Here is a 72,089-nt window from a genome sequence, read left to right as displayed (position 1 = left end):
AGCTGATTCCATGTTACTGGAATCAGTTTGCGGATTCATTGGCAAATCTCGCTTACGAAGAAGACCTCTTCTTCAATTGTGGTCCTAGTTTGGATATTGTTATCAATGATGAAACATGACCCGGTCGCTTGTGGGGAATGTTATCAGAGCATGCAATATATGGCAGACGATGGTTGATATGGGTGATGCAAAGAGTAGCTATGACCAATCTACCGTTGTTATCTAGGACCCATAGGTTGATTAGACAACATATTATGTGTACGCCTCTTGCTATATATGCAGGAGGGATAGGTCATAACCTTATGCATTTAGTTTAGGGCTGGGAGCCCTATGGTTTTCCTCCTTGGAAAGGAGCTTATTATTGTATAATTGTGCTATTCCAGGGAAGGATGTGTAGGTGCTACTATGTTTTATCTCGTTAGGCCAAGAGGGCCCGTTTTGTGAGGTTCTGAATGTTTTATTTCATTAAGCCAAGAGGTCCGATCAAGTTTTGTAGTGAAGTGTTGTATTTCATTAAGCCAAGAGGGCCAGTTGTCTATTTAGTGCAGGTACGGTTAATGGTTTCTTGTTTTGATTTTTTGCTAGACAGGTTCGAATAAGAGCTTGGAAGGAGCCTTTTGTTGCGTGGAAGCTTCTCGTGGCCCTATCCAGGTGATATCTCTCCTTTATGAGTACTGTGGTTGTTATGTTATATGTGTTTGTGTACTTGTTAAGGGGTTTTTTGTTTCTTGTTGGGGACCGACGTCCAAGGCATGAAGTCCCTGGTTTAGGTTCAGTATGTTTGAGGGAGGTCTGAGTAGTCGTTGTCTCCTGTAAAGACATTGCCAGGCATCAAAAGACCTGTTTTAGAAGGGAGTTCTAGTGACCCTGTTTTGCTAGCCTGCTAGCCAGCCGTTCTAGGAGTTCTTGTTAGTTGTGAGGCAGTTAGAGAAGCCTGCCGAAGAAGAAAAAAAAGATGATAAAGGAAAAGAAACCCTGAATATCTTACAGACAATAAATATATACAAAGGTGTGTAAAAAGGGGTTCTAATCCCCTATAAAAATAGAAAAGAAAATAAAGGAAATTGTATAAGCAGTTGATCATCGCCTTGCGAAGGCCTGGTAGGTTTCTGGGGACGAGTCAGACTTGGGGCCGATGCCTTGTCTTCCTAGGGAAGGCATCTTGCTAGGACAAAAGAAATTCAAGAAGGTTGGAGCAAAAATAAAAGTGAGCGTCAGAAAAGGATTAAGTGTCGCCTTGCGAGGGCTTGGTAGGTTCTTGGATATCGAGACAGGACCTGAGGCCGATGTCCTGTTCTTCTTGGGTCACTATGCTCAGCTCCCTCCTTTTTACATGCCCGAGTATGGAACATCAAAACCTAAATGAAGAAATGTGCTGAAAGACAATACTTCTTGATCAGGTTATAGGAGTTCTCACCTAGTAGGAGCTCCTGGTTGTGTTGCCCTTAGTTAGGTAGTTAGTTCAGATTACCACTTAGGGCGACTTCTTTGATAGTTCTTTTTAGTTTGGCCGTGTTGGAGCAGTTGGTTAGTGACTAGCTTCGGACCTTTTATCAGATTATACTAGGCTTACTCCCTGTGGATGTCATGCCTTGGTTTTGTCAGGGGGTAGGGTGAGCATTGTGTTATGTTTAGTATGTATCTATTTTGTGTCAGCTTGATGCTTCCTTTGATTGTTTTGTGCAGATCTACTGTGGGATTTGACGGGCTGAGTTGCCCTATGTGGTCGCCAATGAGAGCGGAGTTTTGATGCCAAGAAGTGCTTAAAAATAGCTAAAAATTACGAATATCAAGGGAAAAATATTCAACGTCGAAGGCGGCGGCTCCAGCTAGGACGATTTTAAACGTCAAGTACTTTAAAGGTGCCCGAGCGACACTTAATGATTTTTGATAATTTTTCACACTGCCGTGCGGGTTGTCTGCGGGTTGTCAGGAGTTGCTGGACAATGTGGGATGTCAAGCTAGACGTGTAGAAATTTACAGCACTCGATTTGGAGCCCGGACGGGGAAATGGCCACAAAATGGTCAAGATATGAAAATGTGGACACTTGGGAGGCCAAAATTGGGCATGTCTTTTGAGTTTGGACCCTCCCCCCCAAAATTTTATGCACCTCTTGATCAAAAAATGTGGAGAGAGAAGGAAGACATGGCGTGATCAAGAAATGGCGCATTTTTTCGCTCTCTCTCCTCTCTCATCATGATTGTGGGTTGTGAGTACCCCATGGAACAGACATTGGGGCTGATCTTCTCCTTCTTGGCCGATCTTATCGCCGCCCTTCGCCCGTAGAATGGTGGACTGAATGAAGAGAGCCAATTCTAGTCTTTCTCTCTCCTCCCTCTCTCTCCCTTAAGGGGCTGTTCTTGTGTGGAAGAGGACAATGAAGAATGATGGAGGAAAGCTTGTCCGGATGAGACCGGATTGCTTCCTGATGGATGAAGACATGAAGAGTGCTGTTCTTGAAGATGATGAGCATTAAATGCATGCTAGAAATCAATCTTGTAATCAGGACCAAGAAACTGAGGCCTGAAAATAAGCAGTAATGCTATTTTTATGAAGAAAAATGATCTTTTTATGCTATTTGCTTTATGAAATCTTGTTCATATGGGATGAAAGTTCATTATGATATTTTTTGCCATCAGCTTGATCATTTTATGCTCTGAAAATCAGAAAATATAAGGCTACATGGCCGGAATTGGTATTAAAATACATGAAAACATGCGTTTTAAGGGTAAAATTGGGATTTTTGCTATATAAATGAGAAATATGATATGTCACACCAACTAAATCTAAGTTTTTACTGTTAATGAACCTAAGGGCCACAACCCACAATCAATTTTGATTTTCAGTCTCATTATTTATTAAAGAAAATAGAGAAAAATACCCAAAAAAGAAAAAATGGATTTAAAAATAGAGAAAAATAGAAAATGGACTGAGGAAAATTAGGAAAAATTATATCTATGTTTGTGAAATGTATAACGATGGCAGAGGTTGGCCTCGGTTTGTCCCCGTTTCTATGGTTTGTGTGTATTTATTGTTCTTTTAAAAGGGAAAAATGCATAGAAACCCTATCTAACCGATCAATGATGCAAAATGCTAAGAGTTGGATGAAGAGGGGCTGAAACATTGAAAGATAAAGAAAAGATTTGATTTATTCATTACACTTGGCATATAGGAAACGGTTTAAATAAAGAGGATGGTAGCATGAGTATACGGCTTGGTGCCTCCTTTCAACGCAGCACACGTTAGTGAAATTCATGGAAAGAATGCTTTATGCACCATGCATGATGCTGATCTTTCTTTTGTCTGAGCACGTAGCCATACACGATTTGCATTAAGCATAATAATTAAAAGGTATCAGAAAAACCTCCTAGATGCATGGCACCTGTCTTCCTTAGGTTGTGACCAACGATGAGCATGAGAGGATGTCCTAAGCTGTAGGTTAGTTGTTGGGTCCTAAGGGGAAATTGTAGTGAGGAATGGTACATCCTAGAACGTAAAATATTGGTATCTTGAGAGGAGTTTGTGCTCGTTTGTGTTATATGTTTAGCAGTGCATCAAAGAGCTAATCCCTAAGATGTAGGAGAGCTGCAGTGGGGCTCCGACTATTAGTCGGTGGAGTGCCTCCTATATGTGCGTGTGACGAGGTGCTATGCCTAAGTACTTTGGGATCTCCCTCTGAGGAGTTTAAGGGAAACGTTGGACTATAAACTATAGACGAAGGAATTAAGCTTTAGGGCAGTTTGTCCTTCAGCATAAGATTGATGCTCCTGGTCCGCGAGGCCCTGAGGGTGTTTGTGTGTCATGAGCATGAGGTCCGGCTAGTGCTATAGCCAGTGCCGGCCCATTTCAGGTCCCATAAAAAATAGAGTAAATGAAGTGGTGAAATTAGCCTAAAATTAGCTCCAAGAAATGACATAGCATCCCGAATATTTAAACATCAACCATGCATGACTAGGCATCATCTAACCAACGGCAATGTGTGTAGACATCAGAGATAAGTGTTGCCCAATTTTATGACAGTCTCTGTGGACTATTATAATAGTACAAAATTGAAGCTTAGCACTCAAATCAAATGCCAAAAGTGGAAGGATCAATGCCAAGCATCAAAACCAAATGTATAAGTTCTTGTATAGCTGCCCAATGAACAAGATATGCTGTAGGAGATGAAAAACATGAGCTACTACTAAAAAAAGGGCATGTTCCACACAACATGATGCTGCATTAGCAGGGCGAGGGCTATGGAGGGCTGCTCCAACTTGCTTGAGAATGCTCAAAGAGTGTCCACCAAGAAGAATGCAATCGATATAAGAAGCTTAAACGGAGTGGCTATGGCTACCAACGAAGAGATGACTGTTGTAGGTATTTGAATGGAAGCTAAGAGTGTGCCGGACCAAGCTTGCAACCTTGCAAAGAAGAATGATTTGATACCAGTTGAAGGAAGGTGAGCCTTGAAGAGGAAGCATGAGAGCGGGAGCCAGAGCTATGGTGGAAGGAGCAAGAGCAAGAGAAAGAGACACACACAATGTGGAAACTCCGACAGTCACAATGTGTGACTGGCCTTCCCCTTATTCAAATGTCACTGAAAGAATAAAGAATGAAGTGATAGTGATGGATGCCCATTGCTCTCCTGCATTGTGCAAGTGCGAGAATTGTCACTGTAGTAATACACGGGTGGCTAGGTAGAGGTGCCTTTACCCCCAATAGTAGACCCAATAGAATTGAGTCAATCAAGTGGTAGTTCTAGCCTCCAATTTTTTCATAGACATTGGAAATGTCAATTCAATCACTTTCATCTCTTTGCAATGCCTCATCACCCCTAATGATTCCATTTACTATTGAGTTCTCTAGTTTTCTACCCGCAAATCCTTGGTTGGTACTTTACGATTGTGATGGCCCTTATATTATCAAGACTCAACTTTTTGCTGGGTATGGCTCTATGTAGGCAATTCTCAAGGTCTTTGAACTAGTGCATGGGTTCAAAGGGTTCATGACATAGATATGAAAATCATCAATGTGATGATTCTTTGTTAAGTACTATTGACAGTTTGTAGAGGTTAATCCTTCTTTAGCTTTGATAGAACAAGTTTGCTTCTCTCTTTAAAAGTTTGAGCTTGTCTCCTTGATCTTTGCTTCTTTGCCTCTACCTTTGTGTTGTTGTAATATCTAGGCACTCTCATTTCTCCTTATTTGAGTATGTTTTCTTAAGACCGCCCTTTCATCCTAGTAGTCTTAAATGCAATGAACCTCCCTACAACTTAAATGCAGTTAGTCCAGGTGTTGAAATGTGATTTAGTGCATCATCAAATGTATAAGAGTGGCCTCAGGTTTTGTGGTGGAATGTTTCTTTTGGATTATGAAATGTAACTAAGTGCAAAGTGAGATGGCTTCTAGTGGTTGTCTCCAAAGCATCAGGATTCAAAGTAAGGATCTCCAACAAGGCTAAGGTATTTTCTTGAGGCATGCAATCTCTTCTTTGCAATATCACTAGCCAATAAGTTTTTGTTTCTATGATACACACATGAGTTTATGCCCTTTAGTGCAAGAATGCTACATGTGGTCCTGAAGTGCTAGGATGAAGTTTGTATTGGAAATTATACGTGCGTCCCACTTTGCTTCTTAGAATGCAAGAGAAAACGGATACCCCATTTCTTACCCTTGACTTGAGCACTCCAATTATGGCTCATATGAAATTCCAGGTCTTTATTTGTCTTATCTAAAGTTCTTGAATGGAATGGCAAGTATCTCCAATTGGTTCATAGTCTATCCATTCACATTATCCCTATTGAGGAATTGCATGCACATCTATTTAGGTGCTGTTAGAACCACTGCTTGGAATAACTTTCCCTTAATTTTTTGTTAAGGTTGAACTACTTTAGAATTGATGATTTTAGTACATTCAAGGTATTTAGAGCCTTTTGTTTGTGCAATGTGCTGTGCCCTAAGTGATGATGATTTCATGTACTAGAGTGCATGTTAATTGCTGTTGCCAAATGTAAAGAATCATACAATGAGTGATGACATGGGTTAATATGGTATTAACCTAACACCCACATAGAGACGTGTAGAGATAGATATATTTCCCCTTATAGCTTTTTCCTACATATGCTTGAGCACACAACGTGAGTCTTTCCCTTATGCGATTATCAATAAGATTCCTTCTGATGGCTGGCTCGAGAGCTCCTTCTTGAAGCTTGGACTTCAATGATGGTGCTTGAGTTCACACTATTATTGCTTCTCTTCTACTGCAAGCTTGAAAGAATGTGTGGGGGATGATCTAATGAGATAAAATATTGTGAGGAACATGAAGATCATATCATAGTGAGTTCAAGGTATCAATATTCAAGAAACCTTGCACATCATTAGAACACTACTTATTAGGTCATCATGTGGTTCAAGAACTCTAGCTTTAATCCCTAGGGTATAGGTCAAGAGGATGCGAGCTTTTGTGAATCAACTAGGGTGGGTGTTTTTGAGTGATGGTGCATGCCCTAACTAGTGAGTCTAATCTGTGAGTACTATTGCACATATACAATTAGGGTGTATGAGTATTGTGTGATGCATCAATGAAAACATCATGGGACCTAGTGCATAGTCTAGTTCTTAATGGGTGTAGTGGTATAATGACCTTGTGAGTGTGTCGTGTGACCTAATTTGTGTACATGTACAAGTGTGTGTGATAACTAACTTGTGTGCACATGTGAACATGTCAGGAAATGGTGTGTGATAACTAACTTGTGTGCACATGTGAACATGCGAGCAAGTGTGTGTGATAACTAACTTGTGTGTACATGTACAAGTGTGTGTGATAACTAACTTGTGTGTACATGTACAAGTGTGTGTGATAACTAACTTGTGTGCACATATGAAGGGAAATGGTGTCAAATGCTTAAGTGTGTTATACAATATGGTGGTATTTCCAACATGTCTTAGAGAAAACTCACACCCTCCCCAAGTTAAAGATTACACCTATAATGGAAAATTTAAATTGAAAGGTCCCTATTGTGCTAAAGATCTCAACACAACAACTTCCCTAAGTGAAAGTGCACTAATTTAAGGTTTTTGCAAGTGGAGATGCCCACGGGTTTCATGTGTATATTGTGGGTAGATTGTTAAGTCCCTAGTGTTCTTGACTTGTGCCTTGGCATAGCTAAGTGTATTTGACATTGGGTGTCAATCTAAGGTATCCTATGTGCATGAAGGATGTGTTCATGTGTGTAGGTCAAGTACTAAGTGTCTAAGTGCTTACCGTGCTCTTAGACCATAGCTTACGAGTTCTAAAAGACCTATGCATGACATTAAGGGAAAGGGTGGTGCTCTAAGACTTGCATGATTATTGCGTGGTGCACCTAAGTGATTGGTGCCCTAAATATGTGCTAGTAAGCTTAAAAGTGTCCTAAGAGTGTATTCTAGTGAGTCCATGTGGACAGGCTGGTGCCCTTGCAGAAACTCTTGCTCTTGTGCACATGTGAAGTGTGAAACAATAGTACACAATGCTTGCTAGTCTATATGCATGCGCAAGTGTCTAATGATGGTGTATAGGGGTTATTACCCCTAAGCTGGTGTATGTACAATGTAGATGTCCAGGTTAGGTGTATATGGTTGTGTAGTGCGATAAACAAGGTACACTTGGCAATGATTGTGAGTCGAAGGTGGATGCGAGTATAGTGAGGTTGTGAGACGTGTTGTGGGGTCGTGAATGTTCAAATCACAATGGTCTTGATGGGATTGTGAGTCATCAATCCAAAGGATTGTAGGTGGGCAATTACACAAGGGAGGTATGGTAAGATATGGATGACCAAATAAGCTCATGGGTGGTTGGTTGAATTGTCTTTGTGGAAAAGTCTTTGAGCCTTTGATGTAGGGGTGGTTGAGGGTGCCCAACATAAGGAATTAACCCACACTAAGGCCTCTTCTTAAGCCTTAGCAGTCATTCAAAAGAGAAACAAGGCCTCTTGGTCCTTGTGTCAGTTAAGGGAGTTGCTTGTAGGGCTAGAAAATGGTCCTTATTGTTTGTTAGACTATAGCACAACCTTATGACCTATCCAAGTAGAGCAAGGCTAAGAAGGCCTTTAACTAAAGCTTCTTGACAAGCATTGAGAAGAGAGGAGAGGGACAAAGAATGAACAACCTCCAAGATTCAAATGTGCATACAATTCATGCAAGGAGAGACCACAAGAGGAGTTGCACCTATGAGCTATTTGTGAGAGATGATCTTTGTGGTTCTCTTCCACCTGCATTCTCCTCCTCAATGCTCCCACATGTGGTCTTCCTTTTTCCCATCTTGCCACTACTCTTTATGAATCTATAAATACACTTGTCTTGCAAAACAAAAAAAAGCACAGAGTTAAACAGAAAGGCCGATGCTCAACCAAAACACTCTATACTTCAGAAATCTATAGGTTCTTCTCAAGCCCCCCTAATTCTAACTCACAAGCAAGTGCTTTGTACATCCCATAGGGTATTAAATAGAGACCAAAATCTATATTTTTTGATAGGTTTTTCTAGTCTAAGGATTATACATAAGGTTGTATTAAGTGCTTAAATTTCTCCAAATCAAATTTCTCAACCAAAATTCTTCAAATTTCTCCTACTCTATGTCATATCCATTTTGAGCTCCACTTCTAATCCGTTTCGAAGCTCATACTCTTATTTTTTTTTTGGAGTAGTGCTTCTATTACAATGCATGATAAATGGAATGTTTGCCTTCATGAATTATATCATCATTGGGGTTGGCAAGCAACGGAACTAAATATATTAGAGCTTTCACAAGCTTGACCACACTGGATTTGATGGAACACTTATTGTAGTGCTTCATTCAATTTGGCAACGACTACCTCTCACATAACCCATACATCCTGCAATATCATCGATCTCTTAGTGAAGTAAAGTCTGATCTTTTGGTTGTGCACGCCATATAGGACGATCTTTTGTTAAAGTTAAAGATGCTAGTAGCACGAGGTAACTCAGTGCTAGTTTGTAGCAATGAAGTAATAACGCATAGATTGGAAATCATTGAAGGACTGATTTTACACTCCACTTTACTGATTTGTTTTGGAATAAAATTTTTGTGCATAATAGGCATCCACATTTGCACTTTGCATGCCACATGGTATAATCTCCTGGATGCATAGCACCTATATGCCGAATTTTGACCAATGCTGAGAGTGTGAGGAAGTCCTTTGCTATAAGTTAGACAAGCGGTTCCTTGGGGTAATTTTGCTGATGTAGAGATGGACGATTGGGATGAGCTGAATGAGCTTGCACACTTGACCATTGAGCTATCGATTTCTAATGCCTTGTTGTTTAACATTGAAGGGTTGGATTATGCTTATGACATTTGGAAGTGACTAGAAGAGTTGTATGCCCAAAAGAGTGCTGCAAGCAAAGTCTACTGGATTTATGAAAGAGGGTATTGCAATGTCTACTCATCTTAGTGAGTTTAACTCCATTTTTAGCTAGCTTGCCGCTTTGAAGTTAAATCTAGTAAGTCTTCTAGTGCTTTGCATACTAGAGGTAGATCATAGCACAAAGGAAAATCTGATAGCAAAGGACATAATAAATCATGTGTTAAGTGTAAAATATTACACGGCGCAACGAACAAAATCTGAGAAAGAGATAGAGAGTACACAACAGATAAGAGGAGAATCAGTAAATTCTTTAACTCCAAACAACTGATACAAAGATGGCTCTGTCCACCCGTGCGCTTCCACTGTGTGAAGCTTAGATGGCGATCTAGACAGAAGATAGGTGAAGAGCTTAAGGCTAGCTGGAACAACAACTCTGACTGGGTGAAAGATGAGTGAGTGATGGCTGCGAAGGGGTTTAGCTTTTATAGCCTGCGAAGGTCGTTAGGTCGGCTTGTTGACCGACCTACCATATGAGCCTCCACTAGTCGGCCAGGGAATATTCGAGGGAATATTCCCTTTACCATCGGGTCGGGGGCACTGCCCCCAGACCCCCGCCAGGGGGGCCGCTGGCCCCCCTGGGACCCCCCAACCAGGGGCCACTTCGGTGGCCCCCGGACCCCACAATAGGGGCCCCTTTTAACTCCCTTACACCGCAACTCGATGCAATGAGCCTCGAGTTGCTACCAGCTTAACCACTCTGTCTAACCCAAAGATTAGACCCACAATGGTCACCTTTTTGCCATCCGGTCACATAGACCTCATCTGATATACAAGTCAGGACTCCACCAATGTCCGGGCTCACACTTGGCTTCTCCTCATAATGGGGGCCTTACAACTTTGAGCACCATGGATCATTGGTAGCACCTAATGAGGGTGGGGCATTGATCATATCTAACACCCCCCCTCAATGTCCACCCATAGGTGAACTATCTCCTTGGCCCAATGCCGAGTCTCTGAAGATGAACTTGAAGCAAATCCTTCGTAAGTGCTTTGGTGAAGATATCTGCTCCATTCTCCTCTGTTGGACAGTAGACCAATTCCACTATCCCATCCTCCATCAAATCACGCACATAGTGATACTGGATCTCTATATGTTTGGTGCGTGCATGAAACACTGGATTTTTGGCAATGGCGATGCAACTCTGATTGTCACATCTCATCACAGTTGGTTCTTCATCCTACACTCCCATATGCCATAGAATCCTTCTCAACCATACAGCCTTACATGCAGCAAAACAAGCTACCTTGTACTCTGCTTCGGTAGAAGACAATGCCACTGTTGGTTGCTTCTTACTAATCCAAGAGAAAATTCCTGAACCCAAAGAGAAACAATAACCAGAAACTGACTTCCTGGAATCAATGTCTCCTGCCCAATCTGAGTCACAGTTCCCCACAAGAGAAGTTTCGAAACTGTATGTGATACCATAGTCAAGAGTTTTCTTCAAGTATCTGAGCACCCGCATCCCAGCCTTCCAATGACTCTCATGAGGTTTGTTTGAGAACCTGCTCAAAACACCAACAGCAAAACTGATATCTGGTCTGGTGTTACACAAGTAGATCAGACTGCCGACCAACCTCCTATACCTCCCAATGTCTGCTAGTGCTGATGTATCCTCGACGGATAACTTTGCATTCACCTCCATAGGTGTAGCTATCTCCTTGCACTCGGTCATGCCAAATGCCTTCAAGATCTCCCATGCATACTTCTTCTGAGAGATGAAGATCTTTCCTGGCTCTTGCCAGACTTCAATCCCCAAACAATAGTGCAGCAAGCCCAAGTCTGTCATTTCAAACTCAGAACTCAAAGCCTTTCGAGTTTGGTTGATCATATCTTCATAGTCACCTGTAATAAGAAGGTCGTCCACATATAGGACAATCACTACAGACTTTTTACCATCCCTGTAAACATACAAGTTAGCATCTGAGGCACATCTTTTGAAGTTTAGGTTTAAAAAGAACCTATCTATCTGCTGGTACCATGCTCTGGGGGCTTGTTTCAGCCCATACAATGCCTTCTTCAGTTTACACACTTTGTTCTCAGAATGGGGGGCCTCAAACCCTGGTGGCTGAGCCACGTACACCTCCTCCTTGAGGTCACCATTTAAGAACGCTGACTTAACATCCATTTGGTATACTGGCCACTTCTCATGGGCAGCCATTACAAGTACCGTACGAATAGTGGTCATTCTGGCAGTTGGGGCAAATGACTCTTGAAAATCAAACCCTTCAACTTGTGAAAATCCTTGGGCAACCAGTCTAGCTTTGTACTTTTCTAAGGTACCATCAGCCTTGTACTTTACCTTCCAGATCCACTTGGTGCCAATAACCTTCCGCTTTGATGGTCGATCCACTAGCTCCCAAGTGTCATTCTTCATTATGCTGTCATACTCCGCATGCATAGCAGCCTTCCATGATGGATCTGCAAGTGCTTCTTCTAAGTCAATTGGCTCCTTTACTTCTCTCATAATCTCAACCATCAAGGCCATATTGACTATGTGAGCAGAAGCCCTCCTTTGCTCCTCTATTCTCTGAGACCTCCTTGGTCCATCTGCCTTCTCCTCAACAAATGCAGGCATAGGATTATTGTGGTCATAGAGCTGCTTCACCCAGCGCGGCAATGGCTTTTCCGGTGGGGTGATGTCAGGTTGGTGAACTTTTTCCTCATCATCTGAAGATGATGCTTCCTCCTCCTTAAGGATAGGGATAGCTCTCGGGACAGGTTCATAGTGGACTACTTCTTCGCTTGATGATAAAGTGGAAGAACTTGCCTTCTCCTCCTCCACTGTATGTGGCTCCTCCTTGAACACCACATCACGGCTCGCGATGATCTTCTTTGCCTCTTGGTCATATAATTTGTAAGCCTTCTGCTCATCACTATAACCCAAGAAGATACATTTTCTGCTTTTTGGTTGTAACTTGTTTCTCTTCTCATCTGGAACATGTGCATAACATTCACATCCAAAAATTCTGAAATGTGAGACAGATGGTTTCTTACCAGTGTAAGCCTCATGAGGTGTTTTTCCCTTGAGAGCCTTTGTATAGCTCCGATTTAGAATGTAGACTGCAATATTAACAACTTCAGCCCAAAAATGGTTAGGCAATCCCTTGCCCTTTAGCATGCATCTTGCCATCTCCACAATGGTGCGATTCCTGCGTTCCACAACACCATTCTGCTGAGGTGTGTGAGGCATCGTCAATTGATGCTTGATCCCTTTGCTCTTGCAAAAGCCTTCAAACTCCTTTGAGTTGAACTCACCACCACCATCTGTTCTAAATTTCTTCACACTTTTCCCTGTTTCATTCTCAACAAGTATTAGCCATTCTTTAAACTTACCAAAAGCTTGAGCCTTATCACGAAGGAAGTACACCCACATCTTCCTACTGTAGTTGTCGACAATCAACATAAAATAAGAAGATCCCCCCAAGTCCTGTGTAGGCATCTTACCACACAAGTCAGCATGCACCAACTCTAGAGGAGCCTGTGCTCTATTCTTGCTTTCTTGTGGAAATGTCTTTCTCTGTTGCTTGCCCATCATACAAGCTTCACATGGTTCCTTCAATTCAGTTATTGTAGGTAGGTGAGCAACCATACCTTGCTTTTGCATCTCCTTCAATACTGCAAATCCGATGTGTCCAAACCTTTCATGCCAAAGCTTACTTGTGCCCACTCCAGCGGTGGCTGTAAGAGCACTTAGCTCATACAGGTTGTTCCTTCTTTCTCCTTTGCCAACAATTGTGCCAGCACTATCAATAATTTCTGCACCTGTCTTCTTGAACCTCACTTCATGACCAAGATCAGTTATGGCAGCAACTGATAAGAGATTTCTCCTGATTTCAGGAACATACAACACATTTGAAAGCTTTTTGACTTCACCATTTGCAGCAACAAAAGAAATAGTACCTGTGCCCGCAGCAGGGCATTTAGCATCATTTCCAACCGTCACAGTGATGGATTCTTGTAGAGGCTGCATAGAACTATATAGAACTTTCTTGTTGGTCATGTGACGGGAGGCCCTACTATCCAACATCCAAGAGTCAGTGGTAGATTCTTCTTGCGCCGAGGAGCACACTTCCTCAATGGTCGCCATGAATAATTCCAACTCTGCTTCAGCCGTATTGGCTGTCTCTTTCCCTTTACTTTTAAGGGTATCATTCTTTTCATCTGCCTTCTTGACATGGCAATCTGCAATTGCATGTCCTTTCTTCTTACAGTAGAAGCACTCTCCTTGAAACTTCTTCTTGCCGCCCTTCTTCTTTTTGTCACCATCATTTTTGGTGGAGGAAACACATTTGCCTTTTGCATTGGCAGAGAATGCAGCATCTCCATTGTTGCTTCCTTCTCGGGCTTTCAGCCTCAACTCCTCCTCCATTAATAATGCACAAAACTCCTCAAAAGTCAAAGCTTGAGGTCTCACCTGAGTATTAAGGGCAGTTACTAGTCCATCAAACTTTTGTGGACAAATCCGAAGACACCTCCGAGCTAGCTCTTCACTAGTCTTTTGTATCCCAGCACCAGCCATCTGGTCGCGCAGATTCTTAATCCGAGTGATGAATGCTTCAACCGTCTCTCCTTCAGCAAACTTCTCCGCTGCTAGTTGATTCTCCAAGTTTTGAATCCTTGTTTGGTTTCGTGTTTCATACTGACTCCTTAGTACATTCCAAGCTTCTGACGCTTTGGTTGTATGCTGAATCAAAGTCAAAACACTGTCAGAACAGCTTGTAACTAAGGCACACAATGCATCTGCATTCCTTCGTTTCCAAGCTCGTAGAAGATCTGCATTCGGAGGAATCATCACACTAGGATTTGATGGGTCGGGGGTAGGCTGTGGTTCTGCATCAGTCCCCAGCATAGTCTCCAGAAGCTCATAAGAATCAAGGATAGTTGTAATTTTGAACTTCCACAAGGTGTAGTTTGTACCATCTAACTTGCCTTCGTTGAAGGTTGGTGGACGAATCCTCAGTGTTTGAATAGCCGATACAGTAGCACCACCTCCTGCACCACTTCCTGATGCGCTAGAACCGCTTCCCGGAGTTGACATAGTTTCTCTTTGCTGTTGAAGCCTTTGCCTCTTGCACGCTCTCCGATCTCTAGAGCCCCCTGGGCTCTGATACCATGTAAAATATTACACGGCGCAACGAACAGAATCTGAGAAAGAGATAGAGAGTACACAACAGATAAGAGGAGAATCAGTAAATTCTTTAACTCCAAACAACTGATACAAAGATGGCTCTGTCCACCCGTGCGCTTCCACTGTGTGAAGCTTAGATGGCGATCTAGGCAGAAGATAGGTGAAGAGCTTAAGGCTAGCTGGAACAACAACTCTGACTGGGTGAAAGATGAGTGAGTGATGGCTGCGAAGGGGTTTAGCTTTTATAGCCTGCGAAGGTCGTTAGGTCGGCCTGTTGACCGACCTACCATATGAGCCTCCACTAGTCGGCCAGGGAATATTCCAAGGAATATTCCCTTTACCATCGGGCCGGGGGGTCCCTTATCCCTTATCCATAATATGATCCCTTATCCATAATTTCATTGGCCATTAACAACCTCGTTGTGCTATGAGCAATATGCAAGGGTATGCCACTAGAATAATGGGTTCATCCTCCATTTTTAAACAGTTAATGGTAACAAGTCTAATATTTATGATTGAGGTTGATGAGTTAGGTCTAGAGGGTGGTACCGTAAGAAGGTATTGTTGGTTTTGCTCAAACTATTCATAAAAAGTTTGTTCCACACACAATAGGGGACTGTCAACATTACCATGGATGGTTTTTGTTAGCTACAACCAAGTGGATAATATTTATTAATGCCACTACCATTGGAGTGGCGAATAAGCTAGCCATTTAAGGTTTCTAACTCAACATTCCCTTTCTTATTGATTACATGGATATAGAAAGGCTTGAGGTATCAAATTTTGCTTATGGCCTTTGATTGACTAAAGTAACAATAGATCCTCGTTGAACAATCTTTGTTTGACATGATTAACATACTAGACCTTATTTATCTAGTCTTTTGAGCAAGTAGGGCGTGACTGGCAATGAAGTGCTCAAGCTCTTCTAGGTAATGTTGCCATGCCTTAGTGCCTTCCCAATATCCTTGGATAATTATGCTTGTCATACCAAGCCTTACATTTGGTCTTCTTAGTAGGTAATACATGAGTGGCTAGGAGCCATGTTTTGGTCAAGTTCTTGAGCTCTTCTAGGTAATATTGCCATGCTTTAGTGCCTTCCTAGTATCATTGGATAGTGATGTGTAGACTAGGGATTAGAAACTCTACTAACATAATGACATCAGTACTATATAAGTAAGCTAGAATGGGGTCTTGTAGGTTTTCTGATAGGCCTAAAGTGTTATCATGAGCTTATGATCCCAATTTGTGCATAATGCAGAGATAGAATTAGTCATGATGCTAATAAGAACATTATTCCTTACTTCTAACTAGCCATTCACTTAGGGATAATAAGGGCTAGAGTTCTTGTGAATAACAAGGAGTGTGGATAGCATATGCTCAATTATTTTGTTAAGAAAATGTGTCCCTTGGTCACTTGACAATCTCAATGGGGCAAACAATGAGTTCAATGACTTTCTCTCAAAGAAACCAAGTAGTAGTTCATGCATTGTTCTTACGGGTTGCCCTCTCATCAACCCATTGAGTCATGTAGTCCATAGCTATATCAAGACCTAAAACAAGCTTGACACTGGCTCTGACGGCTCTAGCCACCACGAACTCATAAACACACTCATTGAGTCATGTAATCCATAGCTATATCAAGACCTAAAACGAGCTTGACACTGGCTCCGACAGATCTAGCCCACCACGGACTCATAAACACACAATGATGCCACATGGCCTCGCAACTATGAGCATCCAGGTACTATAAATGATTCTTCTAACTATTTCATTTGTAGACACAACTTTAAATTGTAGTCTAGCTAATTACCCTTTCTAACTCCAAGCAAAGGAGTTCTCCACACGTAGGTGACTATCTCACCTTGAATCACATACATAAAGGGCACCCCCCAACCAGCGGCTATGGCCCCTACAGCTCTCTTGCACCCCAAGGATTAATCCTAGGAGGATGTTCCATCTAAAACATATAAAACATTGTAATATGATCCTTTCTTGATATTTATCATTCTAGGAGACTTTTCATATCCTTATAGAATCTTTCCCAAAGAAAAATGTGCTAACCTATGGTAGGGATCCTCTTCCACTCCACATGGGTTAACGGATTTTCAAACAATTGCTATACATCCAAGAGGTTTATTCCAATACCATGCTTTTGTGCTCTTTCTATGTAAGGTGGAACGTTCTAAAGTGCACAAACAAAACAAAAACAATGATGTTCCATATGCATAATCATATCTTTTCATGCTTTTCACTATAAGTATTGTGATGATATAGAAGATAGCACTAAGAAAACTCATACTACTATCTTTCTTATACTAAACAATTGATCTATATGCATATGAAAAAGATTTAAAAAATCAGTACATTTCATTTCATTTTCCCCTTTTCACACCCCCTATTAACAAATTTTGCAAGCATTGTCATATTTTTCAGGTATATAGTGAAATGAGAAAAACCACATATGAACGTGTCATACAATACGAGGCCATATTGGAGATTGCCGTGGAACCCATATAAATATTTCACAAACATATATTTATTATTCCACAATATTATAATCTATCTAATCATTCAATTCTCCTCAAAACCCCATTTTTGTAAATTTTCTCAATTTTACACATATGAATATCTTATACAAACTAATTATTGTTATTAAAAACACATCAATCAAGCATTTAGAAAATATATTTTTAATTTTTACTCAACAAGAATGCTTTACATGCATATATATCATTCATTCTTTGCCATTTTTAAATAGAGCAATAATTATTATAAAATATTCTATAAATGCACTTTATTTTTTATGATTTTTGGATTGCTTAGGTAGCGTGTTGATGCTTCACATAGCCATAAAAACCATTTTCATACTCCCTTGCTCCATTGCTTATATCATATCATGTTGCGACACCCTTTCCTCTCTCCCTCTCAGCCCATATGAACACCAGCTATAACGAGAGACAAAGAGGAGAGAGAAAGACTAAAAACTAATCTTTTGATAGAATGCATCATTTTGCACAATGTTTCTAGCAATGGAGCATGAAGAAATTCAACAAATCATGGCATAGAGCATTCCTACTAAATTAGATCGTTGAAAAATGACAAATTCATGAGAACTGACAGGATGCACTACAAGATATAGGCCTTATACTGATGTTAAAATCGACGAAAATGTAAATAAAGAAAATTTTCCCGTTGTCACAAAAAGTGTCGCTATTGACGACGCCATAGAACAGTCGGTATTAGTGTCGTTATTTGCATCGGCATCAGCATCGCAATTAATGACGCTTTGTGATGCTAATAACAATGCCAATAACGATGTGTGTAGTAAATTTGCGATGCTAATAGTGACGGTAACATGGATTTTTTTTTTGTGGCAGATATAGCACTATGTGCTTTATTTGGACCATACAAAATAGTTTTTTCACTGTGTACAATGCTCATGTAAATAAAGACAAAGTGTACTTAAATCATAACACTGATACATGAAATAAATACATGATCGCATAATGAAAGAGGCTGGTACAATCATGGCAGGATATCACTACTACATAAAAAATGTCTACACAGATCACGTGACAAAAAAAAAGAGTGTGTGAGCTCCAGGGATCCAAGGGTGAGCTATAGATCATTGTCATCCGAAAGCTCGTCCTGTCACAAAGGAGCATCGAGCAGACTCTGCAAAAAAAGAAACAACTACACATCAATCCACCATACAATAATGCATTCTAATTAAACATGGTAACTGCGGACAAGAAAGATGAGTGACTTACAAGGCCACAGCACCAGGTTTTACAATTCCTTTGTCACCCTCTCTAGTCTTTTGACCTCTTGTTACGGCTTGTAGATTAGAAGTTTTAGCCTCATTGACACATACAACCTCAATAAGACTGACTCCATTGCCATGAGGCAACTCCTCTACAATAGCCTTTCCTCTTTGCAGTATTTGTGTTGGTCCATTATCTTGCTGGAGATTATTCCCTTGTGTGCGATGATTAACTGGACTTGGCTATTTACTTCCTTGTTGGAGAGAATTGATCTTACTCCAACAGGTAGTAGCTAAGCGGCCAGACTTTCCACAAATATCGCATTTGACATTTGGACAATTCCTAGGGAAATGTTGGGCACCACACCACTTACAATTGAATCTTGAGGGGGCACCCTCTTTAGGGTGTCAAATCCCTATCAAATTCTGCTGCTGCTTAAGGAAATTGACGTCAACAGCTATTGGTCTATAGTGTTTGGTAATCATGTCAATGTAGTGCTTTATCATATCCTTGACTTCACCAAGGACATTTGAGGCACTTGACTTGTAGCCGCAATCGTCCATCTGTCGTCCCATCGGCCTAATCACTTGATTGGGAATCAGTAGCGGGCTTACTAGGACAACATTTGGGTTTGTTATTTAGCCTCCACCATTTAGTGGGGCCATCTAACTAGCCATAGGCATAGTCACACTGGGAGGAGCTGGTAACATAGGCAAATTGGGCATGATACTCCCTCTTCCATCCATATTTGACATGGGGTCCCCTTGACTCCCATTGGTCAATGCCAAATTATTGCCATTCCAATTTACCCTTGCTGCATAAGCAGCAAGCTGCATGCAAGCGCAACTCTACTCCTTCTTCTTGGGTAATAGTAGTGTCAATATCGGCCAAAGCAACACTACTTAGCTGCACCTGGATTTTGAAATCTAATCCATGTAGGAAATATTACAACTTTGTAGCCGGAGAAATGAAATATAAGTATCAAGTTTGCGAATAACTTGCTTTAGTTTCTTGGCATAGGCCTAGACATTCTCATTTGGCTCCTAGTGTGTTACATTCAAGACACGCAACCAATACTATCCACCCCTCTCAGGGGCAAATTCTATACAGAAGGTTGTGAAGAATTGATTGATGCTAGTTATGGTTCCGGTCTCTAGACCGTGATACCATATTCATGCCCTTCCTTTTATGGTCATGTTGAAGGACATCATTAAATGTCCTTCATCTTGGATTCGATAGTTGAACATGAGTTTTTGAAAATCATTAATATGAAGTTCTTCATCTTCTTCTACTAACCCATGGAAGATGGGCAAAGGTGCTCCTAATGCTGGTAAATCCGGCATCCCTACTGGAATTGCAATGGGTTGTGCTATGACTACAATCGGATTAACAATAGGAGTTTGTGTAGGTAAAACTACACCCCCACTCGAAGTGGGTTGATTGACTGGAACAGAGGAAGTATTAGGACTTCCTCTTGAACTCAAAGGGATTCTTGTGACACTTGGGTTATTGAAACCACTGCCGCTTATGCGTATAGGGATACTTCTTTGAGGAGAATAATGCTTTAGAATCTTAGCCCGCCATCTAGCGCTCTCAACACATTCCTCTTTTTGTATTTCTTCTTGAGAATTCTTGTCAGAGGATATAAACCATCTATTTGGTCCCTAGAGACCCTAGATTTGGAACCACCACTTATTGGTGGTGCTCGGCAAAATGCGCCACTTGTCAGGACCTAAAAGAGGCTCGACACTGACTCTCTAGCACTAACCAGACCTCGAAGACACATAAGATACCCCACACAGCCTCGCAGCCAGGAGTATCTAAGATTCACCCTACACTAAACTCTAATATCAATTTTGCGTTTATAATAGGACACAATCCAACTTTTTCCTTCTCTTACTCCTCCAAGGAAGATCCCATAACATTGGTATAATATACCATGCATCACATATATAGGAGGCAACCCCTCAGTTGAAACACCATGGTCTCACTGCAGCTCTCCTACATCTCGGGGATTGGCCCCAAGATGCACTGCCTTAACATATAAGACACACAATACATAGTCCACTCTTTGTTTTATTGAACGATCTAGGAGATGATGTTTCCTCACTAAACTTAACCCAAGGAACCGCTCGTCTAACCTATAGTAAAGGACTTCCTCACACTCTCAATGTTGGTCAATGTTCAGCATACATGTGTTATGCATCTAGGAGATTATACCATGTGGCATGCAAAGTGGAAATGTGGATGCCTATTGTGAACAAACATTTTATTCCAAAACAAATCAGTAAAGTGGAGTGTAAAATCAGCCCTTCAATGATTTCCAATCTATGCATTATTGTTGCATTGCTAGAGACTAACACCAAGTTACCTCGTGCTACTAGCCTCTTTAACTTTAACAAAAGGTCCTTCTATATGATGTGCACAGCCAAAAGATTAGATTTTACTTCATTTTCAGCACTTAAATGTTTCCACAACCCTTCTTTTCCCCTACCGCTTATGTGTTGCATCGTTGCATAGGTGTAGGGTTTTATTTTTTGTCATTTTCAATGTATAAAGCAATGAAAACGCACTAAAACATACAAACAAGGATGAACTGTGGCTATACCTCATGCCTCAACCTTGCCAAACATGCATGAAAATTAATCATATTTTTCCTTAATTTTTAAAGCACAAAAACCTATTTTTTCCTATTTTCTCTATTTTTCACTATTTATTTATCAAGAAAATAGAGTATTTACTGGTTTTTCTGATTATGACAACTGAGAATTACTCATTCCCACATTTCATCCCATATGCATCTTTTTATCTCACCCAAAACAAGTAAAACCTCGTTCTCCTTTAAAAAATGCATATTTCTCGATCTTTCAAGAATTATTTTCAATATTATGGCATTATAATTTTTGATTTTTTTTTCCACACAAGTCTTAAACAAACAACAAACAACATGTCTACCAATTTTCATCTAATGCGAACACCATTTGACCAATAAAATCTCAAAAAAGAGCCATTTTCCTTGATAAAAGAGAGTTACAGGGGTGTTTTTTTTGTTGCAGGTTTTTAAAATTTGATTTGAGACAATAGATTAGTCCAAAATTGATGATTAGTCCTTCTCAAATCATCCATATTCAGCCCCACTTGATTTGGAAGCAATCCGGTACACCACCGGTTGAGCATTCACTAATCCAGGTTTTTCCACATGAATTGCCTCTTAGGGGAGAGAGAGAGGGAGGAGAAAGAAAGACTAAAACATGATCTTTCAATCCGGGCAGCCATTGGAGGAGCGAAGGGTGGCGATGGAGAGTGAAAAGATTCTATATCTTGTTGCCAAGATCAGATTATAGGGGTACATTGAAGTTGCCATGACCCCTCTCCTTCTCTTCGTCAATTGTTTCTTCACGCCATGGCGCCTTCTTTTTCCTCTTCATGAAAAAAAAAGCCCTCCCCCCCACCCCCACCCCCACCCCCCGGTCACGTGAGAATTTGGGTGGGTTGGGAGAGCCCAAGGGTCACCACCCTTGGCTTAAAGTCCCTTTCACACTTAACTTCTTTGGTCTTTGGCCTTAAACACACCCCTATTCGATTGTCCGGCCTCCGATTTGACTCCCAAAAATTACTGCATGTCCATCTCAAAGTCCCCTAATGCCAGCCACTCCCAGAAGTCTCATCTGATATCCCAAGAAATTATGGAAATTACCCAACTTTTGCTCGGTGGGTCTTTAAAGTACTTTTGAAACCCGTCGGCTGCTTGTTGCTTAAAATCAACTCAATTGCCTATGCCACCTTCGATGGAGTTTATTTTTTCCTTGAAATTTGGATTTTTTGGAAAATTTTAAGCACCTCTTGGGCTCAAAATTCAACTCTCAATCGACATTCTTGGTTGGACTACGGAGACATGACTTCAAAGTTGTGACTACGACACCCGCTAATTACAAGGTAAGTGTCTCATTTTGTTTAAGAAAAATGAATGGTATGATGTTATCATTTTCTAAGTTTCAAATTTTTATACAATGCATCAAAGCCTGATTTCTCACTATGAATGGTTGTTGATATTTACTCATCTTTGATTTATTTTTTTAAAATATAAGAATGCTAAAAATATTTGAAGATTACAGTAAAATTGCTCTTTGGAATTTTTTATAAAACTTTTGAATGAATATTTATCAAGTTTGATAGTTCTTTTGATAAAATCTAGTCTATGGGAATTTTGTTGAAAATTTTTAAAGTTTTTTTAATAAGATTAACCATTTCTTAAAACTTTAAAAATCATCATTTTGAGTTTAAAAAAAGAAAAATCCATTCAAATGTATTTTCTAAAAATTATTTACATGAGAATGTTTTTATTTCAAATCTTATGCAAAATGAAATTATATGTTATGCTGATTTGTGAAACATGGGAATAAGGGTTGTGCATGAAAATTTATTATTGGTATAAGAATATATAAGTTTATTTATTATCTATGAGAATAAATAATATGGAAAAATTACAATGTTAAAATCAAATGCAAATATTTCATAGACAAAACCTAAGTTCATAAATTAATCAATGTGATGGTATGAGGAGAAGCCTCAGCTTCAATGCTAAAATTTTATATTTCATTTATATAAACATCAATGTGGTTGATTGGGTAAGTGAAGGGAGAAGGGTCACTAGCATAATTTGTTAATTAAGGGGAACATTCTAGGTTTTAAAAGGAACTATGTATGTATACAGCTAGAGTGAGAAAGGAAATCATTTTTATCTTGTTTGTTATTTAGTTCAAAGGAAGGAATGAAGGATGTCTCTATAGAAAATGAAAATAAATAAATTATTCACAAATTAAAGAGAAATGAAGTAAATCACATTTTGTGGAGAGGGGTTGCATTTAAAAAAAGAAAAATTAACACATGGATTTTTGGGATGTTAGTTAAAATTTTTAAATGTTTTTAAATAAATAAAAGGAATTAATTGCATAAAAGGTGGAGAAATAAAACAATTAAAAAAGAACTTAAATGGAAGTACACTTATAGATCTACTGGATCTATAATCTAAAATCAACTTCTCAAAGTTAAATGAATAAATAATTGGACAAACCACCATAAGTGTGGCAAAAGAAAAATATGAAAAGCCACCCCTGCAAGATGGGGGGAAGCCATAGCTTTCTGAGGATGGAATTCTAGTGCTTGATCTAGAGACCTAGCCACTGGCTATTATAAAAAGGAAAACAAAAAGATTTGAGTGGGCTTAGTTTCAAACATTGTGTGGTATTAGTTGGACTACTATAGCAAAAGAGTGTAATAAATCTTTGGAAGGCTTAGTCAAATTATAGAAATTAGTGATAGATCATACCAATCAAGTGCAACAACATATGAGTTAGCTTGGAAACTTGGCTAAAAGTGGCTTAGTCTCTGGTTAGTATGGAGTTTAGCTCCATAAGTTTGATATGACCTCTCAACTCATTCTATAAATTTTTCCTTTTCTTCACTTGAAATAAAATGGAATTCTAATATAAATAAGGCTCTAACAGTAGAACACCAAAATTCTTTAATGATTCCTCTACTTTTCTTCTAAAAATGGATGCTGCATGACTTAAAGGAACAAATGGAACAATTGCAAGCACATATATCAAAGATATCCAAGGCACAAACTTCACTAGAGGTCACCACCATAATAATACAAAAAAAAAACATCCAATTGGATCCATCAAGAGGATGGAAAATATCTTAAGAACAAGGCAAAGTAGGTGGATTAGAAGCCTTGGAGTAGATATGTGATGAGCTTAAGAAAGACAAAGTAGAAGCTCCCAAGGAGAAGCAAAATATTCAAGATAAGTCAGAGGAAAGTCAAGGAGTTTACAATTTGATCATACAATTAGAAAAAAAAATACAAGAGCTCCAAAAGCAATAGTAGGAATAGGAATCTACTCTTCATGGAGAAGGACATGGAATGAGCATGGAAATCAATGGAAAGGAGGTAGCATTAAAGGCTAGGGAGGCAAAAGTGGATAAGTTGTACAAAACTTAGACTCTAGCTTTCTCAAGAGAAGGAAAAAGTAGCATCATAAGAAAGGAAAAACAAGAAGCACTTGCAAGCCAAGGGTTAATGGAAAGTTACTTACATAGACCTATAAAAAACAATATCTACTAGCATGACTTGGGCAGTTGACTTGGTGGCATGCAATATCCCCCCTACCCACTCTGCATAGAAACCCCCCAAACAAATTAAATTAATTGAAAATGTTTATTTCCCCCCCGCCATCTCCAAATAGGTGGTGAGGGGGGAGGGAGAAAAGATGGCATGAAGATGACGTGGAAGAAGGAGATAGCAATGATGATGATGACAGTGGGAGGAAGAAGGAGATGATGCAGCTGATGACGAGGGAGGAGGAAGGTGAGATTAACGAAGAAGAAGAAGAAGTTGATGCACAGGGGGAAGATGCAGATGATGGCGACGATGATGCCCCTCCCCCCCTTAAGCGAATAAGAGACCACCTTATATTTCCACCCATGCTGAGGAGAGAGAGAGAGAGAGAGAGAGAGAGAGAGAGAGAGAAGGAATATTCCTAGGTTTTCATTCTCTTTCCCTCCTTAGAGGGTGATCACACACTCCTTCCCTTCGCCACAAACTTATTCCCTTTTTCCAGTGAGTTTAACCCCCCCTTTGCGATAGAGGAGAGTCACTGTGGGAGCTTTCACTCAACTGCCAAGACCCACGGACCGCTTATTGATTCAAGAGTTCCAAGCCGAGCACTAATGGCTACTTCTCACATAGCCAACGCGCCATCCATATCTATGGGTGTAGTGAGCTTACCTTGATCCCGTTCGAGTTACCTCCTCTCCCGCGCACTCCAGTAGCTCCACGATCCAAGTGCAAGCTTCAAGCAAGCTCCATCCTCAAGCTCCAAGCTCCAAGCTCCATTGCCGCGAGCAAGAGAAGAGAAGAGAAGAGAAGAGAAGAAGAGAGGAGACGATGGAGAGCTTCTCCTCCTCGGTCCCTCACCCTCCCACACTCACTCCCTCACACTCTCACACTCCCTCTCTCAAACACAAGCTCAAGCAAGCAAGAACAAGAAGAAGAAGAAGAAGAAGAGAGCTACTTTTGGCCACACACAAGAATGAGCTTCTCATTCACTTTTCAACTTTATATACAAAACCCTAAATCCCTTTTGGGCGGTCATCCCCTTTTTCCCTTTTTACATGGCCGGCCATAGCCTAGGCCCTTTTTCCCATTGTCCTTCTATCTTCCTAGCTTCCTTTCCACCGCCCGTCTACATTTACAAATTGCACGAGTGAGAGCCCCGCGCTCTTTTACAAGATTTCAGGGTGCGTCTTTTTATTTTAAAATGCGCCTTTTCCCTTTTGCCTTTGCCTTGGACTTTTAAGGTTGCCCTTGCGCTTTTGGCCTTTTCTCCTTTTCTTTCTTCAGTCGGGCTACCTTTTTTCTGCCTTTGCCCTGTGTCTTTTCCACTTCCTTTTTCTTTCTTCGTGTCGGGGTTAACATTACCCCCTCCTAGACGAGTGCCAGTCCCATGGCACTCACCGTCGTAGGTAGCAGGCTGTAGCATGCACCGAAGACGTGGGTGACAAGGACGCCGGTGGTTTCCGTGGAGGAGTGTTGGTGGTGGTGTGGGAGAAGGTCCTGGGGGCCTGTTGGTGGCCAAGGTGGCTGGTGGAAGGTTGTTGGAGTTGGTGGTAGGGCTATGCTGTGTTGGGGATTGCATTGATGGCCAGCACAAGTGTTGGTTGGTTGGGGAGTCTGCACATGACGATTCTTTTCGGGCTTGTCGGATGGTAAGGGATAAGCATTCAGAGTTGGGTGTTGATGAAGAGCGAACGACACTTGCGTTGGAGTCTTCAACACCTGCAATTGAAAACCTCTCTTGTGGTCTCTTCCTAAGGGGTAGTGCTAGTCTTCTTATCGTGCACAAGACATATTTTGATTAGTTTGGGAGACAGGTCAAACTCTAAGTAATCTTGGAGTATTGTCCTGCACTTGAGGACCCAAACCATGTATATGCTTTGGTGCAAATAGTATGTGAGTGCTCGTGAGTATTTAGGTTATACTTAGTTAGAAGACTGTCGACCTGGTTCCATGTATATCAATGGGTTAGTGTAGCAAGGGGCTAAGTTGATGGAAAAATTTGTCGATGAAGATGGGAAAAGCACACTTGAATATTGCTTGAGACATCATTATGGTCTTGTCAAGGCCATGTAGCATAATTGAGCTCCTTGATGTCTTAGCTTTTGGTAGCCAGTGGCTACTCGCAGAAAAGTATGTTGTACTTGTCCAGTGTCTTTCATGCCTTGCTTACCACTATTGATTGTAATGGCATTGAGATGAGTGCGAGAGAATTGTGCAAGTGGTTCAGGGTGACAAGTCTAACCATAGGCGAGGCGAGCTCCCAAGGTATGTCTTGCCCTTGATGTGCCCTGAACAATTCTGGGGGATGTACAAAGGGCTAGGGGATTAGGGATGAAGCCAGCCGACCAAGGTCACAGGACGTACCTAATTTGAGGACCCCTAGGTGCGATGCTGTGATTGTGTGTGCTTTTTTTTCTTTTTCTTTTTTCTTTTTCTTTCTTTCTTTCTTTCTTTCTTTCTTTCTTTCTTTCTTCTTCTTTCTCTCTCTTTTTTTTCCTCTTTTTTTTTTCTTTTTTCCTTTTCTTTTTGGTGGAAAAAACGAATACAATCAATGCCATACATTGAGGCTGTTAGCCTTTCATTTGGATTGAGAAATGTTGGGATCCAAAGGCTATGAAGGATGGATATTACAAAGATGATTGTGTCACTAGCCTTGATGCTAGAGGAACTGTTGTTGAGATGAAGAGATACACTTGAGATTTTGCAAACCTCTTTGTAACATGTGAGACATCGAACAATTGAGGTAGCACTTGGAGTGAGCTGTGCATGGACAAGGGCAGAGCATCTTACGAGTTGAATCTTGGATGATGAAGAGACGCTCACCCTTGTTGAGAGTGTGGCTCCTGCCTGAACATAGAGTTTGGCCAAGAAGAAGGAGGTAATCGATGATTATGCTTTGGCCATGCTCAGTCCCAATATGTGCTTTTGCAGAGGTGTCCTTGGGTTCTCATCTAGTGGCGTTTTCGTCATGGCTTTTGTTTCTTAGTATTCCTGTCACTTCCTCCATAATGGTTCTTTGTGGGGTTGGTGGTCTTGTGGTGACTTGGATGTGAAACACTTCTAGACATTGACCTGTGTCATTCTGCATCAATGTGCCGCTTCATGAGAGTACATGCATGGTATACGCCGCAACTATAATAAACCAGTGCAATGCAAGGAGACATCACTTATCTGAATTTTATGGTGTTGACTTAGATATTTATCACCTGCGCTTGATTAGCTTTTTCTTTTGCTAAAGATGTGGAATATATTAAACGCAGATTTGAAAAGTTCATACACTTCGGGATCATGTCAACACTTAACCATTTAAAGACAAAAAGTCATGGCCCGGTAGCATTTGATAAGTCTGCGTGGCCGGGTGATTGGGGCTCTACTGCTGGTGTGGGGCTCCCGTGGGGGTAAGTAGGGAACATGTCGGCCGAGACATGAATGGTGTAATCCTGGCCTACTATCGTCTCCAGAATGTCTTTAAATAATTCATTAAATTCTTCTCTTTCCCGAGCTGCCCTTTCTGCCTTTGAGCATCTGGGGCCCGAGCGGGAGCTGGGAGCTCGTGCCATTAGTGCTGCCACCTGTTGCGCGTTTCGAGTCTCGACTTTCCTCACTCGAGGATTCTTTGGCCTTCACCCTGGGCAGTGTCACTTAGGGCCTCGCTTCTTGGCATACCACTTGATGGTGGGCACATAGCGCTCCGGTGGAGGGGTGCGTGCCACATGCTCCCGCCTTCTGCGAAGAGCATCTTTGCATGCTAGATCTCCATGATTCTCCATGCGTTCCGCTGCAAAAGGAAACCTGCAAGACGCGCTCCAAGGGTCAGACCTTGATACAAGATACAATTGTTTGTATGGAAGGGATTTTAGTGTGGTTTATCAAGTGCATGTGACAAGAAGGGGAGGGGTGAGGCATGCAGTGTTTTGTTGTAACGGGATGGCCCCCATACTGATGTTCGTTTTGCCTCTAGCCATTAGCCAATATTGGCTTTTGCTAAGTTGTGTGGACTGGTTGTCATGGAGTGGGATAGGGCACATCCTCGGAAGGATAGACCAAAAAGGGAAGAAGGTGTATAGAAAGGGGCTGCACCCTGTCTACACCATCAATTGTTGTTGGTCAAGGCTTCCTATGGCGGTAACGTGGGTTGCATGCCCTTCACTTGGAGGTGGGAATGGTCACACGGCTTTTAAATGTGTGATGAGAAGAGGACCTGAAGAGCTTAGCCTGTCCAACCCGACTCTTCTTCCTGCGCTTGACTATCATTGCTTGTGTGTGTTGATATTGTTTATACATGGTGACACAAAAATCAGTGTTTATTTATATACATATCTATGAATCCATGTCACATCACGAGGATAAGAACCAAGTGTAGAACTCGGGGTTGTACCGGAGCATGACACACGCATCTAGTATTCGTGGCAGCTGACTTAATACTGATAGATATTTTGCCACGTCGAGTAGCATGGAACCTTGACCGAGTCTTCTGGCAATATGTAACTCCTCCTCAGTGAGAACGTTATCAATCAAAGGGCCCTGTAGCCTAGTCCCAGCTAAGTCCGTACCTCGAATGTCAGTGAGTACTCGAAGGGAAGTTGGTGCCACGTAGGTTGGGTCCCTTTGGGATCGCCATTTGGCCAATCGCTCTTCTGAGACCGTCATGATCTGAGCCCCTAGTTCGGCCATTACAACGCGGTTTTCGCACCAACGCTGCTCAAATTGACTCTGGCCGGCTGAAGTCGCTTTAGTAGCTCTATGTCTACGAGATTCGGTCGGCAGAGCACTTCATTGAACGTGACGGTTAAGCGTAATTCGTCAGCCTCCTCGTCAGGGATGAGTCGCATCTGTTCATGCAGGAGCCGGTCGTAGTGCCCGTTAAGATGTTCTTGTTCTTCCCATGATAGAGGAAAGGTCAAGTAATCTCCAAGCTGCTCCTTAGGGATCATGCCCACGTCCGCAAGGACGTAGACACGCGCGACCACTTTGAGCTTAGCCTCCAACTCAGTTAAGCATTCTGCGACACCTCTATGTTCAACGAGGGCTTGCTCGGTTGCTATCTCATGCAAAGTTCTAAGAGTTTCCTTAGGCTTTAGCATGGCTGGGGGCTCAGGCCTAGATGAGCAAGATTGGTCCACACTAGGTTTTCTTATGCTCTTGGGGTTCTCACGTTTCTCCTGAGGTTTTGCTATTATTTCGTCATGGTTCTTCTCATATGTGACTGGTATAGATTTGTCACCCTATTGTGACAACGTTGTATCCACTCTTGATTGATCAATGTGAGTTCTATTGTCAGTGGATAGAGTGTTGCAAGCAACTGTTGCTGGCAACGGTTGCTTTGGTTTCTCAGAACACACGGATGTGTCTGAGGTTTCACTGCTATTCGGAGAGGCATCAGTGGGTTCATTGGTGGATGGACTCGATGCTTTATTCATCAGCTCTCCAGCGCTCTTTGTCTGAATGTTCTTGGGGTCCACAACCCCCTACAACTGTTGCTGTTTTCTCTGCTTTCTCCTCTTTTTCTTGGTCAATGAAGGTGCCTCTCTCGACGACTCAGGACCCTGGGCTATATCGACCATTGATGTGCTTGGTCGGGCCTCAACATTTCCCTTCTCTAGTGTGTCCTTATGGGACATAGCCGCAGTTTGCTGAATAGCCTTGCCCGGTTGTGAGGGCACAATTGCCGCTCTTTTTGGAGAGTCTAGCTTTTCAACCAACTCCCTTGCGTTTAACTCCTCCAGCCTAGGCTTTAGGCCCTTTGAAAGTGCTGGAGTTTTCAAGGAAGTTGGTTGCGACACCTCTTCCGTATGTGAACTTCTAAGGACACGTTCCATATAGGGTATTGTCACGGCCAAGGGCTGACTGCTGTGATCCCTGATTGGAAGTAGTAGCAGCTAGTTTAGTGGGCTGGCTACCCTTGGTGGATTGCGGTGTCGAGTCCCTAGGGCAATCAAAAGTGGTTGTGTCTTTTGTTGGCCTTTGAGCACTCATCTGTGTAGATCGAACATGAGCTGATCTAGTCACATTAGGTGGCTCAGGCATATCCTTGGGTTGAGAGCTATAGATGGCATCATGTCCCACCTCTTTGACGGTTGGAAGCTTAGATGGAGATAGAGATTGGAATTGAGTAGTCGCCCTTGACAACTGCTGTAGTGCTTCCTGTGTCTGTTTGGGAGAAGAGGGCGTAGGAGATCTAGGACTCCTAGGTGGATGTGGCACTAGCTGAATGATTTTCTCAAGGCTATTAGATGATTGTGCCATTTACTTTGTTGAGCGAGTAGCCTTGCCATGAGCAGTGTTGTGCCTATGATGTTTGTTCTCCCCTTGGGAAATCAGAGGCTCATTGGGCACTAATGGCGTTTGTGCACGCTCAATGGTTACATATGACATCTGCTTATTCAGCATGCTAGGTTGAGGCTCTTTCTTTTGAACACTCATGTCCGGTTTTTTACCTCGAGACCTAGAGTTTCTCTTAGATTTCCTCCTGTGCTTCATTGCTTTTGATGCACTCTGGCCCTCAACTGATAGAGGAGATTTAGCAGGGGGTTTTGGTACCCAAATCCATTGGTTGCCTGCATAATACCCTTGAGCACGAAGCAACACTTTGGATATCCATCGCGGCGTTGTGCTAGCTCTCCATCGATGCCTTCGCCTATAAGGTTTGGGCTTCTTTCGTGGTCTTCTACGATATTTGTGAATCCAAACCCCGTCCTTGGCATTATCTCTTGACCTTCTTGTTTTGGGCATGGCCTCACTCACTGGTTCTCGTTGTTCGACCTGTGCTTGTATCAACTCTTCCAACAAGTCCTTGCCGTCGTTTGTAGGCTTGACTGTTATGTCATCACCTTCCTTGCCTTTCCCTTGAGGTTTGATGAGGTCACCCTTGTTAGTTATCCTACCTAGGAAAATAAAAGATAAAGAATCCTACTAGATCTGCATCTCTCATCCATGCCACTTTGAGTCAAAATTTTGTGGAGAGAATGTTGTTACTCAATGATTCAATGTCTTTCTTTATTTTTTATTTTATTTTATTTTTATAATTTTTTAAAAATATAAGTATAAATACAATACATGATAAAGTTCAAGAGAGAGAATAATTCATTTAAGAAGTGGCCTTAGCGTGGCACTAAAGACAACCTTTGCAAATAAGATATTCCTTGATGTGTTCCTGTAGATGTAGTATTGCCCTTAGGTAAAAAGAGTGCATGCACATGGCAAACCTACTATCTATCTTGTCATCCAAAAGTAGATACAAAAGGTTAGCAGTAATAGCTAAGAAAACAACAAATATATAGGAGTAAACTCTATTAGAGTCCCAATCAATCATCCATACAATGAAATTCACAAGGTCATGAATGGACACGACCCCCTAAGATCACTCCCTAGTGCCGTCCCATCCCATGTGGGTGGACACTCACATAGACTTAATCTTTTATATTTCCTTTCATCTAGATTTTTCCCTTTCTTTAATTGCATATTGTTTAATACCAAATTATTCTAGTCAATTGATATTTTCTTATTTCCCTTCATTTCAAATGAGCATATATAGAGGGTAAGCATGAAACAACATGTATATGGATATTGTCATTGTAACTCCAAAGTGTGTTGAGATAAGTATGTAAGAACTTCCAAATCAAAATGATAACCAAATGTGCATAGAGATTAGATACTAGCACTACACCATTAATAGATTAGAGCTATCGATTAAAAAAAAACCTTGTGGAAAATAAGAATTTGAGTACGTCTATATAATAATAAATGATCTCCCTCCTATCTTGGTTTTTTTTTTCAACTAAACTATCCCCTAATGATAGCATCATGCATCATCGCCTTGTTTCTATTTTGACATATAAAGCCATTTGCATATCTAAACATAATTGGTGCTAGTCCTCTAGCATGGAAAGGAACACCTAACTATGAGTGCAACTAACTACCTAACTACCTAACTGTGTCAAAACTAACTAGGCTATAGTACATGAGAAACTAAAAATAACAAAGATATAAACAAAGCATGATATAGTTTGCAGTTGTAGTTTTTTTTTACTTTTTTCAATTTTTTTTTCTTTTGGTGTATCAAATTAAAGTAGATACTACCAACCTAAGAGAATAATAGATCTAAGTGAAAGTCATTGCACTCCCTAAACTCCTCTAAGACAAACAAAAATTGGAGACCAAAATCATCTATACTATCAAAATCAAATCTATCAACTAAACTATATGATAAAGGATGCTCTTGAATGGCCTCTAACATAGGTATATCAGATATAACCGAACTACTATTAGGTGCATCACTAAATATCTTCATCACTCATGGAGCGGAGCCTTGATTGCATAATCATAATAGGGCATAGGTACCATCTAGATGATAGTTATCCCTACTAGGACTGTATCTCTCAGTACTAACATGAGTATCAACGATGGCAATGCCTCTTGCAGTTGATAGCCTCTCCCTCTGATTCAATTATAGTCTGTTGTCCTCTGGAGCTAGTCGTCTTCCTCTCCTAGATCGATTTACCGCACAATGCAGTAGTCTACTCTCTCCAAATCGTTCATAAATTAGATCACATGATGCATATTCTTAGCTGAAATTGCAATAATCATGTTTCGTGTTCCAGTACTACGAATCACACTCTCTTTGCTTAGCAGCCATAGCCAGGTAGTGTGCACCCTACGTCCTTTGAGCTTCTAGATCTCTCAAACTAGAGCATATCTTAACTTTCTTTCTTGCAGGGATTTGTTCCCTAACTCAAGCCGCTCCTTTGTGTCACATCATAGTTTGATATTGGTCACTATCCACTCTAGCATTACGAAAATTCGTCGTTGTTGTCCTAAAGTGTGCATGTAGTGGTCATATAGTGTACACCACATCTCTGGTCTATGATTAGTCCTATGAATATAGGGCTTTGGAAGCTCATGGTATAAGCTCTCTCGTACTCAGAAATCTCTTAGAATGATCTACTCTACGAGCTGCAGCAGCAGACAAAAAACTGGTCGGCCAAAAAACCCTAACATAGGGACTTCATAGCCACTCAAGCTTCAAGCTCATCTTTTACTCCAATCTCTTACTTCCTTCAGCTCAAGATTTTCAATGCCACTCTAAAATATTGTAACACTTAGTATCTAGGAAGGAAATCACAACAAATCACCAAGCAAATGCTCCAACATCAAGATCTAACACCAAAGGTTCAACTACATAGTATCTAGAGTTATTGAACACTACTACTTGTGCTCCTTGATACACTCAAGCTCAACTTTCTTGCTAATATATTATCAATTATTTACTGCTACTCCATCACTTCAAATTAGCAAGGAGGGGATTCAAGATTCAACTTGGAGATTCAAGAACAAGCTAGTATCTTTTGATACTAAATAATGTTGTTTAACACTAATACGTATTGTGTCCTTTGACACAATCATTTTCAACTCATTTATTGATTTAATATCAGAGCTTTGGTGTTGATTCTTAGGCATGGAAATTTCAAACATGAAGATTTTCAAATGGATGCCCTTCATGAAGAGTAACATGACTCTTATTGCTCATTCACACTACATGGAAGACTTGTTTGATCTATTTGTGGGAAGACATGGAGCTGCCTACATCCAAGTGCAATCAATGATTTCATTTGAAGATTTTGAAGACATTTCAATTGCCTCGATCATCATGCAAATCTCAAAAATGGTGATATCTTTGCTTGAGGGGGACATGAAGACTAATGCAAGCAAAGTCAATGAAGAAGAAGATCAGAAAGACCATAAAGAAGAAGACCAAGAAAAAGAAGGCCATGAGGACAAAAAGAGTGACAAAGAAAGAAAAGTGGACTTCATCAATGTGAAGAAGGTCAAGAAGATCTATGCTAAAAGAAAAACAAAGGCTAAAGAACACAAAGGCCTATTGGTCCTTAATCCAAAACTTTACTGGATTTTTCTTTTTGTATATACTTGCCTCTAATGCTCCTTTCATAAGCTTGTAAAACTCCTCATGTAGCCTATGCATAACAACCTTTGCACACTTAGTGAGGCCTTGTAACAGTCCCTAGATGTTTGCCATGTTTGGGTGTAACCACACTTAGAAGGATGCTTTGTTTTCCTTGCAACAGTCTCTGGATGCTTCACCTATTTGTGGTATGCCTACACTGAGGAAGGTTCTAATCATGACAACCTCTGTACACTCAGTGCTTTTTTATGGTTGTGATTGAGGAGGGGTGTTGAGAGTTTTGGCAATCACACCCATTTGTATGCCTCTTTGTACGGAGTAGTGGGCAAGGAAAATGCAAGCAATCTAGGAGAAGAGAGTGAATCCCATAAGCATAGTGGTGGAAAGTGCTACCTACCCAGAAGACTATAAAGCATTATACTTGCCTATCATTTCAAAAAAAAAAAAACATATCATAGTACTTTTGTCCTTTCAGTCAAGTGTCATTGTCCACACATACAAGATTGTGTTTATGAGTCCAAGGTCAAGCTTGGAACCTATTTCACTCGTGTAACAGTCAATCTCTCTAAGTCTATATCTTCATAAGTCTTATATTTGTGTTTCATCCTCCATAGCCATCCTCTAGATCCATGCTTCTCAATAACCTTGACCACGACCACCACCTTGGCCTCTCCCATGACCTCTACCTCTATGAGTAGAGTAAAACACCTTTTTAGAGTTATTATTGATTTGAAAAAAGGAGTAATCCAAGCCAAGGTTCTTCTCCTCAAGCATCAACAAAGAAATCAAGTTTGCAAAATTAAGGATATTATCCCTTGTATTCATAGACGACCTAAAGCTCTTGTATTCATCTCCAAGTCTATTTAAGCATGCACACATAACATCATCTTCATCAACTACCATAGTGATAGATCCAAGAGCTATACTTTTGATCTTCAAGGCATAATCATTAATGGATAGGTTCTCTCTTGTCACTTGGTTCATGAGCTATAGCTTTTTGGCCTTTGTGTTTACTTTGAACAATCTTGCCTGATTCTTCCATGTAATAGCAAGGGTATTAGATTCGTGCAAATAGCCCATCATGCTATCTATGACACTATAGACATGCAATACATGAATTTACTCTAGGTCTCCTTCCAAACTTTCTTAGCCTTGATATGTTTTGTAATAGCATTCCACATAGGAACTTTAGGTGCTACTACCATGTCTCCTTCAATATAATTTTAAACACCTTTGTCCTTCAAGGAATTTGTCATCCTAAACTTATATGCATGATAATTGTTCTTATCAAGCTTCTCACTGATAATTTGGTTGAAATTGTTAGACATTTTGACAAAACAAATAACTTGCAAAAAGCTACAATCTACAAGCAAGCTTATACCAAGTGCACCACAACTAAACATGTTGCCTTTTTCAGTTGACTGCACAAAAATAATCACAATCTACAATTTGTATGTAGACTTGTGCACCTCGACACATGTGAGACTACAGTATACCCAAAAACTACTATTGACACCACTTATATGTCCAGAACAGAGACTGAAATGACCTCATATGCTAAAAATCATAGCAACAAAGTCCTTAAGTGCATGTCTGCAATATAGATTTTGTTCTTCTTTTACTCATCAAGTTTCACTACAATCGGAGACTATAGTCATGTTAACCTCTCAGGAGCCTCCTACAGTTATAAGCCAAGGTAAATCGAGCAAGGTACAAGAGCTTCTTACTCATTGCTTGCTTGCTTGCTTTTGTGCTCCAGCACATTAGCCTTCAATCGAGCACATGCAGCCATGGGATGGCTCACTTACCATGACAATAGACAAGAGAGGAGAGAGGCAAAGAAACCAAGAGTGCACACAGAAAGCAATGGAGACTTGAGCACATAGAGAGATAGGGTTGAAATCTTCTTCTTCTTCTTTCACATAAAAGAACTAAGTCTACAATGTGATAAAAGACTAATATGAAAGTACCACAACGTATGTACATATAGTCAGTAAGTGTGAACCTCCTAAGGAAAGAAGAGGTGCCACCATGAATGTGCCATAACCAAGGATGTGGACTATGTGGGTGTAGTCCAACTATAGAATCACTAGTGTATCCTTATGTCGGTCACCAAACATGCTGGTAACTAATATCCTGCCACATCACCGATACACATAGTAGATGCTAGCTCATGTAGAGATCAACATCTCAACATGAATGACATGGTGTTTAAATTTTCTAAATTTATCATTTTTTGAAATGCAACAAGGATTTTTTTCTCACTCTAGTTTATTATTATCATTTATAACTTTTTATTAAATTTATAAATTTTAAAAATATTTAAACATTATCTTTAAATTACTTTTTAATTTTTATGAAAATTAAAAATAATTATTTATTGAGTTTGATATTTTTTTGATGAAATGTGTGCTATAAAAAGTTGGTTAAATTTTTAATAGATTCTTTAAGGAAGAGTAATTAACTTTAAACTTTAAAAAAATTTACAGTTAAAATTTGGGATTTTATTAATGAAAAAAATGAATTCCTTAGCAAAAAATCATGATATTTTTTAAAAGATATGTGAAGAATATTATTTCTAAATTATCTTAAATTTTTTGAGATTTTATAAGAAAAACTAATAAAAATATTTTTTAAAATAGTATTTATTAGAAACCTTCAATTTTGAACTAAGTGTCGAATAAAAATATATTCATTATTATAACTTGTGACGCATAACGATACGAAACTATTTAAAAATATTTTGTCAACATTAGCATTGATATAACTTTATTTATTTTCTAAGAAAGAGAAACAATATGGAAACAATTACACTTACAAATTAAACACATCATTTTATAAACAAAACCTAATTTTACCTTTAACCAATTTGGTGGTATGAGAGTAAGCTTGAGCATCAACATTGAAGTTTTGTAATTAATTAATTTATATAAGCATCACTTGGTTGTTTGAGTAAGGTAAATAGAAAAGGGTTAGAAGATTAAGTTTTTAATTTAGGGAGAAATCTGGATTTAAAGAATGAAGTTTGTTTGTATAAGCATGAGTGTAAGGGAGGAGATTGTCTTATGTTGTTTTTGTGATCTAGTTACATGAAGGGAGAGAAAGGATGTTTCTATCATTCACAACTTCAAAATAATTTAATTTTTTAATCATTAAAAGTGCAACGACAAATTACCTTTCATGGAGTGGGATAACTCTTTCAAAAGGGTATTAAAAGTTTGGGTTCTATGGATGCTAGCTTGTTTCTTTTTAGTGTTTGTTTTTAATTAAATAAAAGGAATTAATTTATAAAGGAGAAGATATAAATATTTAAAAGTGAACTTATAGATCAAATAGATCTATACTCTGAAACAATCTAAAGTGCACTCAAATGAGTGGTGAATTTGCCTCGAATATTTAAATCATGGGTACATTTTTGTGAAATTAATGAGTGAACACGAAGCCTTTTTCTTAAGGGACTTTTTTTCAAAATTTCCCCAAGATTATCAAATGCAAGTGTTAGATTGGGCAAGAGATATAGAATTAATCAAGTGAGGCAAATATTTTGGCTCGTAATTAATGATAGACATTGAAAAACTATCCTCTTAGAGCTGGGGGGTATAACAATTGCATGCAAACCATTGTTTTTTAAGCAGTACATTTTGAATTGGTAGATGAAGCTGAGATAAATACAATTAGCATGGCATACCACTTTGACTAGTACTATCGAACAACCTATGAGACTTTTAGAAGGGTAGAGTGGGGAGGATGTGTTGTGTTGGATTTGTGTATCCAAACACTTGAGAGTTACTTTTGATATAAAAGATGTGAGAGAGATTGCAAAGATTTTAGGTTTGATTCTTGAACAAGAGGAGAAACCACCTTATGGAGAAGTAGATCCTAAATTACTAGCTATTCTCAAACTATTGAGTGCATCTACAACCATGAAAACCCCAAGTTTAGAGCTTTAAGAGAAAGTGTTTAAGGTGAAAGAGATTGTAGAGTATGAAATTAGTGAGTACTACATCAGTTATGGATGAATTCAGAGGAGAGGCAAAAATAGCAAAATGAAGCCCGAGATGATCAACAAGCCAAGGAACAAGCAGCTTGATAGGAAGATTGGCTGCTAGAAAGGCTAGAAAGGGTGAATGCATTGTTGAATATGGGCATAGTTGCTACATCTAGTTCAAATAAGGACCCTCTTGGACCTAACATACCATTTGATAGAATACCATCAAAAGAAAGTGAAGCATATTCATATCAATGGGACCAAGTGGTCTCAAGGACCAATAGTCCCACTAGGAAAAGAAGTAGACAAAGCGAAAGTGAAGCAAATTCGTATCAATGGGACCAAGTGGTCTCAAGTATCAATAGTCCCACTGGGAAAAGAAGTAGACAAAGAGAAAATATAGAAATTGAGACTAAGGCTAGAGTGGGAAGTGATTAACCATCCATTGATTGGGATTTAGAGTCTAACTTTAGTTTCAAATAATTGTAGTGGACATCCTATGGATAGAGTGAGTATCTGATTTAGAATCATGATTCTTGTTTAGAATTTCCTACTAAGGAAAGTCATTGCAAGAGGTACTTGATCTAGGGTTAAGATTCCTATTCAAGGAGCCCAAGGAACCCACAAGGTTTGACTTGACTCAAGATTTTGGGCTAGGGATATTATTTACAGAAGCAATGGCTCACAATCCTATAATGTTAGCTGATTTTACCCAATTTGGGGAACTGCAAGATAAAGATCCTGATGCACACATATGGAGATTTGAAGAAACTTGCATTGCAAATAAGATAGTTGATGATGATCAAAAGCTTCACAATTTTCCTACAACATTGAAAGATGAAGCAATGAGGTGGTATGGTAATCTAGATGCTTGACATAAAGAGACTTATGTTGCCCTATCAAGAGCATTCTTAGAAAAATGTGGTGGCAAGGTTTCCAATATAGGTTAGCCCTTCAATTGGGCTATTTGTCTCAAGGATCAATTGAGAGAGTTAAGCACTATATCAAGCATATTAAAATGATTATTCCAAAGATGAATTCAGCCCATGAGATGAGCTAATCCAAAAGCATAAATTTATCAATGGATTAGTCCCAAAGTCCATCAACATGCTAGCCTACAAAGGCTAGCTACATTGACAAATGCTAAAACACATGCTAGATGGTGGGAAGAGGTGCAACTCAACCAACAACGATGTTAAGATCTATTTAAGGAACCTTGGATGGAATATCCAAGTACTTCAAGTGGGCTACCTAAGAACGTGTCATATATGACCATTTCTTTAAATCCATTTGCAACTTCAAGTTCTAATGTGTCATGTACCATCGAATCCATACACTTCAATTCTAGCCTACATGATGCAAATAATAGTTATTTTTTATTGATAGTACAATCCACCGTTTGGTTGTAGGCCTTGTCATCACCATCGTTCTATCTACACATAGCTACTCTATTGGCAATGTTACACTTATTTCCAATGCTATGGTACCACTGCCATGTATGAGGCTATAGGTTTTACTTATCAGCACACCATAACTATAATACTATCTTCACCTGAGCATGGCCTAGTTCAGTATAGGATGGATAGAGAGTAGTAGATGTTTGCCATATATCATCGGCTGTCTACCACCTTAGTCCATCATATCTTGACCTTGTTGAGAAGCGTGGATCTAGAGCATGGCCATGGTGGATGAAACACAAAGATAAGACTCATGAAGACATAGACTTAGAGAGACTAACAGTTACACAAGTGAATTAAGTTCCAAGATTGAAGCTTGGACTCATAAACACAATCTTATGTATGTGGATAATGACACTTGACCAAAAGGAAAAAAGTACTATCACACACACGCACGCACGCACGCACAGAGAAATGATAGGCAAGAATAATACTTTATAGTCTTTTGGATAGGTAGCACTTTCCACCACTGTGCTTATGGGATTCGGTCTCTTCTCCTAGATTGCTTGCATTTCCTTGCCGATTGCTCCATACAAAGAGGCATACAAATGGGTGTGATTGCCAAATCTCTTAACAAAGGTTATAATGCACAAAAAAATAGAGGAGGACAATCCTAAGAAAGGGGAGGTAAAAGAGAGCAAATTGTAGATTCTAATGGGCAACAAAATTCTAGTGATAACAAAGAGTGTTGGATTGTGGTTAGAAAGGCCACATTTCTAAAAATTACTTCAAAAAGAAGAATGAAATTAGAAATGGAAAAAATAAGCAAGGTAATTATGAATTTAGTAGTAAAAATAATTATGAAAAAAGTGAGCAATTCTTTGTTATTCAACACTTTATGAATACTATGACTACTAATGGTTCAAAAAAAAATGATGTATGGTATGTAGAGGTAGGTGCCTCTAACCACATGACTTCTCATGGAGAGTGGTTTAGAGAGAGATGTAGTTTAGAGTTTCAGGCTATGTGGAGATAGTGGATGATGTAGCTCACCCCATTCCTCATGGTAAAAATGTTCCTTTGGGTATGCAAGATGGTAAAAGTAAGTACTTGGCTAATGTGCTACATGTATTAAATATCATAAAAAGTTTAGTTTATATTGGTTAGATGGTAGAACAAAGATTATAGGTCCAATTCACATTTGATGGTTGTTATGTAGAAGATCTAAAAAATGATTACAAGTTGATTGCAAAAGGAAAACATGTTAGCAAATTATTTACTCTTGATTTAAGTCTCCCTAAAAGGGATGCTACCATCTTTGCATAAGGTTTAGATGTTGTGGCTAATATTGAAATTTGGCATAAGAGAATTGATCATATCAATGCATAGCCATTGAAAGACATGCAATCAAAATAGATTGTGGATGGCTTGCTCAAGCTGGGTTGATGGGAAGAATATCAATTTAAAAAGCAAAGAAGGTATGTGTTTCCACATGAAAAGCATGTATATAAGAAGCCACTTGAATTGATACATTTTGATGTGTGGGATTCTACAAAGATTGCAACTTTGAGTGGTTGTAAGTATTATGTTTCCTTCATTGATATCATACTTGTAAAGTATGGGTTTACTTTACACGTGAGAAAAGTGAAGTATTCATTCACTTTAAAAGCTTTAAGGCTTTGGTCAAGAAGGAGATATGGTTGCATATTAAATACTTTTAGGACCTAAAACGGGCCTGCCATTGGCTCTATGGCTCTAATCAGGGCCTCTATGCTCAATCAAAACACCCCACGACCAGGAGCGTTCGGAGGTTACACAATGATCTAACCAAATAAGTGTTTGTATGGCTCGTAGTCCAATGGATAAACCTTTTCAAACTCCTCACAGGGAGTCCCTACACATATTGGTATTGTACACCACGTAAAACAAACATAGGTAGCACCCCTCGTTGGCTAACTGTCGTGGCCCCTCTAACGACTCTCTTACACCTTCGAGATTGGCCCCAAGATGCACCGTGAACACATAATGCATGTACAATACATACTCCTCTCTTTAATCAATCATTCTAGGAGATAAAAGATAATCCTCATTGCACACTCCCCAAAGAAAACAAACAACTAACCCTATGGCTTTAGGATACCTCACTCTTAATATAGGTAAATGTTTATGAAGACAATTGCCACATATCCAGGATGATACCATGTGTTGAATGTAATGCAATTGTGAATGATTCATAGTGCTCAACCATTTTTATTCATATAAAATAGCATTGTGACAGTGCAAAACCATTTCTTTTCATGCTTTTATTCTAAACGTAATTGCTGCATTGCATAAGGTTAGCACTGAGTACGCTTATACTACTGCCCTTTAATTCTCAAACACACGTATCCTATATGCAAAGTGCATTTATGCAAGGCCTGTCCCATGTCCTTCATCTCAAAGCTCTTCTTGAGCCAAGTTTTTAAGGCATTAAGCTCATCATGAGCGCTCCCAGCAATAAGCATATCATCCACATAGAGTACCAAAATTAGAAGGGTTCCATTACGAGCCTTCTTCATGTATAAACATGGATTCATAGCACTATGGCTATATTCCTGTGAATGCATAAGGGTACATGAATCTAAGCAATACATCCAAAAGTTTGAAAATATGAAATAGAAGGAGTTTCACCTGTCCAAGTAGTAGTAATCAGTATTTTACCAGAAGGAGCAGTTGTAGGAAGATGATTTTGCACAAATACTGCTGTTAAGATTGCTTCAGTCTCATGCTTTAGCCATACCATACATCCATGGATACATATATTATTTTTTCCTATTTTAAAAGCATAAAAATCTATTTTTATTTTTTATTTTTCTTATTTATTTATCAATAAACATTATATTTTTTTATTTTTCACTATGACTTGATTAGACTTGTTAAGAATTATTTTCATCCTCATTTCATCCCATGCGAATACCATTAACACATCAAAACTCCCAAAATTCATGATTTACCTTAAATCACAATTTAGGGTTTCGCATGTTTATAGAAAAATTAATAAATGAATGATTTTTGCTAATTTTCTTAATGTTTCTCATAGATCAAACCGTTGACAATAAAAAATAACCATTTTCAATCATTTGCAATCGATATTTATCATAAAACGATAAAATTTATCACTTACTCATAAAACCATGCTTTATTTCACATGTATCTCGTATTTGGAAGGCCGCTGATGCTTATTAATGTCGAAAGATATGACAAATGACGTATGCTTCAGGAAGAGATGTCATGAATCCCACATGCATAGTGAGGAGAGTGGAGAAAGGTCAGAGACTATATAATGATGTACTTGGTTCACTTTTCAATGCAATGTCATAGTACTTTTGTCCTTCAATCAAGTGTATGTGTCATTGTCTTACTCATAAGATTGCGTTTATGAGTCCAAGTTTCAATCTTGAAACCTAATTCACTTGTGTGACAGTTGGTCTTGTCTGTGTCTATGTCTACATGAGTCTGGTCTACATATTCCATCATTCATAGCTCATGCCATGCTCTAGATCCATGTCTTTTGACATGGTATCAGAGCTCACCTGAGCATGGCCTAGCTTAATCTAGCTCTCCTCTTTGCTCTCTCAAGCTTCCTTAACTGCAGTCTAGCTTAATGCTAGCTTATGACCTCATTTTCACCTCTATCTTCATTCTAGCTTTCATGGCTGCCATAGCCAGAATAGTACCTACCCTACTTTGTTCAAATGCCAACATTGAGCTCCAGCTACCTTGGCATTACACAAATTTAAGCTCGTTAATAGATCTGCGACCTATTCTAGTCGTATTGTATGGGCTCCTGATATGCAATGCATTTCTTCCTACAAATATGGGGCAAAGGAAGGTTACCATATGGACTATCTTCACCTCAAGTCCCATGCAAAATGGTTTAATGTATGAGCTACATGAGCTCAAAAATCAATCACATGTCTAAAACCCTAACTGTGGAAGCCAAAGCCAATCTCACTCAAGTTCATCCCCACTTCATTTTCCCACTCCTCTTAGCTCACTAACCCATTGCCACTCTGATTTGAGCCTAAACTCAATTCCCAGCAAGAGGAACACTTCAAATCAACAAAACAAGAAGCAAATCAAGCACCGACATCCAACACTAAGCTCAAAGAATAGTATCCATTGATACTCAAGTAGTGTCAATTTGACACTGATATTCTTGTGTCTCTTGACACATTGAACTACAACTCTTTTGCTGGTTATTTGAAGTTGATCAACATGGTAGAGCTTGAGAAAATAACCAAGTTTAATGGAGAAGGCTTTTATGCATGGAAGGAGAAGACCATGTACCACTTTATGCGGAAGGACGTGTGGGACCTGTTTAAGGAAGAGGAGGAGGAAGAAGAAAGTGAAGATGGAAAAATCCTTAAAAGGGTCTAAAGAACCAAAGTCCAAAGAGTGGAAAAAGATGAATAATAAAGCTCTAGGAATTATTACATGGGGATTTTCTGAGGATGTATTGCACCATATCTCTGGCATCAGAGATGTTGAAAAGGCTTGGGGTGAGCTTGATAGGATCTTTGGAAGTCAATCCAAAAACTCTAAATTCAAGTTGTTAATGCAGTTCTATAAGCTTGACATAAAAGACAACGCTTCAATGACTATGCATATCAACAAATTCAAAAGTCTAAAAACTCAACTTGCCACTTTGAAGAAAACAATAGATAAAGATGAAGCCATTATTGCTGTACTCCTTACTAGTGTAAACCAGGATCCTTATGAAAATATTGTCTCTACTCTCAAAATTTTACCCGATTTGTCACATAAAGATATTGAGCACTCTCTTCTTGATGAAGAGAATAAGCAGAAGAACAAGAATGCAAAAGATGGTGTCCCATCGTATAGGGAAAACCTCTTATACACCAAAGGAGCTACTGGACCTAAAGGAAGAGGTTGAGGATTCATAAAAAACAACAACAAGGATCGGATTATATGTCATTATTGTGGTAAGACTGGCCATGTAGCAAGTGAACGTTTTCACAAGAAAAAAGCCCAACAAGTGCAATATGATCATCACCAGAATCAGTTCATGAATGAAAGAGAAGAAGAAGAAGATGCTTCTGCTATAAAAAACAACTCTGACAGATTGTTTTGAAGAAATTATCTTTCCCATAGTGGATCTTATGTTTTTCCATAGTGAATTTTATTTCCCTTAGTGGATTTGCTTTGTAAAACAAAACCCTTGCCAAATATGTAAAGTTTCAAGCTTTAACTTGACTAGGCTGCCTATGAGCTAGTCTTCCAAGCCATGCCATCATGTAGGGGGGGGGAAAAGCCAACAAGTGTAAGAATTCATCATTTGAGGGGGGTGTTGAAAGATAAGACAAATGACGTATGCTTCAAGAGGAGATGTCATGATTCCCACGTGCATAGTGAGAAGAGTGGAGAAAGGTCAGATACTATATAATGATGTACTTGGTTCACTTTTCAATGCAATGTCATAGTACTTTTGTCCTTCAATCAAGTGTCTGTGTCATTATCTTACACAATAGATTGCGTTTATGAGTCCAAGTCTCAATCTTGGAACCTAATTCACTTGTGTGATAGTTGGTCTTATTTGTGTCTATGTCTACATCAGTCTGGTCTACGTCTTCCGTTCTCCATATCTCATGCCATGCTCTAGATCCACTCTTTTGACAATTAATAGCTGCTAACACTCCTCCAAACATTGATCTATGCTCCATCATGTCTCAACATCATCTCCCAATAAAAATATCTCAAATTAGCCCACCCTTTTCTCTCATAGAATGATGCATAGAAGCGGGCACTAAGAGGAGAGAGAGGGAGGAGAGAGAAATATTGATTTCTACAATTTCACATCGGATAGCCATTTCCCATGATACAATAGGTGATGGAGTGCAAAAAATTCAAGGATTTTATGGATGTGATTAGATTGGGTGCTTATGTTCAGCCCCACCCCTCCAAAATCATGATGGGAGAGAGGATGCGCCATTATGAACCCCCCCCCCCCCCCCTCCATGTCAAGATTTTGGGGTCTTTGGCCCCCGCAAAGGCCCATGCTCATGACCTTTAAAAACTTGGTCAGTTTTGACCTCCAAAGTGCTCGACCTCCCACAGCTCCTTCATTCGGTGAGACCAATTGATGATTCAAAAAATCATGCAAGTTCAGCTTGAGGTCCCGAACGGACGAGAAGTCATCGTGCTTCAATCCGGTAGTCAAAACAATTATGAACAATCTGCAACCATAGAAAAGGTTGAAATTTGCACTCCCATCTTCCACGATCACTTAAAATTGCCAAATCCCCATCTTCTGCTTTCGTTAGGCTTTAAATTCCGCATAAAATTTGCATCATTCCACTTCTTTTCGGCATGTCCTGGGCACATAATTCTGCTCTCATTGGCAACCACAGGATAAGGCGACTTAACCCGTTGAATCCCAGAACTAATTTGCACAAACAATAACAACAAAAAGCATCAAGCTGCCTTTAAAAAAATACACAACAAAGCACAGACACAGCTCTCACCCTACCCCCTGACAAGATCAATGCATGAAACCCACAAGGGATAGGGCCAGCATAATTTGACAGAAATTTAGAGCGAGTTGCTAACCAACTACAACACAAATTGGCTAAAAAGAACCATCAAAGAAATCATCCTAGGTGATGACTTGAACTATCGACCCAACACTGAGGACAACTAGACCATGAACTCCTACTAGGTGAGGTTTCCTATAGCCTGGTTAGCATATGGTTTTTGTATTCTATGATATTTTACCTTCAAGCTTCCATACTCGGGCATGTAAAAAGGAGGGAGAGAATCGAGCATAGTGAACCAAGGAGAATAGGTCATTGACCTCAGGTCTTGACTCGGTACCAAAGAACCTACCAAGCCCTCACAAGGTGATACTTAAATCTTTATTTCTTATGCTCACCTTTATTTTTGCTCCAACCATCCTTAGTATTTTTTCAACTAGATGCCACCCCTAGGAAGACACAATATTGACTCGTCTCCAGGAACCTACCAAGCCCTTGTAAGGCAATGATAAAGTACTTTTAAGATTTTTTCCTTCTTTTTTTAAAATTTTGGTAGGCTTCTATGACTACTCATTACTAAAGAAAGCTCCGAGAAACAACTGCCTAGTAGGCTAGTAGAACATGGTCACTATGACTACCTTCTAAAACAATTCTTAGAATGCCTGACAATGTCTTGACAAAAGGTGGACAAGTGCTTAGACTGACACACCTAATCTAACCCTGGGACTTCATGTCTTAATTGCTAGTCTCCAACAAAATAAAAATCTCCCACAAGTACATAAGCACACATAGCACAAAAAGGGAGTACTCGTAAAGGAAAAATATCACATGGACTTGGCCACAAGAAGCTTTTGTGCAACAAGAGGCTCCCCTAGGTTCTGCTGAATCTGTATAGCACAACACTAAAACAAAACCATTAATCGCACCTGCACTAGATAGACACATGGCCCTCTTGGCCTAATGAAATAATTCTTGACCAATCAGTAGCGTATTGCTAAAACAAATCCTTGGTCTCGACATAACTCTATTGAAGCATAAGACCGCCGACCAAGGTTGAGGGATCCTCCCACCCTACACTAAGTGCATTAGGTTATTTGCTAACCCCCTACACAAATAGCAAGGGGTATCTGATGAATATGACAATAAATAATCATATGTGTCCATGACAGAATAGGAAGGTGATCAATCACCACCTGACTCATAATCCATACTAACTAACAATAGCCAAAATAGGATGTGTCAGTAAGAAATCCCCAAAGAAGCCCTGAGTTGATATTAGGAGGCAATTGTAAGAGCACCCCAGGAACACAATTGAAAAATATATCCTCAAAAAAAGCATAATTTGCTAGGGAATCTACAAAGCGATTCCATTGTTGGAGAAAAAGTTGACAAGTCACTTCCTTAAAAATATAGATCATATCCAAGGCTGCACAGTGATACATCCATAGAATAGGATTCCTTACACTATAGGTCCCATTTAATTGATTGATCACTTGCTGCAAGTCACCTTTTACTAATAACTGACAGATATTCACCAAGTTAGGCTCTATTTAGTCCTATGATTAAGGCCTTGTATTATGTCATGTTATTCGTAAAACCAGTACCAAGATATGCTTCCATTTTCATAATAAGTCGATGTCAGGGATCTTTAATGGCCACACCAACACTTCGTCAAAATACAAAGTAAGACCTAGTCTTAATTGATAGGCCATGATATACTCATAAGCTCACTTGTACTTATGATAATCAAAGTTGAGCCAAGAGAGAGGATGCCTAACATGTAAAATATCTCCTTCCCTTGTGTTGAACTTGATGGGAACACTCGTAAGAATCTGTTGACAATGGTGGCAGTAGACCACTCGACCTTGGTGGTAACGCTACTCTAAATATGGATGGTCAAGATAAGGAATGAGTCTTCCCATCTGATGTCTTGGTATCTGTTTCAAGTTAAAGCTGAATCCTAAAGGATCTGCACAGGCACTAAGCCCAACATCAGCCTTCACATGTAGTAAGGCTTCGACTTATTAAACTTTACCTTATTTTCAAACTCTACCCCTTGCAAATTTGCTAAAAGGGCTATAGAGCCATTCTTTACTATATGAATAATTTTATACGGCACGTCCCATTTGGGTTCTAGTTTACTAGGAAATAGCTCATGATGAGCATAATAGTATATCACCAATTGACCCTTCACAAATTTATATTTCTTAGCCCAAAGGTCGTGAAGTGCTTTCATTCTCTTTTTCCCTACCTCTTCGTGTAATAGAGCATGTAATTGAATTTCATCAAGATGTGCAAGAAAAATAAATCTTTCATGCAATGCTTTTGCCTCACCCAATGAATGATTGAGAGTAAATCGCATAGTAGGTAGCTCTATTTCCAATGGTAAAACACACTCTTTTCCATATACTAGCTTGAACGGGGTGTGGCCTGTAGCTCTCTTAAATGTTGTATTGTAAGCCCAAATTGCCACATATAGTTTCTTATCCCAATCTTGCTTACTTTCAGATACTATCTTGGATAAGATCCTTATAAGCTATTTATTCATACTCTCGACTTGACCATTTGCTTGTGGATTATATGGGGTGGTTTCATCATGTTTAATATTCAAAGCTTCTGTTAAGGCTACTATAACCTTATTCAGAAAGTGTGTCCCTTGATCAGACACTAACTCCTTAGCTGGACCAAAAATGACAAACAATTTTCTCCACAATAAAACTAGTAGTCTCCTTAGCGTTGCTCAAGCTTCGGACCACTTTGAAAAATAGTCAATCACTACAATGATAAACACTTCCGCGAAAATCAATGAAGGGTGTATTGGTCCAACAAAATCGATACCCCATTTTTTGAAGGGTAACGTAACTAAAATAGGATTCAGCTAGATGGCCGCTTACGATTCTCCCTGGCATCGTGTATTTGACAGATATCACTATGGGAGCTTTCATTTGACCACCAAGACCCTATCATGAATCGTGTGGTTGAGGGACTTGCTTGAGCTGTTGCACCAAACACCCACTGTATTCACAAGAGGAAGCTCACTCAAGAACACAAGAAGAGAGATGGAGGCCAAAACGTTTTCTAGCTAATTCCTTCTTCTTCTTCCACACACTATACAATATACACAAAGTATAGATAAGATACAACATAAAGGAAAGTGGCCTACTAAGTCAAACAGTGCATAACAAACTACATTAATTGACTGGTGCTATATCTTTGCCAGCTGTAGGTAGGTGTAACAAGCTAAATATAATAAGTGATAAGTCAGTGCCATGTGAGTATCATAATGATTACCAATATGCTAAGTGTAGACGTGCGGACCTATCTAGCCAGGCGGTCCATCATCAATGTCCACACGTGTTGAGCTTGCCATCTCAACACTCCCCCTCAAGTTCAACTCTATCTCTGCAACTCCAAGTAAGCTTTGGAACTTTCGAAGCTTCTTTGCACCCAATGCCTTTGTGAAAATGTCAGCTATCTGATCCTGTGTGTTGATATATACCAAGTCAATCTCTCCTGCAAGTACCTTCTCTCTCACAAAGTGGTAGTGCACCTCAATGTGTTTTGTCCTAGCATGGAACATTGGATTCCTAGCTAATTGTATATTGCTCATGTTGGCACAATGAATGACAATTGGACCATCTCCTTGCACATCCAAATCGCCCAATAACTTTTGCAGCCATACCACCTCACATGCTGCCATAGCAACACCTTTATACTCAGTCTCCGTACTCGATAAAGCAAATGTAGGTTGCTTTTTGTTGCTCCATGTAACTGTTGCACTACCAAGGGAAAACATGAATCCACTAGTAGATCTTCTGTTTGACATGCTACCAGCCCAATCTGCATCTATGTATCCAAAGACTTGTACATCCTTACCTGCCTCATAAAAAAGTCCATAATGTAAAGTGGACTTCACATATCTCAATATACGTCTAACTGCATCCAAATGAGGCTTTCTAGGCATCTACATAAATTGACTGATAAGGCCAACATCATAGCTCAAGTTTGGCCTTGTGATAGTCATGTGAATCAAACTACCTACTATCCTCTTGAACATAATAGGGTCTTCTATCTCATCCCCAATGTCGGCACTCAACTTCACATTTTGCTCCAAAGGTACTGAAAGAGGCTCACATGCTATCATACCATACTTGGATAACATATCCAAGCCATACCATATACAATCATCACATCTAATCACCTCAATACCAAGAAAGTATCTCAACTCACCCAAATCCTTCATCTCAAACTTCTTGGATACCATACTTGGATAACATATCCAAGCCATACCATATACAATCATCACATCTAATCGCCTCAATACCAAGAAAGTATCTCAGCTCACCCAAATCCTTCATCTCAAACTTCTTCTTCAAGAAGTCCTTAACTTTAGCAATCCCATTGTCACTGTCACTTGTAATAATCAAGTCATCCACATAAATGACTATGGTGACCAAACCTACATCTCCCTTTCTCACATAAAATGAGTGATCAATAGAAATACAAAATCCAATATTGACAAGATACTCTCCAATCTTGTTAGACCATGCTCTAGGTGCTTGCTTCAGCCCATAGAGTGCCTTCTTGAACCTACACACATATGGGGATGCTCTAAATCCTCATAACCTATTGGCTGCTCCATATACACTTCTTCTTGCAATTCACCATGCAAGAAGGCATTCTTAATATCCATTTGCTGCAAATTCCAACCTTTGGCTGCTGCCAAGGCAATCACGCATCTAATAGTTGCCATCCTAGCAACTGTATTGAATGATTCTTCATAATCTATACCATATGTTTGAGCATAGCCTTTTGCAACCAGCCTATCCTTATACCTACTAACGGAGCCATCTGCATTATGCTTGACTTTGTAAACCCACTTATAGCCAATAGCTTTCTTACCCTTAGGCAAGGATACCAAATCCCAAGTCTTATTGGCTTCTAATGCACCCATCTCCTCATCCATTGTTGCATCCCAATGAACATGACCAATAGCATCCTCAAAACAAGTGGGCTCAATATTCTCAACTAGTTTTACTATATAAGCATAATGGTGAGCTGCATAACCTTCAAATCCAAATCTTTTAACAAGGTATTTGACCCTGCTAGACCTATGTACCATTGGATCACTCAATGGAGCCTTTACATTACTATGAGCTCTCTGTACACCTGGTGTCCTGACTGAAAGAATACCAAGCTCATTATCCAAACTCTCTGAACCACTAGAATCTCCATTAAATCCCAAATGACTAGTAGATGCATCATTACCATCCAACACTTTCTTCTTTCCTTTATCTTTGCATGCAACACCTATAGATCCACCCGAAGATGTGGGGCTACCCGTTGGTCTCCGAGACCAAGGGCTCACTATAGGTGTAGTAGATGATGTTTCTGGTCTAGTAAGAATCTGCGATTCTTGCTTTTCTTTTTTCACATAGCTATCATGATCATTATCATCATCTTATACATCACCAACAAGTGCATACCAACCGCTCATCTCATAAAAAATAACATCCTTGCTCACTCTGAACTTACCTGGGACAGGGTTATAACAATGATACCCTTTCTGCTCTAAAGAGTATCCAATAAAAATACATTTTTTAGCCTTTGAATCAAGCTTCTTCCATAGCTCATCTAGCACATGAACATATGCAACATAGACAAATACCTTCAAGTGTGATATATCGGGCTTCTTGCCAGTAAAGCATTCTTTGGGAGTCATCCCATGAACTGCAGCCATGGGGGGTAGTATGAACAACTTTAGACTGAAAATGTTTTGGCATATTCTTTTCAGCCATTAACGCCCGTGCAACTTTTGCAATATGCCTATTTGTTCTTTCTGTAACCCATTTTGTTGTGGGATATACCTGCAAGTAAGTTGACTCTTTATCCCATGAGTCTGCAAGAAGCCACTAAACTCATTAGAGAGGTACTCTCCCCCTCTATCTGATCTCAAGTACTTCAATTTCAAGCCTGTTTCTGTTTCAATAGCTGCCTTGAAAGATTTGAAGTGCTGCTCAAATACATCACTCTTTTCCTTCATGAAATATACCTTTAGCTTCCTTGAATAGTTATTAATAAATGTGACAAAGTATTTGCTATTATAAAGAGATACATTCTGTGTAGGCCCCCAAACATCTGTATGCACTACATCAAGTATTTTTCTGCTCACTTCTCTATCATGCAAGAAGGATTGTCTTGCATGCTTACCAAACTGGCATGCTTCACATACTTTATGAAATTTTGCAACTCTAAAGGAAGGCAACCTTGTAACCAATCCTTTGGATTGCATTAATTTTAGCATTTGCACATTTGCATGTCCAATATGTTTGTGCCATATTTCAATGTTTGCAACCACGCCTTTTCCTTTAGCATACATAGCATCATCCATTGCAAGAATTCCAGCATCTAAAGTGAACATGCGACCGAATCTACTTTCTTTTGCGACCAACCTACACTTATCATTAAAGTCTTCTACAAAACAATCTTTTGCATTGAATCAAACTTGCAACCCTCGCTCTGCCATTTGGCCAATAGTCACTAGATTCTTTGTGATTGATGGCACATGTAATACGTCTGTTAGACTTTTTGTCTGGCCATCAAGGACAAGGGAACCTTTCCAATGTGTGAAATTGGGTGGCATGTGTAAGGTGCCCGCCCATTGGCTTTCCAGGCACTCTTTTAGCGGTCTATCGAGAAATGAATCTAAGCGTCGCTACTCGACACTCCCAGGGAATGTTCCGAGTTTTGTCGCCTAGGGTTTCCCGAATCCGCATCACAACGGAATGTTCATGACCGAACCCACTAGGATCGATCTGAAATCTAGGTTCCTAGTTGTCATGGTCTCCTGATAACATTCTAGCGTCGGGTTTTGGACATTCTACTTTTCGCAGAGATACCCAGACCCATGCCGCACTTGGTTCAAAGAGAATGGGAAACGAGAGGGATGCGTTGCTCAACCTCTCTGCCCATAGGGCATAGTCCCATTCCGGTCCCCTAAAATGGCATGAATCGAGGTTCTATCCTAACAATTTCTAAGGTCAAAGATGGTAAACCTTGTGAGAAGCCTCCTAGCTTTCTGGGACCACCTTGCCGTAGGACGGACCCATCGGGGGTTCCGCCCACCCGCTTCCCTTAATAGCTTTAGTTTTCTAATTAGGTCCTACCACATTTATGTGTGACACTTAAAGTCAGCTTCATTAATTAAGTCTTTTAGGGAAGAGAGTTTGTTCACATAACTTATAGCACAGACACAAAAACAGAGCAAAGCAATCTATTGACAAACAAGTTCAAACAAGTTTCTTAACTTATCTTTAAGTTAATCTTTGTCTCCTGCCCATACAGGAGAAATTATGTATCACTTCTGTCCAACAGAAGTATCCCTTCTACCCTGGAGAAGTAACTGGTCCAATTCACATGGCACCATAAAGTCAATCCTTTATCTAGAATAGGATCTCCCAACATGCCCAGACGTTGGGGGCCACGGAGGTCTTCAACTCCATTCTAGACCTAGCAAGGGGTGTCCAGAGCTCCAACTGAACCGCAAGCTGTCTAGGGGCGAAACATCATTCCCGTGGTTGGCCTTTTCACCACTCGACCTTCGGCCCATGAATCGAGTAGTGCCCTCTCGTGTTAATATGCGGTGCAATCATGGAGGTGATCCACCGGTGCAATATATCCTTCCTTAATTAAATCCTTTAAGAATCAAGCACAAACAAGGCATTCAGCCCTAATATCATTTTCCAAGAAAACATTCCTTTATTCCCATGGCGACTTGTCATCACGGACCCTTGCCATGCATTTACCATAAATCACAAGTACTTGGAATAATCATCCAAACAACAACTAACAACCAGTTGAATGTAAAAGCATGTAGGATACTGTTCGATCAACCAACAAAACCAATTGCATTCTTTCCAAAACAATGCAAGAGTAGATAATATAATATTACCCATTGCATATTTGCTCTCCCCCTTGGAATCTAAGAGCAATACTATGAAAAAATGTTTCTTAACACTTCCTTCCTTCGGCTAGGGCATATGTTAAGGGTTCACACACTATTCATGATGTAAGTTCTATAGGTCACTTACCTTGATTGATAACCCAACCCTGGATTTGGATTGGAAAAGTCATCGTTATCAGACGGAACTCAAGACATCTTAGTTTTAACCCTTATGATTAATTTCTTATACTAGCTCTTAGTCAAGTCATGAGGCAACTAGAAAATTATCCTCATATATCAAACATGTTATAGGCATATCGTGTAAATACTTGATAAGATAAGTGCGAGATGATCTCAAGTAATTAAACTCCAATAGGCCGTGCATTGAGCTAGAATCTAGTTTTTCTTAATATTTGGGTTCTTAGGCTAAGTACTTTTGAAGTATCTAAACTTTAAACTAGTACTTTCTATTCATGATTCTCAATGTCATATTCTTTTAGTAATTATGCTATTTGTAACCCTTGACTATACTTTAATATAGCACTTGTATGCACAATCTTTTAATGTTGTTCTTTTGACGACTATGGCATTCATAACACTTGACTAATTCTTCCTTGTAATTGCTCTACTAGCAAATAAGTCATATGTAACTAGGTGCAATTATCTTCCCTTGATATATGCACTTCACAAACTCCCTCTTTCGAGTAGGTGAGATGAAAATCCTTTCCCATGACCTATACTCGTGCATCATAGTATGGGGCCTAATGTATCTCATACGAGAATCAAAGCAAACATCTAATCAATTTGAAAATACATTACTTACGACCGGATCCGCAGTTGGATTGATAGTGATGCCTTTGCTCGAAGCCTTGTTGCTGGTTGCAGGATTGTCATCCGCATGCGACATTCTTCGCTTGGAGGCCATCGTCCGCAAATAGACTCAAGAGATTAGGAAGGTGGAATAGATTCAAGATAGGAGAGTGTAAGAGAAGATGGTTAAGTTGAGGATTGAGATAGAGGAAATTGAGCTAATTCTCTTCCTTGCAGTCTCTTGGGGTGACTCTTCTTTCTCTCTCTCTCTCAAGCTCTCTTTCAAGCTCTTTCTCACAATCTCTTGGAGGGGTATCCTTCTCTCTACCTCTCTCTTGCAGCCTCTCGGGGTCTCCTTATGCTTCCTTATGCCTCTCCCATGCCTCATATTTATAGTGAATTAGAGAAGAGGGCTTGTGGTTGAGAAGTGGAGCTCTTTGTGGAGGGGGATCTTGGAAAGATCAATGATCTGATGCTTAGATCATAAATCTGATGGTTCCATTGACTCTGAAAGGGAGGTAAAACCCCAAGACACTCAAGACACTTGGTTAGAAAGCTCTTAGTTCACTCCTTCTTCTTTTCTCTGTTCAAAGTGTTTTTCACTGCTTGTGTACTGCGATCGCGGCGGGCGCGATTTCTCAAATCCTCTCTTTATTTTTTTCTTTTTATAAAATCTCCAAACTAACTAAAATATCACTTGTCTTTTCTTTTAAATGACATCCAGTTCTAAAAATCTCCATATCTTTTTTTAAAAAGGATAATATCTAAAGTATCTAAAATATACTAGTTTTGCCCAAAATCTAATATTTTTGGACCATCCAAACTATACACATTAACCTAGTGATTAATATAACTCATAAGTCCCGTTCACGTTGTAATTTACGTGAAGTGTGGCTACGGTCCTTGCCAATCCAAGAAAAATATCGAATTTACGACTCTTGATTTTTCTAAATAAAATATTTTAAATTAAATAAAAAATATTAATAATTAATGTTAGTTAGTTTTTACCTTAGTTAGTCTTTAGTTAGTAATATTACTAACTTATTAATTGACTAGCTAACTTTCGAACCAACCAACTAACTTTTATTGTGCGGAGATATTACAGCATGAATCATCACCCATTTGCACATAGCCTGGATTTTGTAAGTCCTACATCTCTCCAAACCATTCAATATGACTCTCATGTGATTAGATGCACTTGAATTGACATACTATACATCATCATGTGTCCCCTTTCCTGTAACTACATTCATCATATGTTGCATAACAAACAGATGCTCATTTTTTTCTTCATTCTTCCGTGAAGATGATGCATAGTTTTCTTGCTGCAATTTACCACTACGAATATCATGCTTCTTAGCATAACAATGGACTGCAATATGACCTATCTTGCCAGAATAATGGCAAACAATAGTAGAATTTCAAGAACCTTTATTCTGCCATCCACCTCCTCCTTTAGAGCTCTCCCTGCCTCTAAAGTTTCCTCGGCCTCTTGAAACCTGCATTTTACCAAATTGTTGATTGAACCTGTTTTGCTGGTTATCACCAGCACGTCCCATACCACGGCCTCTCGAAGAGGATCTACCACGTCCCCTTCTTGAACTTGAGTAAAATGCTTCGACATGTTTACCATTTTTTTCAGATGAGTCACCCTGCATATTGATCTCTTCGATAATTGTGAGAGAGATCAGCTCATCAAAATTTGGAAATGGCTTCCGTACGTATACTGAAGTAACAAATGATTTCCATGCCTTCTCATTATTAAGGCCACTCAAAGTGGATGAAACCAAATTATCATCATCAGGAATTGCATCAATTGTTGCTAAAGCATCTATAATGCTTCTCACCTTCAAAACATACTCATTGGCAGAATTTTCCCTTTCTTCAAGGTATTCAACTCTTGCTTGAGTTGAAACTTCCGTGCCTTTGTATTTACTGAAAACATGTTCTCAAAAATTGTCCAAGTTGCATGTGAAGTTTCTACATTCCTGATATGTCCCAACATTGTATTATCAATGATTGTAGATAGCCAGTGCATCATCTTTTTGTCTTTTGCATTCTATTCTTTCCATGCTTTTAATTCATTTGTAGTTGGAGGGATACCCAGCTCTGGCTCCTTTTCTTCACTTGAAACAAACTCATAAAGGCCCTTTCCAATGAGAAAGTTCTTCATGCGGAACTTCCATGAAGGGTAGTTGTTCTTGTCAAACTTCTCAATAATGGGATTTCCATTGTTCTCTGCCATTATCACAAAAAAAGGATACAACACAACAAGCTAGTCTTCTACAACCTTTCACAACAAGTGCATAGCAATACACCAAGCAACCTTTTTCACTAATTGCTCAATAATACATCTAATTTGCAACCTGTTTACAGATGAACCTTATGTTTGCTTCCTGGTAAAAACCTCAAAAATTACACATTCAAAATCTGTAACATGTGCACCCACTTTTGGTCAATATAGTTGAAAATCATAATGTACCTTGAAACTGCTGTCTGCAACTTTGCGGCTCTAAAACTGGACCTGAAACGGCCTCAGATGCCAAAAAAAACTACGAGAAAGCCCTAAAGGGCCACCTATAGAATATACAGTGCTCTGCTCGCACACCAAATCTCACAGCAATCTGAGATTTTCACTTTACCCTGCTTCCGATTCCTCCACAGGCACTATCCAAGAGAGAGAGTGGAAGAATGGGAGAGCTTCTTACTTGTTGCTTGCTTGCTCGAACCTTGCTTCTTCTCCTTCACTTCAGCTTTTAAAATTAGCCTCTCTCAATGGCGCAGCTATGATAACATGTCATGAATCGCATGGTGGAGGGACTTGCTTGAGCTGCTACGCCAAACACCCACTATATACACAAGAGGAAGCTCACTCAAGAACACAAGAAGAGAGATGGAGGCCAAAACATTTTCTTGCTGATTTCTTCTTCTTCTTCCACACACTATTCAATATACGCAAAGTATAGATAAGATACAATATAAAGAAAAGTGGCATACTAAGGCAAACAATGTATAAAAGACTACACTAATTGACCGGCGCTATATCTTTGCCAGCTGTAGGTAGGTATAACAAGCTAAATATAATAAGTGATAAGTCAGTGGCCATGTGAGTATCATAATGACTACCAACATATTAAGTGTAGACGTGTCGACCCATCTAGCCAGGCGGTCCATCATCAATGTCCTCACGTGTTGAGCTTGCCATCTCAACAGACCCATAGATTATTTATTGCTCGAGCGTTTCAAGTTGAATGCTAATGGCTTCCTCTCACATAGCCATGCATACCCTTTATCCTACGATTGTAGTGAGCTTACCTCCATGCCTGATCGAGTACCTTTCTCTCTCAAACCTTTTGGTACCTCCACAATCCAAAATGTGAGCTCAAGCAATCTCAAATCTGTACCTTCAATCTCCATGCTCCATAGCCACACGAGACAAGAGATAAGAAGAAGAAGGGAAGAAGAAGAGAGGAGAAAATGGAGAGCTTCTCCACCATGGTCCCTCACCCTCACACACTCACTTCCTCACTCTCTCACACTCCCTCACTCACTCTCTCAAAACAAGCAAGAACAAGAAGAAGAGAAGAAGAAGAAGAGGAGAGCCACTTTCGTGACACACCAAGAATGAGCTTCTCTATTCACTTTTTGGCTTTTTATACATGCCCTAATACCTTTTTGACACCCTTCCCCCTTTTTACATTACTGGCCATCTTGCATAGATATACTTTTTCTACTCCATTCTATTTACACTATTCCTTTACCTATGCTCGTCTACATGTTACAAATTGCATAGGAGGGAGCTTGGTGCTCTTTTATAAAAATTTATGGGCGCTTTTGCATTTTAAAATACACATGTTTCCTTTTTCATTTTCCTTGAACTTTAAGAGTTGCCCTTGTGCTTTTGTCATTTTATCCTCTTATTCCTTCTGTCGCACCACCTTTTTTTGTATTTTTTGAAAATTTTTGAATTTTCTTTACTTCCTTTTTCTCTATCCTGCACTTGGGTTAACATTACCCCCTCCTAGTCGAGTGCCAGTCCCATGGCAGTTATGGCTAGTTGTTGCTGACGAGGACTCGGGTAGTTGAAGGGTGGCCATGTGGGGATTGGGCATGGAGAAGAAGATTTCAAAATAAAGGAGGTTATGGAGACCGAGAGGATTGGGCGGGCAGTAGGGCCTCCAAAGTCGGTGGTTGCTTGTGGGGCATCGAATTCATTTGAAAAGGAAAAGAAGGTGCATTGCCTAGGGGGTGTGTCTACCTTGTTGTGTAGTGCATTGTCTCCATGCGAGTGGAGCTAGGAGTTGGGTTGAGCTGTAGGCAAGAGCTTGGGTATTGTCCCACACTCAAAAACCCAGTTTGTGCATAGGGGAGGTGCGATGGGTGTAGCTTAGGGAGACATGTCTAACCATAGGTGAGTGTGACCTCCCTAGGTGTGTCCTGCCCTTGATGTATCCTAAGTGTGTGAAGTCCCCCAAAAGGGGCTAGGGGGTTGGGGCCGACTGAGGCCACTGGATGCACCTAGCTTAAAGACCCCTATGTGCAGTGATTGTGGTGCTCATCAAAAGCGAGATGTATTGCTTGTTTCCTCTTTGATTTTCTTTTCCTTTTCTCTACTATTTTTCTTTTTTCTTTTATTTTTTTAAAAAATGTACACAAAGAACTAGTCCCCATGTTCTTAGTTGTGGGAGGAAAAGGTTGGGGGACTTGAGAGACTCACTAAGAAAGTTCTTACTTTGTATGTATTCCTTTACATACATACATATGTTTAGAGGGGTTGTGGATAAGAATGGATGATTACATCTAGTGAATGGGCTATCATTCATATATTCTAGTAGAGCCATGCAAAAAGATGGAAGAAGTGTGGCTAGCATCATGAGTCTAGCCATTGCACAGCTGTCTATATCGACATTCAAGTAAAAAAAGAGGGGTGATAGGCAATATTCCTGAGAGGCAAGAGTGTGTCTGAGCAACACCCTGAGTAACCTAAGGTAATTGCATGTTGTAATGAATGCTGGGTCAAGGCAGGAGGAGAACTCACTAAGAAAGTGGGAGATGGAGGGCCTAAGGTCATCTATAGAGAATGTGAGGGCTTCTTCTGGTTTAATGGAATTTACATTATATATTTTGAGAAAGTCATAGCAACTATGGATGTTGGAATTGAAATCCACTCATACCCTTCTTGGATATTGCACATAGGTCCGGTCATTTCTCTTGTAGGGTAGGGTGCTGTAAAAAGACATCCATGCATCCATGTTTGTGTTCCAAATTATTCTCCTCTAATTGGGCCGCGTTTCATACCCCTTCACATTCTCGGGCACTTTCATGACCTTATCTTCCCAATAGTCTGGTGATTTTGTTCTCCATAGTGTTGGGTTCTTTTCTCTTTCTTCATTCCATCGGTCCCTAAGTCTTCTGCCCATGTTTATCACCTCTTCCACCACTCTAGGGGATAGTATTTGGCTCAATGCAGGTGGGAATTAGAAGGTAAACTCAAAGGGTTTACATTTATTTTCCCACTATTTCCACATCTCGAGTTCCATGTTCCAATTGACAGGAAAGAACTCTTCTTTTTGTGGGATAGGAACTTCTGGAACTGCTAGGGGTTGCACCGTTAGCCTTCTTCGTGCTTGCTCCAACATATTCTCTCTCTTTCTTCTAACTTTGGCTTTCCTTTCTCATGACACTTTCCTGTTGCGCTTCTGATCGTGGAGGGCTTGGTTGTGGGACTTGTTCTTCTTCTTGTTTTTCTACCTTGAAATCTTGCACTCCTTCAGTATGTGGCACTTGTTGCTCTTCTTCTCTTTGTAGGCTCCAGTGGTCTTTGTCCCGAATGGCCAAGAAGTCATTGTGTTTCAATTTGGTAGTTAGAAAAAATATTAAAAATCTGCAACCATTGCAAAGGTCAAAATTTGCACTCCCGTCTTCCATGGTCACTTAAAATCATCAAATTCACATCTTCTGCTTCCGTTGGACTTTAAATTCTGTGTAAAATTTGCATCATTTTGCTCCTTTTCGGCATGTCTTGGGCACTTAAATTCTACTCTTACCAAATACCTAAGGTTAGATGGAGGGGGAGAATATCCCTCAAATGAGCTTTCTAATTTTTTGCAGAGAAATGATATACAAAGGTAATATAGATGTAGATATACTCCCTATCAAAATGTTGTTAAGTGAAAAAATAGGCATATTGCAAAGGTGGCTCATGCATTGATGTTTGAAAGAAACTTACTTCATTACTATAGGGTTGAAGCAGTTGCTATTGATGTATTTATTATGAATAGGGCATCCATTGTTGTTGTACATGTATGATAGTCGAAGAGAAGTTTACAGCGACGAGTAGAAAGCTGTGCCGTTTGAAAGTATTTAGATGTATTGCTTATATGTATATTCTGATGAGTTGCATAGTGGATTGGATTCCAAAGCAAAAAATAATGTATTTGTGGGATATTCTCTAGAGCAGAAGGGACATAGATGTTATAACCCTATTACACATGAGCTGAGAGTTAACATGAATGTTTTTTTTAATGAAATGAGTAGCTGGTATTGTAATTGTAAAATATAGTTTGGATTGATGAGCATGAGAGTGTAGCTATGCAAAAAGTAGATTAGCAATCTCACAGACATTGAGTGGACCACAAGAGTCTCCTAGTCATAGTTGTGTTGATAGACATTGGATCGGAAGATTGAGGTTAGATGTTACTCCATCAGTCACATAGATATCAAGAAAAGGTAAATACAAAGTTGAGGACTCACCTATTATGATAGATATATCATCAATTTTTTCTCATGTTGATGTTGATTTAGATGGATCTAAGTAGAGCTTGGATGAGGAGTTTGGGATTCCATCTATTAAAACACATGTTGTGTAGAAGGCACAAGATGATGCTAAAGCACCTAGTGATGATCCAGGTCCCACATAGGTCAAGTAGACTAAGAAAGCCAATGCAACGATTGATATATGATAGCTATATGGCTCATCACTATGCATACATGGCTAAGATTGTGCAGGATATGGAACCTACTTGTTTTGATGTAGTGGATAATGAGTGGTGGAATTATAATATGGATGAAGAAATGACTGCACTTAAGGAGAATGACACATGGGAGTTGGTGCCTTTACCTGAAGGCAAGGAAGAAGTTGGCTACAAATAGGTTTATAAGGTCTAATGGATCTAATGAGTATTAAAAGGCATGACTAGTTACCAAAGGGTATATGTAGACTCATGGTATTGATTATGAAGATACCTTTGCTCTAGTAGCTAAAATGGCCACTATAAGAGCTATCATAGTAGTTGCTATATCAAAAGGTTGGATCATGCATCAAATGGATGTTAAGAATGTATTCTTGTAGGGAGAGTTGCAAGAGGAAGTTTATGTGGAGCACCCACCTGGTTATGTGGACGAGAATCATCTAGATTATGTATGAAAGCTTTGTAAGGCCTTATATGGACTGAAGCCAGCACCCATGGCATGGCATGATGGGATTGAAAAATACATTGTGAGCATTGGATTTCATAGAGCATAGGCTAATCACTCACTCTATGTATGTGAGAGTAATGCAGGTATTGCAATCATTACTATATATGTGGATGATTTGATCATTGTGGGTAATAGTGAGGAAAAGATGGTCATGTAAAGGGTCTCCTCGATACTCAATTTGAGATGAAGGATTTGGGAGAGCTACACTATTTTCTTGGCAAAGAGATAATTAGGACTCTAGAGGAGGATATATGGTTGTCACAGAGACAGTGCATTGGATACGTTGAAAAAGTATGATATGGTTGATTGCAAGCCTATTTCTATACCTTTGGATGTTAATGCTAAGCTTAATGTATATGAGGGTGACTTGATTAAGGATGTCACTATGTATTAGAATATTGTGGGTAGCCTTATCTATTTGAGGATCACTAGGCCAAACATAAACTACACAATTGGTTTGGAGAGTTACTTTATGAAACTTCCATGGAAGCCACATTTGGATGCAGTGCAGCACATGTTACACTATGTCAAGTCCACATTGGATTATGTCTTATTCTATGGTAGAGGCATACCATTGGATGTGCATGATTATACATATGTAGATTGGTTTGGTAGTATTTTAGATAGGAGTTCTACTAGTGGTTTTATGTTTTCCTTTGGTAGTGCTATTGTTACTTGAAGCAGTAAGAAACAATCGAGAGTTACCTTGTCTAGAACAAAGGTAGAGTATAGAGGTGTTGCAATTGCATCATGTGAGGTAGCTTGGTTATGCAAGCTACTTAGTGATTTGGGGATGTAGGTGGACAAGAAGGTTATCATCTACTGTGGTAACCTTAGTAGCACTTAATTTACTAGGAACACAATGTATTATGCACAAACCAAACATACAGAGATCCATAACCATTTCATTTGGGAGCGGGTTTTGATGGGTGATATTGACTTGGTTTACGCTAGCATAGAGGATCAAGTTGCTAACATTTTCAAGAAGGGCTTGGGAGTTGAGAATCTTCAATGCTTTAGGACTATGGTTGGAGTTCATGAGCTCAACATAAGCTCAAGGGGGAATGTTGAGATGTCGAGCTTTATATGAGCTCACATCCATTATGCATCTTGGTGATGTGGTAGGATATTATTCACTAGCATGTTAGGTGATTGACATGAGCATACGCCAATGATTCTACAGTTGGACTATACCCATGTAGTCCATCCTTGGATATGGTACATTCATTGTGCCACCTCTTCTTTCCTTAGCGGGTTTAATCATAGTGATTGTATATACATATGTTGTGGTACTTTCATATTAGTCTTTTATCATATTGTAGACTTAACTCTTTTGTATGGAAGTAGAAGAAAGAAAAAGAAGAAGTTTTCAACCTTATCTCTCTGTTTGCTCAAGTCTCCAGTGCTTTGTGTGTATGCTCTTGGTTTCTTCACCTCTCTCTCCTCTTGTTTATTATCACTTCATATTATTAAACATGGTCAAATGATTGCTTGAAATACTAATATCGGGAAATTTGGCGTAAGAGAATTGGTCATGTGAGTATGCAATGGTAGCTGAAAGACATGCTATCAAAATAGATTATGGATGGCTTGCCCAAGTTTAGGGTTGATGGAATTCACAAAGTATGTAAAGAATACCAAATTGAAAAGCAAGCAAGGCACGCGATTTCACATGAAAAGCATGTATACAAAAAGCCACTTGAATTGATACATTTTGATGTATGGGGTCCTACAAAGACTACAACTTTGAGTAATTGTAAGTATTATGTTTCCTTCATTGATGAGCATACTCACAAAGTGTGGGTTTACTTTATGCATGAGAAAAGTGAGGTATTTGCTCACTTTAAAAGCTTTAAGGCTTTGGTTGAGAAGGAGACAGGGTTTCATATTAAATGCCCAAGATTGGATAAAGGGAGAGAATAACTCTACAATGAGTTTTTTTTGTTTTTTTACATAAAATAGTATACATAGGTAATATACATGTAGATTGCAATACTTCCTCGTAATTAAAAGTCAGTTGGTTAGTTTGACATTTAATTAGTCAAAAAATAAGTTAGTAAGATTACTAACTAAAGTAAAAATAACTAATATTGATAAATAATAATTTTTTAATTAAAAAAATGTGAAAAAACAAACAAACAAATAGAGAGTCTTAACCTGATATTTTTATGGATTGACAAAGACTGTAGTCACCCATCACAGAAGTTACCATGTGAACAAGAATTGCATAGGACTTTTGCTGATCTTGAGCAGCTTGAATGTCATGTCAGATCAATTTGATTTGTTGGTCTATCTCTTCAAGCATAGCCTTAGAAGCCTCTACCTTGAGAGTGAGATCTGAGAATTTTAGAGATGTACAACATTATTTCCCATTCAAGTCTTGGAATGGCGACATCTTGATTGTTTGTTAAAAGGCAGTGTTATAAGCAAACTCCACCAAAGGTAAATGTTCAATCCACCATTTTGGTTCTTTGCCATAATAAGACCTTAGAATATCTTCAATGGTCTAGTTCACCCTCTCAGTTTGGCCATTAGTTTGAGGATGATAAACAATATTAAAGCATAGATGCATTCCAATTGCTTGGAATAGGCAAGTCCAAAACTTAGAGGTGAACTTGGGATTATGCTCTTTGGCAATCCTTGTAACCTAAATACTTCTTTGATAAAGACTCGAGCAATGTCAGATGACTTATAGGTTCTTTTGACTGGGATTAAAAGTGCAACTTTTGTCAATCTATCAACCACTACCATGATGAAGTCATATCCACCACCAGTAGCAGCAGGTAATCCAACAACAAAGTCCATACTTATTGACTCCCATTTCATTTGTAGAATGTCCAAGGGTTGTAACTCTCCAGGCATCTTGATCCTTTCTGCCTTGACTCTTTGACAAGTTAAGCACTGAGTTACATACTTTAATACATCCCTTTTTAATCCTAGCCAGTGATAGCTCTTACGAAGTGCGTTGAGTGTCTTGGCATACCCCGGATGTCTTGCAATGGGACTGTCATGTGCTTCCCATAAGATCTTGGCCTTCATTTATGGTCCTTTTGGGACACAAAGGCAATCATGGTAATATAGAGAACCATTGCTAGCATGATAATCTATAATCTTAGGCCTTTCTTTGTTAGAGCTTTCTTCTTGAAGTATCTTAGCCATGAGTTCTTTATATTCCTTATCCTGAGAAATAGCTTGGCGTACAATCTCAAGTATACAATTATCAGGTATGGATACGGTTCTTAAGCTTCAAACTTCTACAACGTTGTTAAGAAAGGCTTTTTGGCTTAATGCATCTGCAACAACATTGTCCTTACCTGGACGATATTTGATTTTAAAATCAAACTCTTGTAGTATCTCTATCCATCTTATTTGCCTCATTTTTAGGTCAGCTTGGGTGAAGATCCACTTAAGACTTTTATGATATGTTGCTAAAATGAATTCCCTTCCCAATAGATAGTGTCTCCACAGTTTCAAGGCATGGATTACTATGAATAACTCAAGGTTATGAGTGGCATAGTTGGACTCGTAGGGTTTCAATTTTTTGGAAGTATAGGCCACTGGTCCTCCTTCTTGTACTAGCACCCCACCAATTGCAAGTCCACTTGCATCAATGATCACCTCAAATGGTTTACTGAAGTCAAGGAGTTTTAAATACAGGTACAGTGGCTATAGCTTCTTTAAGCTTATCAAAGCTTTCTTGATGCTCAATAGTCCAAATGATTAGTGTATTTTCCTTCAAAAGATTTGTCAAGAAATGAGGGAATAATCCTTGATGAAGATTTGGTACCATCCTGTCAGTCCCAAAAATCCTCGGATTTCTTTAACTGTCTTAGGTATTGGCCATTCTAGGATATCTTTTACTTTGGTAGGGTCTATAGAGATTCCATTAGCGGAAACAATGTATCCAAGTTATTCAATGCTGTTAGTGAGAAATATGCATTTACTCATCTTGGCATAGAGTTGATTTTCACAGAGTGTTACTAGGGTGATCTTTAAGTGACCTTCATGTTCCTGTATTGATTTGGAGTATACTAGTATATTGTCAAAGAATACTAGCACAAAATCGTCTAGATATAGTCAAAAGATGTCTTGCATTAGACGATTGAATGTAGTTGGGGCATTAGTCAATCCGAATGGCATGACTAAATATTCATAATGACCGTACCTAGTGCTGAAGGTAGTCTTTAGGATATCTTGTTCCTTGATTCGAATTTGATAGTATCTAGACCTTAGATCAATCTTGGAAAAAACCTTGGCTCCGTGTAGGCGATCTAAAAGTTCATCTATCCTGGGTATGGGGTACTTGTTCTTGACTGTAACTTAGTTTAGTCCTATGAAGTCAATGCAGAGTCTAAGTGTTTCGTTCTTCTTTTTCTGGAAGAGAAGAGGCTCTCCCTACGGTGGATTACTTGGATGGATAAATCCTTACTCTATCAGTTTCCTGAGTTGTTCCTTAAGCTCAATAGCTTTATGAATAGACATTTTGTACAATCGTTTTAACACTGGCTCGGCTCTAGGAATCAATTTTATTTCATGATCAACATCACGCTTTGGAGGCAGTTGAGTCAGTTCTTTTGGAAAGACATCCTGGAAGTCGTTGATCCAGGAAGGTGGAGTGCCTTCATCAGTCTTTTTGACCTTATTCAACTGGATCATGTAAATTGGTTGACCTTTCTTCAATACCTTCCTGAGTTGGCTTGCCTTAGCTAGTGGACTCTAGTTCTTCTAGCTTTCCCAAATGCCTTTACGGTTTCTCCTTCCAAGTCTTGAAATATTATTTCCTCTTCAGCACATAGAATCTGGGCTTTGTTCTTTTTGAGCCAATCCATTCCCAGAATGCAATTATAGCACCCTAGTGGTAGGATTCGAAATTTTGTTTCAGTTTTATGGCTGTCTAACTCAAATTGAAGTTTCCCTATAGTTTTGGTTGAGGTGATTTCCTTCCCACTAGCCAATTCTACTATCATTTTCCTTGTCCCCCTAGATTCTAGATGCAATCTTTTAACTGTCTTGGGTGCAAGAAAGGAATGCATGCTACCACAATCAATTAAGATTATAAACGACGTACCCTTGAATTACTGTACATTGGTGGTCTGCTCCTTTCCTTTCCACGACAGCATGAATGGATCCTCTTTTAATTTATTCACCTAATGTGCATTCCTCAGGCTATCCAATCATGGTGTTTATCTGGCACCAGTTGTTCTTCCACGTCCACGGCGTGGGTTCTTGTTGTTCCCTTGGCCTCTTCCACCAACCTGGTTTGGGCTAGGATTTTGAGGATGGTTAGGACAATTTGCCCTTAGATGTCCAGTCCTTCCGCAGTGGTAGCATTGCCTAATTCCTATCCCATTTGGTCCTGGGGTGATTGCATTAGCTCTACCATTTCCTCTGGCACATTGGCCATGTTGATACCATGGTTTGGGTAGCCCCTTCCATAGTTGTTTATTGGATGGTTCCTTTGGCCATTTTGAGCGATTTCCTTGACCATAGGTTTTGCTTGCATAAGAGCATCTTCAAGAGTCATTGGTCTCATTGATTTAAGGTGAGTATCCAAGGGTGGATTTAGTCCTTTGGCAGAACCTTGCATTCTGTTGAGGCGTTGCCATTGGGGTTGCATATTTGTATAGACTCCAAACTTAGAATAGTATCCTTCTAAGGTTAGGCTTATTTGTTGTAAGTTGTAGAATCCATTCATCTTGATTGATTCAAAAGATGGGGGAAGATAACATCCTTTCACAACTTCTTTGATCTACTCCCAAGTTTGTGAAGCTTTTGTTACCCCTTTATCTCAGCAAAACTATTTCTACCAAAGCTTAGCTTCGCCAGTAAGATGAAGACAAGCAGTCATGGACTAATTTGCAACATTAGTTTCAGTGGCTAGGAAATAATCGTCCAAAGCCTCAATCCACACTTCTACATCTTAGTCCACCTTGGGTCCTTCACCGTTAAACCTAGGTGTTGGTGTTTGCTTGAGAAGAAACTTCTTCTCTTGGAGTTCCTTGTATGTTTTATCAATTTTCACCAGTTGGCGATTCTGATTATCTCCGTAACTTCTTTGTTACAAAATGAGGTGTATTTGGCCTTTGTTTCTAGGAATCAATAATATTTTAGGAGATTGGAATACTCTGGAATCTCATAAAACTTTTTTTGACTTTACACTCACGGTAAGGGCGATCCTATTGAGAGAAATAACCTTTGTATATTGGTCATACACCCATTTATTTCTCATTATAATTATCCCATCTATATATTTTGCCTTATCGTTTCGAAGAGTATCTCCACTTCCTAATCAAACAAAGGCAGGAGTGAGGTTAACACCACACTTGGTTCAAAGAGAGTGAGAGAAGGGGGAGAGTGTAACTTGATCCCCCTATCCATAATGTAAAATCTCAACTCCGACCCCCCTAAAATGATGTTAAACCTGGTAACTAATCCTACCCATATTGGGAGGGTCACGATTTAATAAGCTCTATCTAATGTTGGAAAGTTACCCGACTTATTCAATCCACCCAGCCATAGGCATCCAATCATCATTCAGGATTGAAGCCTCTCCACTTTCCTTGATGGGGTTTGCTTAGTTTTCTAATTAGTGAAGCATAATACCACATTGTTTGGACATATAAAATCACTTTCTTTTATTACTCTATTAAAATGGGTTCATTAAACTCAATCTTTAGCACATAACAAACAATTCAAAAATCAGATACTTTATTTCACCATCACTCCACAAAGTGGTACAAAACCATCTTTCCGTAGAAAGACACCGTCTAGCCTAGGATAGGACCTTCTAATCCCTTGGGATTGGACTGTATGTGATTGCACTCCATCCACGGTCAATAGGAAATTTACTGGCTTAGAGCCCCTCTAAGCTTCCATGAGCCTCCGGAGCCATCCTACATAACAGGGGCACTTATCACTCGACCCTTTGCCCTCTCAGGTGCTCAAGTGATCAAATATAAAGAACACCTATCTCCCTCAGGAGCATAGGACCCCCACATGTAGGTGAGTTTTTCCAAAAAACACCTATCTCCCTCAGGAGCGTAGGACCCCCACCCTCAGGTGAGTTTTTCCACACTCCGTAAAGTGTTTAGGGAGCATTGGGTTGGGGACCCTAATGTCCTGAACCACCACAATTCACAATTCATCCAGCTTTGCAAGCCTGGAATCATAAGATCCATAACTCATCATTCACAAATTCAAAAGCAGTCATAACCATAAAATATTTTTAACACATACTAACATGCTTTTACAAGTTTAAGTTCTAACTAATCGTGATCCTTTTCTTATGTACTAACCTGATTATCTCCGTTTGGCCATCCATCGTGATTATGGTTTATGGCCACAACCTCAATTTGTTGTGGAATAACCCATCCTTTGGGTTGAATGGATTCGGACTTGCACTTGCATTTCAACAGCGACTACTTCTTTGTGTAGGGGAGTTCTCTAAGCGTGACCTTGCTCAGCATCTCGACATCTCTTGGGAGCCATGGAAGAAGCTTGATGGGTTTGGGTAGGGCTTTTGCATAGGGGTAGAGAGAGAGAGAGAGAGAGAGAGAGAGAGAGAGAGAGAGAGAGAGAGAGAGAGAGAGAGAGAGAGAGAGAGAGAGAGAGAGAGAGAGAGAGATGTGTGTGTGTGTGTGTGTGTGTGTGTGTGTGGCTTGGGTGGTTGCAGTAGAGCTTCGTCACATCAACAACATAAAGACTTCTACATGGGTCATTTTGTGTGTATGTGTCTATCAGACATATTGGTCTACCCCTGTTTATATAGTAATGAGGGGGGTAAAGAGAGGACACTTGCTTTTTCAATGTTTTTGATGATGTCATTGATGATAAAGAGAGAATGCTTTCTTTTAGCATTTTTTGGACGATGTAATTGATGACATTAGGGAGGGGGACTCCATTTTTGTAGTGTGGCGCACGTCACGTTGTCAGGCAGGTGTCACTCCAAGGCATACGACCAAGGCATAGACCTTGGCATACTTGGCAACGGGCTACGAAGGCTTTGTTGGCGCCGTTGGTGGCTGCACGTGAGAAGCTCCCACTAGCTTGTAGGAAAATATTATCGGGAGATCACCCATCCCGGCAGTGTCATCACCCAAGTGCACTTAACTGCCAAGTGACTATCCACTAGGCTAGTTCTTATTGTTGTTCTATATTACAAACATAGTTTTAATAAGCTAGTCTTTGGAGGGTTTCCCAAGTCTTTCGTCCATGAACTGGCATATAATACCTCATTAATAATAACAATTATCTTCATAAGTAGAGCCAGCTTCATAATTAGAGCTATTTTTTTAAAAAAATATGCAACATAAATCAATTTTCTTTGGAATGTATATGCACATTATTTATTAAAATAAACTAAGTAATGGGGACATTACACTCTCATCATCATTTTTGTCCTAAGCACCTACCCATTTTTGGCCTAAGCATCTACCCAACTTGGAGGGTCCATGTATTGTTATTCAAGTCAAATAAGCTAGTGATCCAAACTAAGGAAGTGTAAAGCAGCTTAAGGACACTTGCTTGGCACTTAAGATGACCACATTGCCCACTATCTAACATGGCATTGTTATTACATCCAAATCTCGTGTAGTTTTTGTTTATCTTGGAATGACCTACAAATACTCCCTCTACTAAGCTTTGTTGATGGGGTTTTCATAGGGCTTTTAGAGGAGATGTTGTGGTAGCCATAGCCAAAACTCCATAAAGCTTACTATCACTCTTCTTTCTTGCCCCTAGATGATTTAGAAGCTATTGAAAGTCATCTTAAATCCATTTTCAAGCTTCTTCTCATCTTTCCCAAACCTCAATATGAATTCCAAGACCCATAAGTTTAATGGAATGGATTTCTACACATGGCAAGAAAAGATGAGGAGTTATCTCACGAGGAAGAAACTTTGGCATGTTATTTCTTCAGCTCAAAGTCACCTAGTTGCATCAAATTCCTTCAAAGTTACCACAAGATCTACAACTCAAGCATCTTAACAAACTCGTGAGTAAAAAGAGAAAGGAAAACAAGTACTAGGAATCATTGTGACCAGGCTTATCATGTAGATGGAGCAAAGATGACATATGAAGCTTGGCACACATTGAAGACTATTTTTGGAATCAAAGGTAAACATTATATTACTAGTCTCTTAAGATTGATCTTTGTAGTTAAAAAATGGAATATGGAGAAATTGTTGCCTCTATAGTCAACAAAATGAAAATCTTAAAGATCCAACTTGTCAATGTTGGAGAACCAGTCAAAGAAACGGATGCTATAACACTTATATGAAAGAGTATGCCATCCAACTTTGACCAAAGAGTCAAAATCCTAAAAGAGAAAGAACTAGTACTAAGCTTGGAGAGTGTGATAAACTCTCTTCTAGAAGAGAAAAGTAGCATTAGACTCACACCCTATACTGGAGAGATGGTTTATGTAGTCAAAGTGAAGAAGTTAGACCCATGCAAGCATTATAAGAAGAAAAATTAGAAGTCAGAGTCACACTTCCTCAAATACCCTTGCAAAAATTGTAGAAGACTAGGACATGGAGCAAGTAATTTCAAACTGGAAAATAATTCTACTATAGCAAACTTGGTAGAAAAAAAGTTGAAGA

This window comes from Lygodium microphyllum, chromosome 21 (genome assembly GCF_053477565.2).
Source record: "Lygodium microphyllum isolate KBCC chromosome 21, Lygodium_microphyllum_v1.1.10, whole genome shotgun sequence".
In the NCBI taxonomy this organism is placed as follows: Eukaryota; Viridiplantae; Streptophyta; class Polypodiopsida; order Schizaeales; family Lygodiaceae; genus Lygodium; species Lygodium microphyllum.
This window is presented reverse-complemented; position numbering follows the sequence as displayed.